Source organism: Lathyrus oleraceus, chromosome 5 (assembly GCF_024323335.1).
Source record: "Lathyrus oleraceus cultivar Zhongwan6 chromosome 5, CAAS_Psat_ZW6_1.0, whole genome shotgun sequence".
NCBI classification, from domain to species: Eukaryota; Viridiplantae; Streptophyta; class Magnoliopsida; order Fabales; family Fabaceae; genus Lathyrus; species Lathyrus oleraceus.
The window spans coordinates 248,720,224-248,792,312 of record NC_066583.1 but is presented as its reverse complement, the minus strand read 5'-3'; the positions used below and the strand labels follow the sequence as shown (position 1 = coordinate 248,792,312).

Genomic DNA, 72,089 nt, shown 5'->3' with positions numbered 1-72,089 from the left:
AACAGACTATGGAGGCTCATAGTCCCTCTAGTCATACAAAGTCATATACTTTTGGTGCTCGTACTTCTCCTCATGCCATTTCATCTTCTTTTTTCCGCAGGAGACAAGATTCACCATCTGACGCATAATTCCCTCCAGCCTCCCGTAGGTGCCAGATTTCCCCTATTCAGGAGCCTAAAGTACCCGATTCACCAGTGCCACCTCTTATTGTATATATGCTTATGAGTCTGTGCCACCTCTTACTGTTGATGTTGTTGATCTAGTGCCACCTCCGTAGGGAGAGGCCGCTGCGGATGCTGAGCCAAAGACATTTGGAAGAGACCCTGTTGATTTGTCAAAAGCGTGATCCATAAAAGTTTATTAACCACATGAGAAAGATTTCTGAATTGTCGTAAAACAACCCCGCGACACACACTTTAACGATGGTTGAGAAATTGCCGCAAAACAGATTTTGCATTTTTTCTTGCAGTGATTATCCCTTCTCTATTACTCATGACCATCTTCCTCTTCCCTCGCCTCACATCATTCATCATGACACCACGGATCTCGACCCCCTTCCTTCCAACCCTCCTATCTCCTCCTCACCTCCTACCCATCCACCTCCCATAACAAACCCTCATACCCTTGACATTCTTCAATCCACCAACCTCAGTTGCTCCACTCGACAAACCAAACCACTCTCCTATCTCCACAACTACCACTGTAATCTTCTTAATAATGAACCTCCCTTTCTCATTGATACGAAAAACACCTCATTTCCCCTCTCCTTTGTTCTTTCCTATGACAAATGTAATTCCTCCTACAAGAATTTTTGTTTATCCATCTCTTCTGTACCTGAACCTGCAACCATCAACCAAGTTATCAAACATGCTTGTTGGCTTCAAGCTATCCATGCCAAACTGCAAACCCTTGAAGATACCCACACCACGGCCCTTTATTCCCTTCCTCCTAACAAAACTCTCATACGTTAAATGAGTTTATAAACAAAAATATCTTGCTGATGGTTCTATTGACAAGTACAAAGCACATTTGGTCGCCAAAGGATATTCTCAACTTGAAGGTATCGACTACTTTGATACTTTCTCATAGGTCGCTAAAATCACTATTGTCTGTACTCTCTTGGTTGTTGCTTCTATAAAAAACCAACATTTATAGCAACTCGACATCAACAATCCTTTCCTTCATGGGGATTTAAATGAGGAAGTCTATATGACCCTTCCACAAGGTTACAATCTTTTTTATTCTTCTTCCCCTTCACAGGTTTGTAGGCTTAATAAGTGTATCTATGGGCTTCAACAAGCCAGTAGACAATGGTATTCAAAGCAGTCTGAAATATCATTCCCATGCTGATCATTCTTTATTTATGAAATATCATGCTAATGATTTTACTACTTTGTTAGTTTATGAAGTAGATTTAATTTTAACAGGAAATGATCTTTCGAAAATCAATAATGTGAAAGCTCCCCTTCATCATTAATTTTGTATAAAAGACTTGGGACCCCTTCAGTATTTTCTTGGTCTTGAAGTAGCCCGATCCAACTCCGGTATTTTCTTTAATAAACGTCATTACACATTAGATTTACTAGATAAAACATGTATGTTAGCTTCCAAACCCTCTCCCACTCCTTATAACTTTTCCCTTCAACCTCATTCTGACACCTCTCAACCCTATCCAGATAAAACTCAATACCGTCGCCTCACCGACCAACTAATTTATTTAACAACCACCAGGTCAGACATTTCTTTTGTTGTCCAACAAGTTAGCCAAATTGTTTCCAATCCTACGGTCACTCACTATCAAGTTGTTTTACGAATTTTACAATATTTAAAAGCTAGTCCAATTATGGGTTTATTTTATGCTTCTAAGACTGATATATCTCTTTCTGGTTTTGCGGATAGTGATTGGACCACTTGCCCCACAACCAGGTGATCGGTAACAGGTTTTGCTGTTTTCTTGGGGAAATCTCTCATTTCCTGGAAGTCAAAGAAACGAATAACCATTTCTCGTTCTAGTTCAGAAGCTGAGTATCAGACTCTTGTGTTTCTCACCTGTGAAGTTCAATGGTTGCAGTGCCTCTTCAAAGATCTTCGCATCATTTTTTCCAGACCAACCTCCCTCTACTATGATAACAGATCTGCGGTATACCTGGCCCACAATCCAGCTTTCCACGAAAGATCGAAATATATAGAGATCGATTGTCATCTCATTCGCGAAAAACTGGAATCTGACAATATCAAATTATTTCCTATTCCATCCGCAACTCAAATTGCTGATGTTCTCACCAAGCCTTTGCCAAGTTCTTTTTTTTCCACTTTTATGTTCAAGCTTGACCTCATCACATTGCATAGTCCAGCTTAAGGGGGGGGGGGGTATTGAATAATAATTAATCCTTTATTTTAGTTTATTAGGTTTGACTAGGTCATTGACTTCTTTCTTATTTTTTAGCCTTTCGACTGTTACTCTCCTTCGTGTATTTAATACACCATTGACTCTTTGCATACTTACTTTTGCTTTACAATGAATAAAGTTGATTCAATTTTTCGTTAAGCTAATAGTAGATATTACAAATAGATGAAAGATGATTCTTATAAGTTCGAAATCTCTGACTCAACATTTAAGTGTCCATTCTGTTTCAAGGATTATTATTCTTTGAGTGAGCCTTTGAGACATGCTTCAAGAATTGTTGTTTCTGGTAACTTGCATGCTGAGACTATGAAAGAAATTACTAAGTCCGGGTCGTAAGAATCTAGAAAATAAGAACATGGAAGTTGATTTTTTTTTAAGTAGTTCTAATTTATATAAAAAATGAAATGTAATGTATGAATTTAATAAAAATTTGTATAAACGTTGAATTTTAGTTATTTAGTTTTGTCATTGAAAATGAATTGTAAAATATTTTTAATGAATAATTTTATTTTAATAATAATATTAAAAAATAAAATTTAAAATTTATTATATTTTAATAATATTTATATTTATAAAATAAAAATTTCAAAAAATAATATTTATATAAGATTTAGTGACACATACAAAATTGTAGGCATGCTTTACCACTTATAAAACTAGAAAAATATATAATGACAGTCATTGTAAAAGAATATGTTTGTAATAAAAAAATATAGTTTACGTAAAACCCAAAGTGAAAAATACTTTAAAGTTAAGTTTCAAACAAGTTTCACATGATGTTAAAATGAATGCATGCACAAGATGAAATGATTATGATAATTCTGAGCAATTAAGATATATATACTTGAATTGTAAAGAATACTCAACCATCTTGATTCTTCTATTGACTTTACAAAGCTTTTGATCATTTGAACTTGATTTCTCTAGTCTTCAAGCTTTAACTTCTTGTTGTAGATGTGTCTGTCTTCATCAAAACTATAACCAAGGACAATAAGAACTCTTCTTCATAGGAGCCATTGTATGAACCACATGTGGTGGTTGCATTTCAGAGGTTGCTGGCAGCTATATTATATGTTGATTAGATTGCTCTACTCCTAATGCTTCAGCAAAAGTTGGCAAGTAATGTGGTGGTAAACCAAACTCTGGCCAAGTAGTGTTGACCCTTGGAGGAGGTTGTGGTTTGAAGGAAACACATGTGACTTCATAGATCACAATACGCATATGAAGCGCTAGGGGTGTTCAAAATAGAACCAACCCAATAGAAAGTCGTAAACCAAACCAAACCAAATCGAAACCGCAAAAAATCACATTTGGTTTGGATGTGTTTGAGCCATTTTCTAACAAAATTGTGCGGTTTAGTTTGGTTTGCGGTTTGTATTTTGAAAACCAAAGTAAACCAAACCAAACCGCATTATGTGGCAAACACACTTCACTTATCCCACATTCAACCCAAAACTCAAACCTATAAGAAATTAACCTTACAATTACAAACGATTTTCAATTACTCACACTTAAGATTTTAGTTTCGACCTTATCAAATATCTCCTAGTAGTATCGCACATCTTTCTCATCTTCTTTGCCATGTACGTCTCACCTTTTTTACTCTAATCTCTCCTCTCTTATGTTCTTTCTTTTTTATCTTCTCATTTTTATGTTAATGTTCTCTTCCAATTATATTTTTATACTTTTCTGATGTTCTCACCAAGCCTTTACCAAATTCTTCTTTTTGCACTTTTATGTTCAAGCTTGGCCTCATCACATTGCATAGTTGTTAGGGACCAATTAGTACTACTTTTTATATAATTTTATTGGTCCCTTTTACCAATTTTTGATGTAAATTACACACTTTTATTCTCACTATTTTGTATAAATGCTATTAGGTTTAATTTATGTTGTTTTGAGTGGTTATTTCACGTATTTGTTAGTTTTGTAGAATTTTTGGGCAAGAGAGCTTCAGAATGCTTAATCATAATTTGGAAGAAGTTTTGAATGCAATTTGGAGGCCTAATTTTGAAGATTAACACTTGGAAGACTATTTGGATGAAGCTTGCAAGGCAAGGAAGCTGAAGTAGCTTAAGTTCGCGCCACGATCACCCTTCGCGCCACGAACCTTGCGAATCCAGCAAGCTGATTTGGCCAAGTGTTCTGTTTCTAATGCCAGCTGTGTTTTGCCAAATCTGTATCTGTTTTAGGGGGGCTTTTCAACTTTAGATGAAAATGAGCATTTTAGGAAAGGTCAACCCTTTTAGAAAATAGAATGGAAATTGTTCATTATTTTCATTGATAGTTTGATAGTTTTGTAAGAGAAAAACAGAGTTTATTCTTCCATTGCCTTTTGCTTTCCAAAATGATGATGAGGAGCTAAACCCCATTTTGTCAAGATTGGAGGTAGTAGCTATTCTTATTTGTTTATGTATTTCATTTGACTCTTATATATGATAAAAGATTGTTGATGTATTGAATAATATTTTTGCCCTAAGTTGAATATTAGATTTGAGTAGTTGTTGAAAGAGATTATTTAAGTCTTGACATAAAATATATTTTTAAGTAGTGAATAAGTTGTAGAAATAGATTTATTCACTACTCTTCTTTTGTATCAACCATTAAAGATTGCTATATTGATAGTTAGGTGGAGAAATCGTCTAAAGATTAATATAGTGATTATCACAATATCATTTAGACATAAATGATATTGAGAGGATACTTGAACATCATTAATAATCTTGAATATATATAGTTGTCATAAGGAATCATAAGAAATTTGAATAGTGAACTCCAATCTTGCCAAGCCTTTTACGTTTGATTAAAACCGTTTTATTGTTTTAGTGATATTTTACTCAAAAGATAACTTTTCAAACAAAATAACTTGGTTACTTTCTAAACTTATAACAATTTGGATTATAGAACGGCGGTAATAACAACCAATCTCTGTGGATACGATATTAAAATATTTACCGAAAATATACTTTTCAACAAATTGGCGCCGTTGCCGGAGATTGGTGTTTTGTTATTACAAGCATTGCAATAATTCATTGTTCTAAGTTTTGTTACTTTTATTACTATCCCTCTTGTGTTTCACTTGGTTTGTTAGTTGTGTAGATTCTAGTGCATGCGAGGAAAAGCTACCGAGGAGCAATTTCAATTCGATCCCGAAATTGAAAGAACACTTCGAAAGCTCAATAGCAAAACACAAAGAAGAAGGAAACTAGCCGAAGAGAGGAACCAGAGAGAAGAAGCATATACTTACGCACTTGTTCAAATCGAAGAAGTGGTTGTAGAGGCTTGTGAAGGAAACATGGAGGATGACACTCCTACCGAAATGTCCGCTAATAGTCCAAGAAGGAATGCTTAATTTGCTCGTGGAGGAAGGAATACGGAGATGAAGACCGGAATCCTCCAACTCCTTTATGCAAATCCATTCATCGGAATGGACCATGAAGATCCGTATATCCATCTCATCAAATTCTATGAGATTGCGGGTTCTACGGGAATTGATGAAACGGGTGAAGAAGCATTATTCAAGAGGATGTTCCCACACTCCTTAGTGGGAAATGCAAAAGGGTGGTACCTTGATCAAGCACCAAGAGTGATGACGGATTGGAATTTGCTAGAAGAAAAGTTCTTAGAAAGATATTTCCCTCAATCCCAATTCATGGAAGCCAAAACGGCTATTGCGGTATTCACTCAAGGAAGCAACGAGTCTCTAAATGAGGCTTGGGAAAGATTCAAGTCAATGTTGAGAAAATGCAAGGGCCATGGTTTTGATGAGCTCACTCAAATCCATATTTTTCTAAATGGGCTCCAATCAACTCACATAACACTTTTGGATGCTACCGCGGGTGGCTCTCTTATGTCAAAGAATGCGGAAGAAGCAAAAGTCATTATTGACCGGATGGCACTCAATGATCGTCAAAGTCAACATGACCGTAGTCCTTCACAACGTAAACCGGGAGTTCTTGAGTTAAACACCAATGATGTCATTCTTGCTCAAAACAAGCTACTTTCTCAACAAGTGGAGTTGCTTACTCAACAAATGGCCAAGCTTCCACAGCAAATGAAGGAAATTCAAGGGTCTCAAGTTCGACATCAAGTAACATGTTACGAATTATGTCAAGGAGATCATCCAACCGGTTTTTGCCCTCTACTAGAAGAAGTGAGCTATGTGAACAATCAAAATCAAGGCTATCAAAGACAACCTCCCAACAACTCATATCCAAGAAACAATCAAGGTTATCAACCATCAAGGTTCAATAACCAAAATTTTCAGCAACAAAGTCCTTATCAACACCCAAATTCTCAAGAACAACAATCGCAAGGAGGAAATTCAAAGCTAGAAGACACTCTCCAACAATTCATGCAAGCCTCCATGGCAAATCAGAAGAGCAACGAGGCAGCAATCAAGAATTTGGAAAACCAAGTAGGTCAACTTGCGAAACAATTGTCGAAACAAACTGTGGGATCCTCTTTTTCCGCTAACACTCAAACTAATCCAAAGGAGCATTGTAAAGCAATTTTTACTAGAAGCGGTAGAGAGTTGACAAGTGGAAAAAGTGAGGAGATTACAGTAGAGAATGAGATGGGTGTTGTATATGAAAATGAGGGTGTGGATTGTGAAAAGGAGAAAGTGGCAGGAACTGTTCAGTTCGCGCTGCGAAAAGAGCAGAACCAGCAATTGATAGCAGAACAGCAGTGTGAAGCGGAAATGAAGAAGGAAATCGAACCGAGAAAGAAGAAAAAAAGAGACAAAGGAGTGAATGTCATTCCAGTTCAACATCTACCCTATTTGCACGCACCATCAAAGAAGGATAATGCTAGACACTATGCACGGTTTATGGACATATTCAAACAACTTCAAATCAATATTCCATTTGCCGATGCATTAGAGCAAATGCCACGGTATGCAAAGTTCATGAAGGATATTCTCACAAAGAAAAGAAGACATGTGGAAGAGGAGACAATCTTGCTTGATGCACGTTGTAGTGTCATCATTCAAAAAACTCTCCCAAGAAAGGAATCTGATCCGGGCCGAGTCGTTTTACCGATAACCATTGGAGACACCTACATTGGTAATGGCTTGATTGACTTGGGATCTAGCATCAATTTAATCCCCCTATCCATTGTTAAAAGATTGGGAAATGTTGAGATCAAATCTACAAGGATGACTTTATAACTAGCTGATAAGTCTACCACTTCACCATATGGAGTTGCTCAAGACATGTTAGTGAAGGTGGACAAATTCTTGTTTTCGGTAGATTTTGTGATAGTAGACATGGATGAGGATCGTGATGTTCCTCTAATTCTTGGAAGACCATTCATGAAAACGGCCCGAATGATGATTGACATTGATGATGGACTAATGAAAGTAAGGGTGCAAGATGAAGAGGTAGCCTTCAATCTTTTTGAAGCCAAAAAGCATCCTAATGATAAGCACGATTCTTTCCGAATTGATGCCACCAAGGAGGAACTAGTGGAGATCGCAAACCAGGTTCATGTTTCTAATCCATCAGAGAGATCTCTTATCGGAGTCTACAAAGTTTCGACCGAAAATGAAGGAAAAGAGATTGAAGCAATGTTGCATGAATTAGAGTCTTGTGGAGAACTTAGTTATCATGAAGAGACAAACGAAGGCTTGGATATGACAAAGAAAGTGGAAGAGCCAAAACTAAAGCCACACTTGAAGTATGTGTTCCTTGGTGATGATTGTACTAAACCGGTGATCATTAGCAATACCTTGTCCACAAAAGAGGAGAATCAATTGATACGAGTGCTGAAAAAGAAGGAAGTTGTCGAACTATTGGAGGCCGGGATGATTTGTCCTATCTCCGATAGTGAATGGGTGAGTCTGGTGCAAGTAGTTCCGAAAAAGGGTGGTATCGGATTTTATCGAAGGTTCATCAAGAACCTCTTGAAGACAACAAAGCCCTTGAGTAAGTTGCTCAACAAAGCCGGATCGTGAAGCTAATCATTGAACCGTCGAGCTCTAAACGACGTTAAACAAAGCGCTTGTTGGGAGGCAACCCAACGTTGTAAGTCTGCATTTTAAATTTTGTCAATTCTGCTATTATGATATTTTGTTGTGTTCTTTTATGTGAAACTTGAGTTCTGTCCACTGCCAATAAGATTTTTCAAGAATTCCTTCAGTTCGCCCCGCGAACTGAATGGAAAGCTTCAGTTCGCTCCACGAACAAAGTTCGCCCAGCGAACTGAGCGTGGCAGAACCACTTAAGTTCTGTTTAGGTTATTTTTAGTTTACTTTTATTTTCACAAACTGAATTTTTTCTTCAACAACCCCACTACCCCAAGTCCAAAACTCAAAATTTTTTCCTCTCCATCTCCCAAATCCCAACTTGTTAGCAAAGAATCAAGTCAATTTCCGTCCTAGGCGGAATATGTTGCTTATGCTAATTGGCCTGAGGGCAGGCCAACTTTTATGTGGGGTGCAGGAGGTGGTGCAACCCATGACGATGAGATGGAGGACGTCCTTGGATCTGTTGGTGGTGGCCAAGAGGAGGAAGATTGAGGAGTTTGTTGAATTTTAGAGTTTATTTTTATTTTGAGTTTTCTTTGTATTATTATTGCTTTTGTTGAATTTTGATTGTACTTTTAGGTGGCTCTAGTTCACCAAAACTTTGGTTTGTTAATTTGTTTTGTTAAATTGCATGAATACTCTGTGAGATTTAAGTGTGTTACAATGAATTTGGTTTACCAACATTTTTTTGTTTAATTGCTCTTACTCTTAAGTCAAGCTTAAAGCAACCAAGAAATGTTCGCAAAGAAAGACGCATAGGACACTTCGAGTGGTGATGATAAGAATTAGTGTCGGTATTTCAAGGTACACTTTATCGCTTTCTAGACTTAACATGAGTAGTTTGATGGTGTGTTGCAAATTCCATATCACAGATTCATTGAAATACATGTCATTTTTGAATCAAAATAGGACTTAACCAATTGTGAGGAGGCTTTCCATTGTACACTAAAATGCGGGAAACCGAACATTATTTCAACTCATTCTTATCATGCTAAATCATGCATCAATCTATTTTTGTGTGAAAATATTGAAAATGATAGAGGCATTGTTTGTTGAGAAAAAACACTTGAACAAAAAGTTTTGAATCAACGAACCTTGTGAGGAGTAATCCTTAGTTAACCCCCTTTGAGCTTACTTTAGGATTCATGTGATTGATAAGTGTAAAATCAATTGAAAATTTTGTGAATAAATGAATCCTAATTTCTTTCGTGTCAATTGAACCCTCAAACCGAGTTGTTTGCAAATTTTGCATTTTGCTTATGTCTAAGTAGGGAGCATTATTGAATAAATTTGGTTTTGGAATCTAAACTTGGGGAGAGTAAAGTAAAAAGAGTTGATTAGAAACTTGGATAAGTGAGTTTTTATGAAAGGGTGAAAATATGAAAAGAAACAAGAAAAAGAAATCACCCTTGAAACCATAGAGCAAAGAAAAAGAAAAGAAAGAAAAAAACAAAGAAAATGCTCATGGTTGTGTGGATGTAAAAAAAAAGATGAGAAAAGGAAAAAGATGGGGATCAAAGAAATGGAAATTGTGTAGAGTTAAATGTTTGGGAATGCTCCCTTAGGATAGGCAACTTTGTTGAATTCTCTTAATCATATCCTTTCTTGTAACCCAAGCCACATTACAACCCTTGAAAGACCTCTTGATTCTCATTTTTCACATGACTTGGTATTTGTTTTGATGACCGCATGATTTGAGTTGTTGTTGATTTAATTGCTTGGATGAGTGAAAGTAAACCTTCATGTTATTCATCATTATTATGATGTGTGTGTAAGTTTGATTCAATTTTGACATATATGACTTTGAATTCCTTGGTATGATTTTTGCACTCAACCATTTCTCTTATTCATGTTTTGTCTAGAATTGAGATAGGTGGATTGAGAAAGTGTCAAACACTTTTGAACCATTTGAATGTCCTTGGTTAATCCTTGTTTCAATCTTTTGTGTCATTGCTTTGGTTGTGATGGTGGAAACTTTTGTTTAGGGACAAACAAAATGCTAAGTTGGGGAGAGTTGTTAGGGACCAATTAGTACTACTTTTTATATAATTTTATTGGTCCCTTTTACCAATTTTTGATGTAAATTACACACTTTTATTCTCACTATTTTGTATAAATGCAATTAGGTTTAATTTATGTTGTTTTGAGTGGTTATTTCACGTATTTGTTAATTTTGTAGAATTTTTGGGCAAAAGAGCTTCGGAATGCTTAATCATAATTTGGAAGAAATGTTGAATGCAATTTGGAGGCCTAATTTTGAAGATTAACACTTGGAAGACTATTTGGATGAAGCTTGCAAGGCAAGGAAGCTGAAGTAGCTTCAGTTCGCGCCGCGAACCTTGCGAATCCAGCAAGCTGATTTGGCCAAGTGTTCTGTTTCCAATGCCAGCTGTGTTTTGCCAAATCTGTATCTGTTTTAGGGGGGCTTTTCAACTTTAGATGAAAATGAGCATTTTAGGAAAGGTCAACCCTTTTAGAAAACAGAATGGAAATTGTTCATTATTTTCATTGATAGTTTGATAGTTTTGTAAGAGAAAAACAGAGTTTATTCTTCCATTGCCTTTTGCTTTCCAAAATGATGATGAGGAGCTAAACCCCATTTTGTCAAGATTGGAGGTAGTAGCTATTCTTATTTGTTTATGTATTTCATTTGACTCTTATATATGATAAAAGATTGTTGATGTATTGAATAATATTTTTGCCCTAAGTTGAATATTAGATTTGAGTAGTTGTTGAAAGAGATTATTTAAGTCTTGACATAAAATATATTTTTAAGTAGTGAATAAGTTGTAGAAATAGATTTATTCACTACTCTTCTTTTGTATCAACCATTAAAGATTGTTATATTGATAGTTAGGTGGAGAAATCGTCTAAAGATTAATATAGTGATTATCACAATATCATTTAGACATAAATGATATTGAGAGGATACTTGAACATCATTAATAATCTTGAATATATGTAGTTGTCATAAGGAATCATAAGAAATTTGAATAGTGAACTCCAATCTTGCCAAGCCTTTTACGTTTGATTAAAACCGTTTTATTATTTTAGTGATATTTTACTCAAAAGATAACTTTTCAAACAAAACAACTTGGTTACTTTCTAAACTTATAACAATTTGGATTATAGAACGGCGGTAATAACAACCAATCTCTATGGATACGATATTAAAATATTTACCGAAAATATACTTTTCAACAATAGTCCAGCTTAAGTGGGAGTATTGAATAATAATTAATCTTTTATTTTACTTTATTAGGTTTGACTAGGTCATTAACTTCTTTCTTATTTTTTATCCTTTCGACTGTTACTCTCCTTGGTGTATTTAATACACCATTGACTCTTTGTATACTTACTTTTGCTTTACAATGAATAAAGTTGATTCAATTTTCCGTAAAGCTAATAGTAGATATTACAATTAGATGAAAAATGATTCTTATAAGTTCGAAATATCTGACTTAACATTTAAGTGTCCATTCTGTTTCAAGGATTATTATTCTATGAGTGAGCCTTTGAGACATGCTTCAAGAATTGTTGGTTCTGGTAACTTGCATGCTGAGACTATGAAAGAAATTGCTAAGTCCGGGTCGTAAGAATCTAGAAAATAAGAACATGAAAGTTGATTTTTTTTTGTAAGTAGTTCTAATTTATATAAGAAATGAAATGTAATTTATGAATTTAATAAAAATTTGTATAAATGTTGAATTTTAGTTATTTAGTTTTGTCATTGAAAATGAATTGTAAATTATTTTTAATGAATAATTTTATTTTAATAATAATATTAAAAAATAATAAATAAATTTTATTATATTTTAATAGTATTTATATTTAGAAAATAAATTTTTCAAAAAATAAGATTTATATAAGATTTAGTGACACATACAAAATTGTAGGTATGCTTTACCACTTCTAAAACTAGAAATGGTTCACATTGGTTTTAGGAATCATATGTGGATCCCCATGATCTTCACATGACATCTTGATCAAGAAATCATCAAGAGTTTGAAGTTTGTTTGCCTTGGAAATCCTAATTCATTTGGGTATCTTGTGTGACTTCTTCAACGAAATTCTTCAACATTTGATCAAGTATTTCAAGGGGTACTTCATATTACATCATCATACACATGTATGATTCTCCATAAGTCCCAAAAGTCAAGAGAATATCAAGCTAGCAAGATGGTCCATGGTGGTTGACCAGAGAAAGTCAACTAGTCAAAACTAGGGTTCCCTAGACCCTATCTCCTACAATTTTTGTCATATGAAAATGATTCCAAGATCCAAGTTACTAAAAATGTCATTCCAAACAATTTTCATGTTGAAGTCAAGAGCTAGTTTTGCTTGGAAAGTCATTTTTTATGGTGAAAGATTATAGGTCATTTTGTCTGAACCCTAGTTAGGAGGTCAACTTCTCAAGACCATAACTTGCTCAATTCTTATGAGATGAAAGTCATTCAAATTCCATGATCAAATTTAAGATGTCTAATTCAACTTTAATGTTTATAGGGAGTTCAAATTCGACTTGAAATTACATGTGCCAAGAGGAAACATTATAGGTCATTTTGGGTCAATACCATTGAACAAGTGATTTTCCTCAACTTCTAAAATGCATAAATCCTTCATGCCAAATCCAAATAAGGTCAAATTTGTGACCAAATTGAAAAGGTTTGAAATAGATACAACTTTTGTGAAATAACTTTTTTCATTTGAAGTCCATAGAAAAAGTTATTCAAGGTGGAAGAAGTGAACATTTGACTTAGGACTTAGAAAATTTTCAAATATGTTTGATTTCCCAAACTTCCACCTCAAAATTCATCATTATCCAAGCTTCAAATGAAAAAGTGTTCAACATTAAAGTTGCTCCCCTTGATCTCACCTTTCTAAAAAGTCTAAGATCACCTTATTTGGCCAAAGAATGAAGGACTTGCGCATGGGTGCAATGTGAGGTACCATTTGGATTATTTTCACTTCCACATTTCGAACACAAATGCATGACCACGTGACATGATTTCAGCATTATTCTCACTCATTTTTGGACCTGAATATATCACTTTATGGGCCTATCACACACCCATGCAAGCATGCAAGGTGAATTACTAAAATTGGCAATTTTTGGAAGTGTGTGAAAATGAATCTCTTTGGATACAAATACAACCCTCATTGCTCAAAATTAAGGACCTCATACCCAAACTTTGAACCTGCAATCCAAACCCTCACCATTAAAGGATAATCTTGAAGGTTTTGATTTGAAAATCGAGCTTCAAATCTCATTCTGTTTTGAGATTGAAACTCCAATAGTCCAGGACATTTCTTAATCCTAATCACTTCCTACAAGCTTCTGAAACAAAGCCAAGCACAATTGGGATCAAGCAAGGTTGAAGCTCCCTCGAAGGTAATTTTTCAGAATTTTCATCTCTTCGATTCTCCCTCAATTATTCATTATTCTTTGTGATTTTTGGTTGGCTGAAGTCCTACCCATGTAGGCAAGAAGAGTGAATTTCTTGAAGTTCAAATCGAAGCAACTCAGTTCATGATCCTCAAAATTCAAATCCCTGTATCTTTTTATATACTTGGAATTGGAGAAACTGAGGCCAGATTCGAGCTCTTGAGCATTTTTTCTTTGAATCCATGTCCTTGTTTTTTATTTTAGTGGTGGTTGATGGTGGACCAGTTCGTTGAGGTGCACCGGAGAAGAAGACCGGAGCCCTAGCTCCGGTGGTGTGTTGTCACGCCTCTCAGCCATCAGATCTTGTTTAAACGTTTTAATCTCATCCTTTAGTTTTGATTACCACTCCTGCAGCGCGTTTGACTTGGTCTTTGGTGGACTGTACACGCGTGGCCATCATATCTGCCACCTCAATTAATGAGGAAGATCTGATGGCCTCTGATTTTCCATATTTTCTTATTTTTCATTTAATTATGTTATTTTGTTTAATTCATATTAATTTTATTTTTAATCCAAAAAATATGGGACTTTCACCAAAAATCTTTAAATATTTTCCTATTTTAGTTTCGGAATTAAAATTATTTTTTGGATTAATTTTGATATTTTTCATGAATTAATTATTTTTGTGCATTTTTTAATTGTTTAAAAATACTTCTGACTTTTAAAAATCATGAATTTTTTTGTCTAAGCTCCTTTGACCTCGTTTGACCTATGATAAATCTCTTGGCCATTTATTTGGTGTTTTGAAGAGGTTTTAGGTTTTGACCAAACTAAATTTAATTTAAATGCATTTTTAATTTGATTTTTTTAATTGATTAATTGTAAAGAAATTATGTTGAGCCAATTTTATTGACTTGTGATGTTTGACTATGTGTTTGGACCTTGATCAAGGTTGATTTGACTTTTGTTAAGTTAAAATCATTGAATTTAGGGGATTGATGAAATATACATTTCATCTCCCAAAATGAATGAATGATTTTAATTTGATAAAATTCCTCCCATGACCAATTTGTGTTTCTCTCATCTCCCCTCCCTCTTCATCTTCAATCCCATTCTTTCCTATCCCTTTCATTGACCAATGAAATCTCAATATCCCAAGGCTAATTGGTGCATCAATAACCTTGTGTTAGATGAACCAATACAAGTATAAATGAGATAGGTTCATCCTTTTGATATTTTCTTTTAGTGTGTGATATGTTTTAGGAGTTTGGTCCATTATACCAAATCTCTAACACGCATTAGCAACTAAATTTTTATTGCCCGGCTTCAGATAGTTGCGACTTCTACATAAGTCCAATTACGATTGCTTAACATAGAACTAAATTTGACCCTAAAAACATAGAATTCTAGTAAGTAAGATTGTAAGTCTCCCATCTTTCACGGTATTGTATGGAAACTTAGCCTTTTTTCCTTCCTTTCGAAGATGTCTTGGTTCAAAGATCCATGCTTGTGAATAAATGGTTGAGTGTTCTCCAAAGAATGACTTAATCAATTGAAAGCAAAACATCACTAATATCTAATCAACTAACATTTGACTAACTTGTATTAATATTACTCTTAAATTCAAGTCATTTACTTTATGCAATTTAAAATTCAAGTCATTTACCATTCATTTGTCATTTACATAGTATTTTAATTTGTTTATGTTTATGTCATTTTTCACTTTGCTCATTTGAGCCATATACTGTGATTGTATATATTTGCTTGTGTATTTTGTTTGTGTTTGTGGTCTTAGGACCTTAAAATACTTAATAAACAACAAAAACCCTAAAAAATGTTTGTGTGGACTCTTGGGTTTGATCTGAGCTTTGGACTTAGAATTAGGCAACATTCCATGAGCAAAAGGACTTGGTCAATGCCAACATTTTTGAGACCCAGTTATTGTGATTTGAGCTTTCATCTGATGCGAGTATTGGGATCCACTTGAATTCATCTACTACACGATCTTGATGCAACTGCTATTTTGGTCTCATGCTACACCTTATTCTGAGCAAAAATCAAGAAGTATTTCATCTGATACATGAGAAAACTGTCAATTATGGATTTGCTTGCTTGGATGTGGTCATCTTTATTTGATGCCCTGCTCTTCATATTACTAATTGCTTGCTGATTATTGCTTGATTCAAAGTCCAAAGGGAAAGTGGGTTTTCTATATGACATTCTTGTCTGTTGGATTGCATCTCATTGGTCAAATCTTTTCAACTCTTAACTTTTAATTTTATGCTTAGGACCAGTCTCTTCATCTCCTCCCACTTCTTAAATTTCAAAATCTCTCCTCCTTTTCGAAAAATTTCTTTGTTTGTGATTTCAAAGCTTAGACCTTATTTCAAATTAGAAACGTTGGCCTTATGCCATTGCATTTTTAAAACTCTTTTCTTAAACCAAACTTGTAAATGAATCTAATCATATTGACTTAAAATTTCAAAAGACAAAAAGAACTAACACTCATTCAAACTTTTAGGCCCTTTGCGCCTCTTTTAAATTTAAACTTTTGTTAAAAACAATCCACTCATTTTGAAATTGATACCACGAACTACGAGGTTTTGATCCCTCATTTTTATGTTGGTACGTAGGCACAAGTCCGAAGGTCTTGTCAAACACAAAAATATAATTAATGAATTCTTTTCTCATCCCCACACTCTATTTGTTTAAAACATCTTTATACCAAAACACATACACACATAAAAAATGGCTCCCTAAGAGTACCTAAGACACTTTGGGTGTTAACACCTTCCCTATGTGTAACCAACCCTCTTACTTGTAATCTCTGGTATTTTATTAGTTTTGATTTGAAAACTTCTTATCTTTGGGTTTTGTTCGTACTTTTCCTTTTTCCTTTGGAAACAATAAAAGTGCGGTGGCGACTCTGGTTTTATTGACGTTAAGTTTATCCATAACTTAATGGTCATGAATTTACCGCTACACATTCCCATGCTGATCATTCTTTATTTATGAAATATCATGCTAGTGATTTTACTGCTTTGTTAGTTTATGAAGTAGATTTGATTTTAACAGGAAATGATCTTCCAAAAATCAATAATGTGAAAGCTCCCCTTCATAATCAATTTTGTATAAAAGACTTGGGACCCCTTCAGTATTTTCTTGGTCTTGAAGTAGCTCGATCCAACTCCGGTATTTTCTTTAATCAACGTCATTACACATTAAATTTACTAAACAAAACATGTATTTAGCTTCCAAACCCTCTCCCACTCCTTACAACTTTTCCCTTCAACCTCATTCTGATACCTCTCAACCCTATCCAGATAAAACGTAATACCGTCGCCTTACCAACCAACTAATTTATTTAACAACCACCAGGCCGGACATTTCTTTTGTTGTCCAACAAGTTAGTCAAATTGTTTCCAATCCTACGGTCACTAATTATCAAGTTGTTTTACGAATTTTACAATATTTAAAAGCTAGTCCAACTATGGGTTTATTTTATGCTTCCAAGACTAATATATCTCTTTCTGGTTTTGCGGATATTGATTGGACCACTTGCCCCACAACCAGGTGATCGATAACAGGTTTTGCTGTTTTCTTGGGGAAATCTCTCATTTCCTGGAAGTTAAAGAAACAAACAACCATTTCTCGTTCTAGTTCGGAAGTTGAGTATCATACTCTTGTGTTTCTCACCTGTGAAGTTCAATGGTTGCAGTACCTCTTTAAATATCTTCGCATCATTTGTTCCAAACCAACCTCCCTCTACTATGATAACAAATTTGCATTGTACCTGGCCCACAATCCAGCTTTCCACGAAAGATCGAAACATATAGAGATCGATTGTCATCTCATTCACGAAAAACTGGAATCCGACAACATCAAATTGTTTCCTATTCCATTCGCAACTCAAATTGCTGATGTTCTCACCAAGCCTTACCAAATTATTCTTTTTCCACTTTTATGTTCAAGCTTGGCCTCATCACATTGCATAGTCCAGCTTAAGGGGGAGTATTGAATACTCCTTCCGTTTCTTTTTAAGTGTCATTTTTTGATTTTTTATACATATTAAGAAAGTTAATCATTATTGTTACTTAGAGATAATTTTGACAAAATACAATTAATATTACCTTGAATTTTGTAAATGACAATTAAAAAGGTACAGAGAGAGTAATAATTAATCATTTATTTTTTTAGCCTTTGACTGTTACTCTCCTTGGTGTATTTAATACACCATTGACTCTTTGTATACTTACTTTTACTATTTTTGATTTTCGATGAATAAAGTTGATTCAATTTTCCGTAAAGCTAATAATAGATATTACAATTAGATAAAAAATGATTCATATAAGTTCAAAATCTTTGACTCAACATTTAAATATCCATTCTGTTTCAAGGATTATTATTCTTTTAGTGAGCTTTTGAGACATGCTTCAAGAATTGTTGGTTATGGTAACTTGCATGTTGACACTACGAAATAAATTATTAAGTCCGAATCGTAAGAATCTAGAAAATAAGAACATAAAAGTTGATTTTTTTAAGTAGTTCTAATTTATATAAGAAATGAAATGTAATGAATGAATTTAATAAAAATTTGTATAAATGTTAAATTTTAGTTATTTAGTTTTGTCATTGAAAATGAATTGTAAAATATTTTTAATGAATAATTTTATTTTAATAATAATATTAAAAAATAAAATCTAAAACTTATTATATTTTAATAATATTTATATTTATAAAATAAATTTTTCAAAAAATAATATTTATATAAGATTTAGTGACACATAAAAAATTGTAGGTATGCTTTACCACTTATAAAACTAGAAAAATATATAATGACAGTCATTGTAAAAAAAATTGTTTGTAATTAAAAATTATAGTCGACGCTAAACTGATAGTAGTTTTTCAGACTTCTGCCTACAAATAGTTAAATTTTAATGACAAACTATAACCGTTACAAAAATTAATTTTCTTGTAGTTGTACTGCATGTATCATTATTGGCCAGTGGAGGACACCATTGAGATTTTTTTACTTATTTGTCCCTTTTTTTTATTTTTTATTTCCTATATATCCTATTCTGAATTTAAATTCTCAAAGTAGTATCCACTCGTCCAATGGATGGACGAGTTGTTGAAAATATTTTTCTGTAGTGTGGACTCGGTCAATGGTTGGCCGAATTATTGAAGGAACGCATTTTTATTATTTTTTAATTTAAATATATTTATTATTAATAAATAATTTTCAAATCTACATTGTTATTGATTCTCCATGTTATTTAAGTCTAGACAGAGGTTATTGATTAATTTTTAAAATTAATAATAAATACTTTTTAAATAAAATTATAATTATAAAAGTGGTATTTGAAAAGTATTTATTATTAATACTAAAACCGCTAATAATTTTTTATAATTATAATTAACGATATAAATAATTATATTAATTAAGCATATAAATAACTGTAATAAATAATGGATACAAATAATGAAAATATATTTTTAAAACATCTCTTTTAAGTACTATTAGAGAATTGCAATCTCATTCATGTGATTTCAAAGGTTAAATATTATTGTCAAATTAAAATATATCTTCCAAGTATATAATTGAATTTAATACTTTATAATATTGTCAAATTAAAATAATAATTATTATAAATCAATTATAATTTATCATATTTTATTGTTTAAACATTATTTTTCTGAAAATGTGTAGCTAAGAGAGATGTTAAAGAATATATATTATTTATGGAAAAATCATTTTTCACTAATGTAATTAGTTAATTTAACTTTTTTTCTATTTTTTAAATAAAAATAATTATAATTATAATATTATAAAAATTATATACAAAAATTATAAAAATTATAAAATAAGTTTTAGCATTATAAAAATTATATACAAAAAATAATTATAATTATAATATTATAAAAATTATCTACCACAAATAAAGTATGATAAATTATAATTGATTTATAATAATAATAAGGGTAATGCTAACTTGTGCCCCAAGGGCACAAGTTAAGAGATGAATATAGAAACAATTTCTTGGAAAATTTGTATTGTATTTATTAGAAACTTATCATTAATAATTTTATTTATTTTTCCAAAATAAATTTTCTATTTTATTTATCAATAATATCGGTATAGATTTGAATATCACGAAGAATCAATAACATTCTGTGTAGACTTGAAAATTATTTATTAGTAATAAATGTATTTAAACTATTAAAAAAAATGGCTCCTTCAATAGTTTGGTCAATCATTACGAGTCCATATTACATGAAAATATTTTCAACAACTCTACTATCTATTAGGCGAGTGGATATTAAAAAAAGGAACATTTTGGAAGTTTAATTTCAAAATAAAGTATAAAGGAAATAAAAAAAAAGGGGGCATATCAGTCAAAAATTCCACTATTGAAGAAAATAGTGAGATTCAATGTTTTTTTTTTTTGTACTTTTAGTTCTAAATGTTTTGAGCTCATGAGACGATGTTTACACGATCCAATGAATCTGGTTGAATGTATACATTGTACAAATCATAGTAGGTATCTCATAAATATTGTTTTCAATAAATGTTTATAGAATTGAGTACACTGATATTTAAATTAGGGTAATGCTAACTTGTATTTCAAGGGTATAAGTTAAGAGATAAATAAAGAAACAAATTTTTGAAAATTGTGTATTAAATTTATTAGAAATTTATACTAATTAATAATTTTATTTATTTTTTCAAAATAAATTTTTTATTTATGGGTTTCTTAACATCTGCCCTTGAGGCACAAGTTAACATTACCCTTTAAATTATTTGATAAAGTAGTTGATACTTTATTGAAAGTTGATAGTTGATATGATCATTGGTAGTTTATAATCGATAATTGATAGTTGATAAAATATATTAATTATTAATAAATTTAAAATTTTAAAAATTGTTTATAATATAAAAGAGAGGGATATATAATTACTCATTTTAATATTATATATTATTTTTATTATTTTTTCTTAATTTTTTTCTTTTTTCTTTTAAAAATTAAAAATACTTTTTAATTATTTTAATTCTGGCTGAACAAAATTTTAATATTTACCTTTTTTATCAAATAACCTGATAATATTTAAAAGTGAATAAAATAAATGTCATTAAATTCAAATTTGCACGATCCCTGCATAATCATGAACAGAATCATTTAACATTTACTTTAAAAGACACATAATAGTAGTGGATTTTAATGACTCCTACAGGGTAGCTTCCACGTATTTATTGTAATTTCAACACTCATTAAAACTTATTTAGAAACTCTATGAGAATATTGAATCTTTACATAAGAATATCAAAGATAAAAATATGAATTTGATTTAGACTTTCCGATGATTATTGGATAGTTTTGGTACTTTTATAATCATATTTTATTTAGATAATATATAATAATATTAAATCAATAAGATAAAATCAAAATGAAAAAAAAAATCTTTTTTAAAATAATAAAAACACTTGATCCAATTCAAGTAATTTTCAAAATCAAATGAAATCAAAAGCAACACGAGTGATTGATCAAACGTCAAATTTCTCGATCTATTTCATTCTCATTCTATCTCTCCATATCATTCTCATACCTTCTATGTCCACCATCGTTCTAATCTTTATCACATTCTATTCTAATCACGTCTTTGACCCATTATGTCATCAAATTATTTTTATAATAAATCTCGGATGAAAAGTGGGGTGTGTGTACTTGTACACTGTTGGTGCAAAGGTAGAATGAATGATGAATGAAAATATTCTATTAAGAGAATGACGGCTACATAACATGATAAAAGTTACAATGATTGTCACCCTATTTATAAGCTAAAACTAGGGTTACTAAAATAGGATAAAATACTAAAATACTCTCTAACAAACTTAAGGGCTAAGAAAATAGTACAACTAAATATGAATTACTTCTAATACCATCCCTTAATTCATATTCCATCAAAATTTGTAACACCAATTCCATCCCTTAATCTGAGAAATTGATCAGTCTTGATAGCTTTCGTCAGAACATCTGCCAACTGTTTCTGAGTGCTGCAGTGTACAACTTCTAACACTCCCCTCTGAACTTGATGTCTCAGAAAATGATACTTGGTCTCAATGTGCTTGCTTCTCCCATGCAACACTGGGTTTCTAGCAAGATTGATTGCAGACTTGTTGTCAATCATCAGCTTCAGAGGTTTGTTTACTTTAATCTTCAGATCCTGCAATAGATTCAGAATCCACACAGCTTGGCATGCAGTAACAGCACCTGCAATATATTCAGCTTCACAAGTTGACAACGCCACAACAGGTTGCTTCTTGGAACACCAAGAAATGGGACCTCCCAGAAATTTGAATAAGTACCCAGACGTACTTCTTCTGTCAACTCTGTCTCCACACCAATCAGAATCTGAATAACTCAGAAGTTCTGACTCATCCTTTCTTCCAGAAGGAAATAATACTCCATACTTCAGAGTTCCCTTGATATACCTCAGAATCCTGACAGCAGCTTGGTAATGGGACCACTTAGGTTTACTTATGAACCTACTAACCATCCCAACTGAATAACAAATATCAGGTCTGGTATTGCATAAATACCTCAGAGAACCAACCAACTGTTTGAAGGTTGTAGCGTCCACATCCTTTCCATCAGAGTCAGAATCCAGTTTCTGATTTGTATCAGAAGGTGTGACAGCAATCTTACAATTCTTCAGTTCAAATCTCTTCAGAAGTTCTAATTCATACTTGAGCTGATGCAAAATAATACCTTTCTCAGAGTATCTGAACTCCATCCCTAGAAAGTATGTCATTTTGCCTAGATCAGTCATTTCGAATTCATTCATCAGAACTTTCTTGAACTTGGCTATCTCCTGTTCAGAACTTCCAGTCAGCAGTATATCATCAACATATAAACATACCAGAGTCATATTTCCTTCAGAAGTATGCTGAACATAGACACCGTACTCCATCTCACATTTCTGAAAGCCTTGCTTCTTGAAAAATGAATCAATCTTCTGATTCCAAGCTCTGGGTGCTTGTTTCAATCCATATAGAGCTTTGTATAATCTGTACACCATCCCTTCCTGATTCTTTTTCACAAATCCAGGAGGTTGTGACACGTAAACTTCTTCTTCTAATGGACCGTTCAGAAATGCAGATTTTACATCTAAATGCATCAGAGGTCAATTCCTGTTAGCAGCTATTGCAATCACCATTCTGATTGTTTCATGTCTTGCTACAGGTGCAAACACTTCAGAGTAATCCAGCCCAGGTTTCTGTAGAAATCCTCTGGCTACCAACCTTGCTTTATGTTTGCCAATTGAACCATCTGGCTTTAACTTCTGCTTGAAAACCCATCTGACGCTGATGGCTTTCTTGTCTTTTGGAAGTTCTGTCAGCTTCCAAGTCTTGTTTCTCTCTATAGCATCAAGTTCTTCTTTCATGGCCTTCAGCCAGAGCTTCTGCTTAAGAGCCTCTTCTGTACTTATGGGTTCAGAGTCTACTAACATGGCACACTGAATAACTTCTCCTTCAGAGTCTACTTCAGTGTCTTGCAGCATGTCAAATTCTGCATATCTTCTGGGGATGTTTCTGATTCTTTGTGGTCTCTGAACTTGTTCAGAGTCTTGAGCTTCAGAGTTTCTAGCTTCAGATGGTTGACTTCCTTCAGAGCTTTGACCATCTTCAGGGTCTGGCATATTTCCAGAGTCTGAATTGCCACCAGAATTTGGATTACCATCAGAGTCTGGGTCATCAGAGTCTGGATCATCAGAGTCACCTTCATCTTCTGAATCTTCTCTAGAGTCAGAATCACTATCAGAATCAGAATCAACGTCAGAGTTTACTCCAACTTCAGAAATTCTTAACTCTGACCTTTCTTCAGAAGTTCTAACATCAGAATCAGATTGAGACTTATCCCAATTCCAAAGTTCTGATTCCTTCACAATCACATCTCTGCTGAATTCAATTTTGTTGGTTTCTGGACAATAGAGCTTGTATGCACCTGTACTGTGGTACCCTATCAGAATCATCACTTTGCTTCTATCATCCAGCTTCTGTCTTCTGGCTTCTGGAACATGTTTATAGCAAACAGAACCAAATACCTTCAGATGACTAACACTTTGCTTATCTCCAGTCCACTTCTGTATTGGAACTATTTCCTTCAACTTCTTCGTAGGACATCGGTTGAGTACATACGTTGCAGTGGCAACAGCTTCTCCCCAGAGCTTCTGAGGAAGTTTCTTCTCCTTTAGCATGCTTCTCACCATATCAAGCAAAGTGCGGTTTCTTCTTTCAGCAAGACCATTGTGTTGAGGGGTATAAGGAGCAGTAACCTCATGCTCAATTCCATTCTCCTCACAGAACTTCTGGAACTCTTTGGAGTTATACTCACCTCCACCGTCAGTTCTAAGAATCTTCAACTTCTGACCACTCTGATTCTCAGCCTTCATTCTGAACTTCTTGAATTCATCAAACACCTCGTGTTTAAACTTAATAAGGGATACCCATGTCATTCTTGTGAATTCATCAACAAATAACATAAAGTATTTATTCCCTCCAATCGATGCTACTGGAAATGGACCACATACATCAGAATGTACAACTCCCAAGGCATGTTTTGCTCTTGGAGCAGTTTCTGACGCAAATGGCAATCGTGGTTGTTTTCCTTCCATGCAAACTTTGCATGACTTTTCAGGCTTCTTAATTGCAGGAATTCCATGTACCAACTTCTTTGAATTCAGATGTTTTAAGCTTCTGAAATTCAAATGACCAAATCTTCTGTGCCACAGCTCACTCTCCTTCTCAGCACTTGTTGCACTAAGACATTCTGAGTCTGCAGTTCTGACATTCACCTTGAATGTTCTATTCCTTCCCTGTTCTGACTCCATAATCAACTTCTGATTGCAGTCATACAGCTTCAGAAGATTGTCCTTCATGGTAACTGAAAAACCTTTCTCAATTAATTGTCCCACACTCATCAGATTGCTTCTGATGCCAGGTACATACCACACGTTCTGAATCAATGTTGTTTTCCCATTGTTCAGAATCACTCTGACATTTCCCATACCTTCTGCATTAAGATATTTGTCATCAGCACATCTGATCTTTGTCCTCTTTTCAGAGTCAAAGTCAACCAGCCATTTCTTGTTTCCAGTAAGATAATTTGAACAGCCAGTGTCCATATACCACCAATCTATCAGATCCATATCATCAGATTCATAAGCCATTAATAGCACAGATTCGTCATCAGAACTTCTGGCTATATTTGCTTCTTCTGATTTTCTCTCCTTGTTTGACCAACAGTCTCTAGCAAAGTGACCAAACTTCTTACAACAGTAACATTGGATCTTCTTCTTGTCATACTTCTCTTTTCCCTTCTAAGCATTCTTTTGTCTATCAGAGGTTGAGATTTCTGACTTCTGACCACCATCAGATCTTCTCCTGGCTTCTGACTGCTTCTGATACCTCCTATCAGAAGTTGCTTTCAGAGTCTGCTGCTCTACTTCCCTTTCAGAAGTTCTCTCAGTCAAACGCAACTCTTGCGCTTCTAGACTGCTCTGCAGCTCTTCAATTCTCATGGTGCTCAGATCTTTGGAATGTTCTATTGCTACCACAATGTAATCAAATTGAGAGGTAAGGGATCTCAATACCTTCTCCATGATTGTTTCTTCAGAAAGAGTTTCTCCGTACGCTTACATCTCATTAGTGATCAGAATCACTCTTGAGATGTATTCAGAAACTTTCTCATTATTCTTCATGTTGAGATTCTCATATTGCTTTCTCAAGGACTGAAGCTTCACCTTCTTCACTGATGCGTCACCACCATAACATCTAACCAGTGTGTCCCACGCAGCCTTTGCTGTCGTTGAATCTGCAATCTTCTCAAACACATTTACATCAACACATTGATGAATGAAGAACAATGCTTTCTGATCCTTCTTCCTTACTTCCTTCTGCGCGTTTTTCTGTTCATCCGTCGCATCTGCTGCTACCGGAACATAACCATCAGTGACAAGATCTAGAACATCTTGAGCACCGAACAGTACACGCATTTGGATCATCCAACGATTCCAGTTTTTACCGTCAAATACTGGAAGTTTGGTGTTCATGTTGCCGTTTCCGTTCATCTTTCTACTTTGCACAGTACACTCAGATTTCTCACACAGTGTTTCCCAACCCACAGAATTAAAATTCTGATCAGATTTTGTTCAAGATTCAACACGAATCTAAGAATCAAAATCAAACACACAAGACCTCACGTTCACTCGTGTTTCCCGTGTTTCCCAATGAATCCGAACCGGAGCTCTAGATACCAATTGTTGGTGCAAAGGTAGAATGAATGATGAATGGAAATATTCTATTAAGAGAATGACGGCTACATAACATGATAAAAGTTACAACGATTGTCACCCTATTTATAAGCTAAAACTAGGGTTACTAAAATAGGATAAAATACTAAAATACCCTCTAACAAACTTAGGGGCTAAGAAAATAGTACAACTAAATATGAATTACTTCTAATGAATTACTTCTAAATATGAATTACTTCTATTAAAATAATAAAAACACTTGATCCAATTCAAGTAATTTTCAAAATCAAATGAAATCAAAAGCAACACGAGTGATTGATCAAACGTCAAATTTCTCAATCTATTTCATTCTCATTCTATCTCTCCATATCATTCTCATACCTTCTATGTCCACCATCGTTCTAATCTTTATCACATTCTATTCTAATCACGTCTTTGACCCATTATGTCATCAAATTATTTTTATAATAAATCTCGGATGAAAAGTGGGGTGTGTGTACTTGTACACAACACTAAAGTACTTGGATTGTCGATCGTACCTAACTTGTGACCCGATGCTTGACTTCTGTTCAAAACACTTAACAAATAAACGTGAGTCTAAATCATTACTCTAAGAGTGAAAGAGTGGTTAGGATGAAGCTTTCCTCTCAAATCACGAGTATTCTGATTGTCGGTCGTACTTAGTCGATGATTAGACACTCGGCTTCCTCTAAGTACCAATGATTAAACTCATAGAACAAATTTCATAATTACAATCAACTCCAAGAGATTTTTCTGTTTTAGGAAACTCTCCTTGTCTCCAATGAGCCTTTGTCCAATACCTGTAATATCACTTTCCGTCCCTCAAAAGTGTTTCATTATCCTTCTTGGAACCAAAATACCATATTTCTTTTGGATTCCATATATACCATTTTAGGAAAATTGTCCACCTTTGTACCAAGAGTTGTTTGTCTTATTGTCAAACATTTAATTCTCTTTGTTTTCGACCCCACCATGTATTGGTTCATGCCTTGGCCCCACCATGCATTGGTTCATGCCACCTTTACTCTTTGGTTCAAAGTTTTTTCCCTTGTGGATCCCTACATTACCATTTTATTTTGGTACCAATTATACTTTTCATCACTTCAATCATACCCTATTCATTCATTATGAGCCTTATCAGTCCTCTTATGCTTAGGGCCACTCTCTTATTCATTACTTGTCTTATAAGTCATCATGTGCTTAGACAAACCCCTTTGAATCCCTTTGCCTTAATAAACCCTCTCGTGTCTTATAAAATTATTGCATATTCATTATTCTCCTTTTAAGACCTCTAATGCTTAGGCAAACCCTTCGAGCCATGTTGTCTTGTAAACCCTCTTGTGTTTAGGCCAATCATCTCTCTTTTATCACTTTGGCTATACACCATCATTGGTTAATGCCACATTATTTCTATTCAAGTAATTTATTTTGCCTCTTGGCATCCCAATAAAATATCTTTCTTTCTTTGTTCCGCATTAGTTCCACGAACTACGAAGCTCTAACTTTCTCATTGCACTATGAGGATACGTAGGCACAAGGCTTCGAACCCTTGGCGAACATCCTAATTATTATTTCTTATACCTTAGGGCATCATCCATATCTTTCATTAATCTATTACCTAATATCTTCAATCATTAAATTATTCATCTCAGTGACATATTGTCTCTCTTTGAAACCAAATACCATATTTCTTTGGGATTCCATGTATAACCTTTTAAGACAAATGAACAGTGTCCACTTTTGAACCGAGAGTTGTTTGTCTTATTGTTAAACATTTAACTCTCTTTGTTTTCGTCCCCACCATGTATTGGTTCATGTCTTGGCCCCATCATGCATTTGTTCATGCCACCTTTACTCTTAGGTTCAAATACCATTTCCTTTATGAATTCCAATAATACCATTATCTTTTGGTTCCAAATTATACCTTCTGTAACTTTTACCAAACCTTTCAGTTCTTTCTACTCTAATTATTTATCTCTTTCCTACCATTCACTTTCCATTATTCATTATTCACTACCTACATTCAAAACTTTCTACCAATCATTCACCCTCATGTGATATACTTTCTCGTTGAGCCAAATGCATTATTTCTTTGAGATCCATCCAGTGCCCATCTCTAAACCAATATCCATTTTGTTTGTATTGTTATTCCTCTCGTTGCTTAGACAAACATCTCCTTACTTACTTTGCAGTCGTATACAGTCAATCCCCTTTGTTTTCGGCCCCATCGTATAGTGGTTCATGCCTTGGCCCCACCACATACTGTTTCATGCCACCTTTACTCTTAGGTTCAGATATACCTACCATATGCATTCAAACCATATTATTCGTTGGTTCAAACCATACATTTACCACTCTTCTTTCATCTCCCGCCTCTAGTTCTATGAACTACAAAGCTCTGAATTCCTTATTATACTATAAGGATACGTAGGCATGAGGGCTCTAATCCTCTCCGAGCACTCTATTTATCCCATTTATTTCCCCTTATTCTTTTCACGAGTAATATTTAGATATCACACCAATCCAAGCATAGAACAAGCAAAACAATTCTCATTGAGTATAATGGATGTTTTCCCTTTCCTTCGGGAATAAATAAAGTTTGATGGTGACTTTGTTGTATCTTCGAGCGTGCGATACGTTCAAGTATATTTCCGCTAGCTTCATCCCTGACAGACGAATATGGACCTCCTCAACAAATGGAAACCCTACTTTAAATAAAGCATACATTTTCAAGTCTACCCCCTCAGTCAATGTAGACTGGGCCAGATGTATCTAGAATGAGGATATCCCTCATGCCAGATCCTTATTGGCTTGGAGATTAATGCACGAGAAGGTCCTTATTGATGATCTTCTACAAATGAGAGGTTATATCTTAGCTTATATGTATATCATTTTCAAGTCTAGCCTAGAAACTATAAACCATGTTTTCTTCTTCTGTCCTTATGCAACTCGACTTTTGAAATGGCTAAGCACGACTCTGAAGGCTTCTGGTCCTATTATGTCCAAGGAAGATATTTGGTCCCTTTGCAAAAAAAGAAAGTACCCTCAAGGTCTTCTTGTCATCAGAGCGACTATTTTGTTCATAATTGTCGCAATCGAGCAGGTTCGTAACTATCTCGGGTTTCAAAACAAGTTTATTCATATCCACACTTCCATTTCCAACATTCTCGCTCACATAAGAATGACTGGAAATCCCTCTTCCCCCTGTTATTCAAATTCCATGACTGATTTTAACATATTGAAGTCCTTCAAAGTAGACATTTATCCCACTATGTCTCTTGTTGTGAAATAGATCACTTGGCTCCCCCATTCTGAATTGGATCAAGTGTAACTATGATGGCTCCTATGATTCTCATGCTAGTGGTAACGGTGGTATCTTTAGAGATAATAGAGGTAACTTCATTTTAGGTTTTGTTGAGTCAAACATAAGTATCAATTCCTTACATGCAAAGTTCTTTGTAGTTTTCAGAGCAATTGAACTTGTTAGGGAAAGAGCATGTCTTAAGCTTTTGATTGAGAATGATTCTCTCATTGTGGTCCATGTTTTTTCAAAGGATGCATTGGTGTCTGGGAGACTAAAAAATAGATGGATACATTATAAAAAGATCATTGAATCTCTGTCATTACTCAAATTTTTAGATAGGGGAACGCTTGTGCGGATTTTTGTGTGTGTTAATTTTGGCCGTAATTTCACTCTCTAATTCTTTTTTACTCAATCTCTTTAGATATTAAAAATGACTTTGTAAAAAATAGATTAGAATTGAGTTTCTTCAAGTTTACTTCCTTTTGGAAGGGTTTTGGTGTAGTCTCACTCTCTTTTTATTTATTACCTTTTCCTTTTATACCATTTTACCTTTATTTTGAAAAATATATACATTTTAATGAATATTATTATATACACTAGTCCAAAAATGGTTTATTCCTATTTATAATGTTGTGAAATACACAAATGATTGATGAGATTAGCGTCCGTTTAAATTCTTGTTATAAATCACATCAAGACTAGATCTCGTGTCCAAATGCAGGTTAATTATAAAAACCGTGAAATAATTGTTTGGAGCTTATTTCCTCTTGTTTTTATAAACAAAAATACTTATTTTATAATGATTAAGAAATGTAATAAAATGTAACAAAAATACTTCATTTATAATGTGAATTTTTTTACCTAAATAACCCAAATTTTCAAAACAATTTTCAAAATAACGCATTTTTCCGATTATTTCTCAAACTACCCCACTTTAAAGAGGTGGTGCCAGATGAATTGACGTATGCTCTCTAAGTTAAAGAGGTGGCGCCAATTGGATTGGCTAGTGCACCTAATGTTACCAATCCAATTGGCGCCTATGTATTAAGCTATAAAGGAGCCACCAATTGGTCTGACACCTATGTGTGTTTCGTAAAAATAAATAAAAACAATGTACATTTTAGATAAAAGTCAAAATCAAACCAATTGATATTAATATTAATATGTGTTTACATACGTTAACCAAAAAGACTAATGTCATTGACCAGAATGACCTAATTGACCTTCGGTCCTACATCCTATAGCTACCCGAACGCGTGGCCCTAACCCACGTTGATGATTCACCCCAGGTGTTTGAATATTTGAGGGCCTAGGAACATTACCACCACCTGCAGGAGATTGCCTAAGATATTCAGACAAATCTGAGTAATCCTATGTATGCAATGAAGCGCTACCGCCATAGTTGAGTTCGTGACCCATGCCAGAGTAGTTAGGCTATGTTTGAGTTATTGGAGGGAGACCAGGATGATTGAAGGGCAACATTGGTGTGAATGATGCGTCGAGGAAAGGTTGAAATGATTGTTGTGGTGTTTGATAGCCATATAGTTGTTGCATATTTTGGTTTTGTGATGTTTGGGTTTCTTGGCTATAGTAGGAGGAATGACGATTGGTGTTAAATGATCGCTGAGTGTTTTGACTAAGGCGGCTATGGTAGGGTGATATCTTTGGTGCATAGCGATCTTGGGTGTCTTGATGATGATCTACTTGTTGGTGGTGGTACGGGATATGCTCTTGGTATTGTGGTTGGGTGTTTGGCATGTTAGGGCCGTAGGTTTGTGGACCAAATTTTTTGATTAATAAGGGGTTGTGAGTAACCGGTCTGACAATGTTGTTGGGGGGTAGATGTTGAACCTTCTTGTGTGTAAGTTACCTGGCGTGGGTCGTATAGGTACATATCCTCGGCGAGGAACTCAAATCCAACTGACTTGTACCAATCCATATAATTACGAGTTGGTTTTCCTTCGGTTTGCATCACAGCGTCAGTTAAGACATGATCTTGTCGGTGTTTCCATTTTTGACACTCAGATCTAGCGAAGCATTGCCAAGGGTTAAAGTTCCATTGGTCATTAACTTTTCGTAGATGCCATTCTCCTAGGTTTGACGGGGGATATGGGATGTGTTGAAGCATACTTAACTGCAATTTAACATGATCACTAAGGTGCATCTCCATAGTGGTGAATCTTATGATCGGTGTGCATGCAATCCAAACGGTTGTGTCTTGTTCGTTGATTTCATGATCATGATCCAAGTTTAGACATGGACGCCAAATGAACTGAAATGCAAACATATATTAGATTATAAATTTGTTAGAAGAAATTAACAAATTATTACGAATTAATTAGGTCAATGGCAATACATCTATTGGTCGAAGGTGATCCATGAGACTACGATAGTGGGTAATACAATGTCTAAGACATCTGTTGTAACTCATACCACGTGCCGACCATCTGCACCATAAAAGTAAATATATTATTTAGAGATAATAATCGATAAAGTAAGTAAATATAGTCCATTGTTAATAACTTTTGTGCGTACGGGAATGTGAACGGGTTGTGGTTGACGGGCGCTAAGGACGGTAGTCTAGACCAACCCCATGCTTGGAGAAAAACAGCACATCCAGAAAATGTAGATGTGTCTTTGTATGCATTTCTACACAAAGAACTATAAAGATAAGTCAAACAAGCGGACCCCCAACTGTAACTTCTTATTCTATCTACATGTCTTAGTAAAGGTAAATACATAACATGCATACTAGAACCACTACCTTCGGGAAATAAAAATAAACCAATTAAAAGTATAATATAACACCTAGTTTTTATTATTCGAGCGTCTTCGATAGAATTTTCATTTAACGGTAAGCTGTTGTAATATGCCTTAAGGCATGAAAGGAGTATACCTTGACCTCTCGAGTTATCATCTAACAAGTCAGCATCCAAGAGGTCCATGCAAATTGAATTCGCATAGTTGGTTTTACCATTTATCTCCTTACCCTCGATAAGCAGTCCCAATAACATATAGACATCTTTTAACGTCACTGTACATTTACCGGTTGAAAACTAGAATGTGTGTGTCTCGGAACTCCATCTCTCACATAATGCAAGAATGAATTTAGTATCAACCGATCAAAACATGATTTTGCTTACATGTCAAAAATCGGCGAGTTCAACATAAGGTTGAATCAACGCGTCCATGACCACAAATTTGTGGACACGAGTTCAAAACTTAGAAACATCCTAAAAAAAATAACAAAATAAGTTACTTTATAAAAAAATGTGTTAGAAAAATAATACAATAAGTAAACGCTTACATAAATTGTTATGTTTACAACTGTGCCTCTATACGATTCATCCATAGTAAGCAGAGACATCTTGTCATAGTATTGTAGATGAAACAGTGGTTGTTGCAGATGAAAGAGTGATTGTTGCAGGTGTAGAAGTGACTGTTGTTGATGAAGAAGTGATGAGTTGCATGACTATTTATAATGAGAAACATGCATAAGTTTGCATGCATGGAAAATTAAGCATGCAAGCTAGTGACAATTGGTTTAGTGTGCACATGTATTTGTACATGCTAGCGCCATATACACTGACGCTTCCTGGTTATAACTCTATTGAGTTATATATTAATCTCTAACAAAGTATATCATCTCAACAATCTCAGATAACTAATCAAGCTGAATCTGGTGGATTTGATTCAGAAGGCTCAGATGAAGCCGACCTAGAAGCAGAAGCAGAAGTCAATGTCGTTAATGAAGAAGAAAAAGAAACCGAGACACATGTCAATCATATGTTGAAGAATAACATTGACGATGACGATCATCCAGTGCCATCACCTTCAAGTCATGTATATAATCTGCCTCAACATATGACAAACATGTACTTGCATGACGAGGAAACATCTGTCAATGTTTTTTATAACCCGTATCCATGATCAGATGGTGAGTTAAAAGTGGGAGACACGTTCCGCACTAAAGAAGAATGTGTGCGAGCTATCAAAAAATTTCACATGGATAACTCTGCTAATCTCACCGTGAAACACACTGATTTGAGAAGGTATGTCATCAAATATCGTAACATCCTTTGCAAGTTTCGGTTGGCTGCGTCGCACAAGAAGAGAAGTGATTCTTGGGCGATAGATTCTATAGACCCACCTCACAGTTGCATTGCCATTAATGTTGTACAAGGTCACCGAAAATTAAGCGTTGAATTGATATGTCAAGACATTTTGCCGCTTGTTAACAAAGACCCGTCAGTGAAGGTAAGTATAATAATATCTCATATCGTCACAAGATATAATTATACTCCCTCTTACAATAAAGCGTGGATTTCAAGGACAAAGGTTGTTGAACAGGTATTCGGCAACTGAGAGGATTCATACAAAGAATTGTCACGGTTTTTATGGGCACCTAAAACATACGCATCAGGAATTGTTGCAATTATGGAGACATTGCCAGCATTTACGCCAGACGGAACTTGTGTTGCTGGAAATAGAAATTTTCACCGCCTCTTTTGGGCGTTTCAACCATGCATCAAAGGTTTTGCATTCTGCAAACCTATTATTCAAATTGATGGAACATGGTTATACGGCAAATACAATGGCACTTTGCTTATGGTTGTTGCACAAGACGTCAACAATAATGTCTTTCTCATTGTCTTTGCTCTGGTTGAAGGTGAAACCGCTGCTGGTTGGGGTTTCTTCCTTAGTCATCTTAGAACACATGTTTCTCCACAAACCAATCTCTGTTTGATTTCAGATAGACATGTTGCCATTGAGAGTGCTAATAATAACCATGATAACGGATGGCATAATCCCCATTCTACCCATGTCTATTGCACTAGACATATTGCACAAAACGTCATGCGTGCAATCAAAGACATGAACCTTCATAAAAAAGTGGTGAATATAGGGTATGCTCTAACTCAGTCGTCATTTCAATATTACCGTGACGAAATTAGATTGTCTAATGCAGATGCATGAAGCTGAGTGGATAATATACCATTAAAGCAGTGGACAAAGACATTTGATAGAGGTTGTAGATGGGGCCACATGACAACAAACCTTGTGGAATGCATGAACGACGTATTTAAAGGAATTAAAAATCTACCAGTAAGCGCATTGGTCAGAACAACCTATTTTAGGTTGGCATCTACCTTCGCAACCAGAGGTGAAAGATGGAGTGTAGTGTTAATGTCGGGTCAATTATCTAGTGAATATTGTATGAAAGTGATGAAAGAGGAAACTATCAAAGCTAGCACATACGCAGTTACAATCTTTGACCATCATAGGCAAAATTTCAGTGTATAGGAAATAATGGACCACAATGAGGGAAGGCCAAATTTATCCTATGTTGTCAGACTAAACAAAAGTTGGTGCGAATGTGGAAAGTTCCAGGCCTTCCGTATTCCTTGCTCCCATGTCATTGCGGCATGCGCACATACTCGTCAGGACGCTTACAACCATTTATCTGATGTTTACAAGGACATTACCGTCATGAATGTCTATAACGAAAGCTTATTAGTGCTAGCAATGGAGGAATACTGACCTCAATATGAAAGGGGACATAATTTGACACAACGATGAGATGCGAAGAAAGAAAAAAGGATGGTCAAACAGCACGCGTATTAGAATAGAAATGGATATGGTTGATAAAATGATAAGATTATGTAGTATATGTCGTCAACCCGGACACAATAAGAAAAAATGTCTCAATCTAGGAGCAACCTCTGCATCATAATTTAGTATCTTCTTTCAATTTTTGTAACCTTTGATTTTGATATATTAATAACTTTTTGTTACAGCAAGGTTAACAATAAACATCACTCCAACTTAAACACACTTAAAACCAAAAAAGTCTAAAAAAACAACACAAACAACAAATATCAAAACAATTGAAAATACTTAACCACAACATTTAAAAACAACATCTCTAACTGATTACAACAATCAATCTGATGTCATCTGGTTCAAACATCACTTTCCTAACATCCTTATCATTTTTTACTCGCACACAACCACGTACGTTATCGAGCCTGTCAATACTTCTAATTTTTTCCCCTTCAGGTATGTTTCCTTCTAACCAACAAACCAACTCCCTCTTTAGTTGCTCAAAATGACAGATGTTCTAAAACATCATCTCCAACGGAGGTTTATCTCTCAATAAATCACTTTTCTATAGCGGCGACGAAGACGAAAAATGTTTGCAATATAATAAAAAGAGATGTGGAAAAATGAACCACCCAACACATCTATTTATAAAAAAAATTACACAATACACGGAGGTGCCTGACTAATTGGCGCATCCTCTCACTATATACACATGAGCGTCAATTGGATTGTCAGCACCATGTGCTGTAGCCAATTCAATTGGTGTCCCCTCTTTAAAATTAAATGTATGCATCAATTGATCTGTAACCTACGCTATAAGTTTTTTTTTTTGAAACTGGGGTAGTTTAGAAAATAATTTGAAAAGTGAGTTATTTTGAATTTTTTTTTTAAATGTGAGATATTTAAGTAAAAAATTCTTATAATATTGTTTGGAGCTTATTTTCTCTTGTTATCTTTATTTATCAAACAAAACCTTGATTAAATATTTTTGAAAAAAATAAAAGGTATAGTAAATATAATAATATTAAATAAATAAAAAATAATTATTTTTATTTATAATAATGATCAAAATTAAAAATATAATTTTGCTTATAATCATGACAAAAGGAATATGTGTTAATATGATAATTTATTATAATATTTGTTTAAAAAAAATCTATTTTCTTTTAATAATTTATTGTATTATTTAATTCTGTATAAACAAAAATTAACTCTAATATTTACTTTAAAACACACCGAATAGTTATGGGATTTGATTGACTCGTACAATGGTAGTTTTCACGTATTTATTGTTAACGTACGAAATGCAGCTATGAGATGAGATTGATTTCAATCCCATTTATAATTTCAACAAACATTTTTAATTTATTTAGAAACTCTTTATATATATCTGTCAGAAATACTGAATTTGCACATGTTAATCCCGTTTAGATTGTACTCTCTCCATAGAGCCAAAAACTCAAGTGATCGAACGGTTGGGCTTCCAGACGATGAAAAAAAAAACTCAAAATCTCATTTATCCACTAAACAATAAAAACAAAAAAACAAAAAAATTATGAGTATCTACCTACTATTGTACTACCATGTAATTAATTCATCTAAAGAAAATGTGCAAATGATGTTATGTTTAGAAAGAAAGATAAACTTCATTACAATTAGATATGAATTGAGGATATATAAACAATGGCTTGGTTGTCTAGTTTGAACAAATGTTGTTTTCTCTAATCAATAACAAAGGAATAATAGCAAACGATGTTGATGGCAATGTGCTCCCAATTAGGAACATCACACTCGTGGACTCCAACACAGTGTCACCTAAATGCCCCCACCAAAACATTCCAAAAAGCCAAAACAACACACTCAATGCCTCCAGAGAAGAAAGAAATTTTCAAGTCATTAGAGAGTTGGGTATCCGAACGTGTATTGCCATTGGCCAAACCTGTGGAGGAATGCTGGCAGCCACATGATTTCTTGCCAAACTCAACATTACCGTCAGACGAGTTCATCGATCAAGTGAATGACTTAAGGGATCGAACTGCTGGGCTTCCGGACGAATATCTGGCAGTTCTTGTGGGTAACATGATCACTGAGGAAGCATTGCCTACCTACCAATCCTATTTGAACAACATGGATGGTGGGGTTGCAGATGAGACCGGTGCAAGCAACAATCCATGGGCTATATGGTCGCGCTCATGGACTGCTGAGGAGAATAGACATGGAGATTTGCTCAAAACTTATCTCTATCTAACTGGTCGAGTTGATATGCAAATGGTCGAAAAGACTATCCAATACTTGATTGGAGCTGGCATGGTGATGTATTTGATTTTTACTTACTCACTAGCAAAATCATTTTAGTTTTTTTTTTTTATATATAACTATTCAATCATATCTTATCATACTAAATTGATCGTTTGTGGTGTAGGATATAGGAACTGAAAACAACCCATATATGGGCTTTGTGTATACATCTTTTCAAGAACGAGCCACTTTTGTGTCGGACGGTTGTTTGGCCCGACTAGCTAGGGAAAGGGGTGATCGAGTTCTTTCATGCATATGTGGTACGATTGCTGCAGATGAGAAGCGTCATGAGATTGCATATGAGAGGATTGTTGAGAAACTTTTAGAAGTGGACCCCACAGAGACGATGATAGCCATATCAAAAATATTGAGTGGACACATAACGATGCCCGGGCACTTGATGCATGATGGACGAGACCCACACCTCTTCAGCCATTTCTCTGCTGTAGCACAACGTATTGGTGTGTACACGGTGAGTGACTACATTAATAATTTGGAATTCTTGATTAGACAATGGAGATTGGAGAAGATAGAAGGTTTAACGAGCGAGGGGAAACATGCACAAGAGGTTGTGTGTGGACATGTAGCTAGGATTAGGAGGCTACAAGAACGTGCTGATGAGCGGGTGCAAAAGATGAGGCCAACCTTTAGTTGGATCTCCAACAAAAAAAAAGTCCTTATGTTTGAAAAAAGCTAGGTGAAAAGGCAATGATTATGTAATTTATAAACTCTTATTATCCTAGTGTTTGGTTATGAAATACTCACTAGGTAATAAATAAATTTATTATAAAAAAATATGAGGACTATTGTTCAACAATATCATCGAGAGATTAAGTACAGTTCATGATAATAAAACAAATAGAATATAGTTTTTAATTATAAAAAATGAGGACAAGTAGTTGATGCTAGTGCAAATAAATATACATAGTAAGAGAGAATACTCATTTTATTCGGTATAACTTGAATTTCAAGTTATTTGTAAATTGAGAAAATTAAAACAAATTTTTGACAAATTGAGAAGAGAGGATGTTATTAAGAGTGAATTGAGATTACATGAGAAGAGAGAGTTATTAATATAGTTGGGAAAATATTATTAGATTAATTTTCCTAAAATAAAAAACCGTTGCTTGTGTTGCTAATCTCACTTGGAGCACTTTGAAACAGTCACTTAAAGCTACTTTACATAAATCATGAATTAATTCTTAATATCCTTCTTAATCCCGACTTTTCAAACTTCTCATTTCCATTAATCTCTTAAGGCTTTCACACCTTCTATGCTTCAAAGGTTTTGTCAAAATGTCGTCAAATACAAATAAGTCTTGTAATACTCAATGTTCAACCTCTCTTTACCAATTTGATCTTTTAGTAAGTGGTGTCTTTTTCAATGTGCTTTCTCCTCGGCTCATGGGATGATTTTCCAAATCAATTATAAATTTATTGCACACAATTTTTCACATTCAACTCTTTAGGTAGCATATCTAACTAAAGTGTTTGACATGCAACATAGGTAGTTTCACTACTATAGATAAGACATTTCACAACAGCTGAAACAGACATATAACCATGATTGATGATTGATGGTGCGTGATAAAGTAGTGTGTGGTAATAAATGGGCTACTTACCGCCACGAGCTATTGATTGTGGTAATAAACTGAAAAATGCACTACATATCACCACTGTTGTAATAAACAATCATGGTGAAAAACTAAAAGGTTATGGATTCAATACCCATCAACCCTATTTTTGGCATTTATTTATCTAGATAGCGGACTACATATAACCACGGTTGTAATAACCAACAATGGTGAAATAATTTGTTTTTTTAATATATTTTTTTTTACAGAATTCATTTTTTTAACATGTATTTTTAAAAATCAAAAATAGACTAGAAACAACAACAGAAACCATTTGTGGACCACACCCATAGCTGAAAACTATTAAGAACAAAAAATTGTATTACATCAAAATGACACAAAACAACTTACAATTTACACATCATTACATCAAATAATATCTACAACATGAGAAATGTATCTTGTTCTTGATGTCTTGACTTTAAACGCCTATAATTTCAAATAATAATATTTGTTAGTATATAACCTTAAAAATTATAACATGCAATAAGTTATGAATAAAGAATAAAAAAAATTTACTCATTAATTTTCTCATATACCTTCTTTCTGATCATTACGAATAACATGTACATCAACTCTATCAACTTCTTCATATGAAATAGACACTCGTGTTGCATTAGAAGGAATCGAAGGAATGTCAAAATTCAAATCATGATTTTCATCACTATGCAGAATATGTTTTCCTTGGAAAATATTTGATCATCTTTTGTCAGAAGGTTCAGTCACATAAAACACTTGTTTTACTTTGGTAGCCTTGATGAATGGTTCGGTCATATAAGTTATCTTGTCAAGGTCAAGCTGTGTGAATCATAACTCATCAGTTTGTACACCAAAGTTAATGTCAACCCACTTGCATTTAAATAAAGCCACTTTGAATAAAACATATGAATCTTACAAATCTCCTTAATGACCCCAAAGTACGTTCTATATGCCAATGTAGAATTCTTATCTTTCGAACTTGAGAAATACATGTATTTGGCATCAAACATAACCCCACTATTTTGATTTATACTACAATCATCTTTTTGATTTTGTATAAAAAGAAGAAAAAAAATAGTAATGTTGTATGCAGTCCAAGTAACTAGATTAAATTTTGGCATGTATGACATCCATTTAATTGTATCGGACGCGCTATCATCATTAGAAATTCTTTCATTAAACCAACTTATCAAATTATTGTTATGCTCTTTCAACAAATACTTGTCACTCATTCGGGGATATTTTTCTTTGATAAGACTCTTGTGAGTAGATAAGTAAGGTTGGACTTTCATCTAATCATCACTATTTATATGTGGTATTCATACCCCCTTCACAATAACATTTTTTCACTTTATTTGTATAACACATTTTCGTGTTATTTAAATAACACATTTTCATATTATTCTAATAACACATTTTTATATTATTTGAATAACATTCATTTATGTCATTTGAAGGATATTTTTTCACATGAGGTATATTGTATATATTTAATTATTAAATATTTTTACATTCTCCCATTTGACTCTTGAAACTTAATAATACATAAATTATAATGCGCATTAATAAACCTTACATGCATTGGTTTCATCATTCAACATAATTAAGAATATAGACCAATAAGAACGTCGCGTTTATATATCATTATTCGACATATTTCCTTTCATGTACTACTATTTTGACCTTTCTCATTAATATGATCAACTAGAACATTTTGTCTCTAGAAACACTTAAAATCTATTTCCAGAACTGTGAAAAATATTGCCTCGGAGAATAAAAGATGTTTTTCAGGCATCTTATATAGATGCCAAGAAATATAGAGGCCAATTTTACACCAAAAACATGTCACTACATGACAAAAAAATAAAATATAGAGGTCAAGAAATGACCTCTAAGACTAAGAGTTAATTAATACAATATTAAATACTCGCACAGAATAAAATTGAAAAACAACAAAGAAGAAACACTCATTAACAAGTCTAAAGGCAACCTAAAAAATCACACACCTCGGAAAAATGGTTGTGACTAGGAAAAATGATTCCTTCTTTTAATATATCTTGGATAATAGTCGTCATAGCTTCCTTTTATGAGTGTGGATAACGGTAAGGTTTGACATTGATAGGAGGTGTATTGGGTAAAAGGGTAATGTGATGGTCGTGAGGCCTGGTTAGGGGAAGTCCAGTTTGAGGGTGAAAGATTGTTGGGTAATTAGTAAACAAAGTATGAATTTCTAGGTGAAGGTTTGGTGGTAGGGGTTCTAATAGGGAATGATTGGATGTAAGGGTGTTTGTTGAATAATCTAATGGATGGAAAATCATGAGATGTAGGGAGGCAACATAATCGGTGTGAAAGAGGTGGTGGAATTGGTGAAAGGTTGTATCAATTGGGTGAGTTGTAAGGTCTCCCTTTAAGGTAATTGAGTTTACTAGGTGGGTAAAAGTGATGGATAAGATGGAGAAATCTGCTTGGATTGGACCCAGAGTTCATAACCAAGTCATGTCGAGGACAACATCGGCGCCTTCTATTGGGAGTAAGTAAAAGGGAAGGTTAAACGGTTTGTTTTGGAGAACAATTTGAATATTATTGCATATTCCTTCACACTATAAATGGGAACCATTTCCCACCATGACCAAAAATTGAGGAATTGGGGATAGTTTGGAGGTTTAGATGATGGGCAATGTGGGGTTGTAGAATATTATGTGTGATGTCTGTATCAACAAGGACCATTACTGATAAGTCGTCAATAAATCCTTTGAACTTGAGTGTTTTTGGAGAAAATTGACAAGTCAATGCTTGGGTTGACAACTGAAAATAAGTATCACTTAAGTCATTCTCATCACTTTCTGGTTTAAAGTTGTCTTTGATATAATAATGTTCTTCCAATACTTCACCATCATCCAAAAGCAAAAGAAATTTATTTGTGGAACATTCGTTTCCAGTAATAAATTTCTCATCACAATTGAAACATAATCCTTGAGCGCGTTGCTCTTGTAGTTGGGCTTGGGATAGCCGTCAGATGGATAATCTTGTTGGAAAGTTGGTGTTTGGCTTTTGGGAAGGTAGTATCCCTTGTGGAGTTGTTGAAAGTTGGGGTTTTAAGGTTTGAGGGGTGGTAGTGAAAGTGGTGTTGGGTTTAGGATAAGGGGTAGGAAAGGGATTTGAGAATTTTGGTTTTGCATCTTTGAGTTTTGACTCAATGAGTTTGGCTAGGCCAATAGCTTGGGAATTTGAAGTTTGTTAAACAAGGTAAGAATACAAGTAATTGAAATTGTAAACTTTGCTTGATATTAAAAACAGAAAAGCGGGCTGCATAAATAGCCTTACATAAACTGAACTTCCTATTTTTCAGCACACTATGCTAAAGAATAGGTCTTAACCTAGATACTCCTTTTGAATAGGAGTTTTATTGACTGACTAAAAACAAATACTAATTCAAAACAAATATTAATATTCCAACAATTCCTCCCCTAAGCTAAACATACATACAACATTTTAGTTTAATCTTCTGCTGCCTGTACTCCCAGGTGCTTTCGAAATTTCTCAAATTGGTCCAACTTCAATGGCTTGGTCATGATATCTGCAAGTTAATCATTTGTTCCACAAAACTTTATATCCACAGCTCCATCCTTAGTTAGATTTCTCAGAAAATGAAACCTCACATCGATGTGTTTACTTCTTCCATGAAAGACGGGATTCTTGGCAAGCTTAATGGTAGAAGAATTATCGCAAAACATTGTAACACAGTCAGATTGAGTGTCTTTAACTTGTTTTAGGATGTGTTGCATCCAAATACATTGGCAAGCACAGGACGCAGCAGCTACGTATTCGGCCTCAGTCGTAGAAAGAGTAACTACTGGTTGCTTCTTGGATGCCCATGCAACAGCTCCACCGCTTAACATGAATACATAGCCTGATGTACTCTTCCTGTCATCTATATCACCGGCATAATCGTTGTCTGTGTAAGCTACTAACTCGTCTTTGCATCCTTTTCCATAGAAGATGCCGAGATCAATTGTTGACTTGATGTACCTTAAAATTCTTTTAGCTGCAAGCATGTGTACTTCCTTTGGATTGGACATGAATCGACTAATAAGACACACAGAATACATTAAGTCGGGCCTAGTTGTTGTCATATACATCAAACACCCCACCATCTGCTTGAAAAGAGTTCCATCAACTTGCTTCCCTTCCTCCCTTTTTGACAACTTAATACTTCCAGGGACTATTGGATTCTTTACTCCATTACAACTTCCCATGCCGAATCTCTCGAGAACTTCTCCCGCATACTTCTTTTGGCTTATGTGTATTCCTCTCGCATTTTGACGCACTTCAACTCCCAGAAAATACTTCATTTCGCCTAAATCAGTCATCTCAAATTCTCTTTTCATAGAAGTTTTGAAACTTTGCATCATGATCAGATCATTACTAGTAAAAATAAGATCATCAACATAAAGACTTACAATCAATATTTTATCTTCCTCTTTTTTTATGAAAAGAGTGTGTTCATAGCAGCTCCCTTCGAAACATTCATTGACAAAGTAACTTTCGATCCTGTTGAACCATGCTCTTGGAGCCTGCTTCAACCCATAAAATGCCCTTTTCAGCTTGTAGACTTTGCTCTCCTCTCCTTTTACTTCGTATCCCTGCGGTTGTGGAACATATACATTCTCGTGCAGCTCTCCGTGCAAAAATGCACTTTTGACATCCAATTGATAGAGTTTCCAGCCATTTCTTGCTGCTAGAGCTATCACCATTCGGATGGTATCCCATCTTGCAACTGGGGCAAAAACCTCGTCGTAGTCTACACCTTTCTTCTGTGTGTAACCCTTGGCCACCAAGCGAGCTTTGCACTTGCTAACTTCACCGTTTTCATCAAGTTTTATTTTGTAGACCCACTTTACACCTATTATTTTTGCTTCTGAAGGAGCTTAAACTAACTCCCAGGTTTGGTTCTTTCTTATTGCTGCTATTTCCTTGTCCATGGCATCTCTCCAATTTTTCTTCTTCACTGCTTCTTCATAATAAATTGGATCATCAGTAGACATAAACATAAGAAAATTTTGTACCTCATCTTCGGACAATTCTCCTCCGCTTGTATAGTCCTCAAGATAGGTTGGAACTCTTCTTACTCTTTTCTCTAAATTTGGTGGAGTTACCGATTCATTTGAAGAAGAATCAGTCGCTTCTAAGTTGTCTTCTTTTGCTTCACTTGTGGTATTTTCATTTTCATGCTCATCTAATTCCTCAAGTGTTTCCTCATCAGCTTCACCCCAATCAAGTACTTCACTTTTCGATTTGGCATCTGTCCTCCCCCAATTCCAGCAGCCATCTTCTTCAAAGATTACATCCCGACTGATTGTTACCTTCATTGTTAAAGGGTTTATCATTTTATACCCTTTTGACTTCTCGCTATATCCAATGAAAACCTGCTTTTGGCTTCTAGCATCAAGTTTGAGTCTTCTAGCATCTGGTACGTGAACATTTCCTACGCATCCGAACACTTTAAAGTGTTCGACACTAGGCTTGAAACCACTCCAACACTCTTCTGGCGTTTTGTTTTTTACAACATATGTGGGACTTCTGTTGAGCATATGACAGGCCCATTTTGCGGCTTCCGGCCAAAACGTTCTGGGCAGCTTCTTCTCTGGTAATATGCAGCGTACCATATTCATAATTGTGCGATTCTTGCGCTCTGCGACTCTGTTTTGTTGCGGCGTATAAGCTGTTGTCAGTTGTCGCTTGATTCCTTGAGCTTTACAGAAGTTTGAAAATTCATTTGAGTTGAATTCTCCTCCTCTATCTGTTCTTAAACAACACAGTGCCAAACTAGTCTCCTTCTCTGCCATAGTTTTAAATTCTTTGAAAGTAGTAAAGGCTTCACTTTTCTCATTTAAAAAGTAAACCCAAAGTTTACGACTGAAATCATCAATGAATGTCAGTATGTACCTTTTGTTTCCATGTGATTCAGGAGAAATTGGACCACATATATCTGAGTGAATAAGCTGCAGTTGTTGTTTGGCCCTCCAGATGCTTTTCTTAGGGATAGCTTTTCGATGTTGTTTTCCCACCATGCAACTTGTACAAATTTTTTATGAAGCATTTAATTTTGGAATTCCTCGAACCAAGTTCTTGTTATGCAGCAGCGCAAGATTCTTATAGCTCAAGTGACCAAACCTTTTATGCCATATTTCACCGAGATCATCAATGTTTGCATTGAAACATGTAGGCACTGATATAAGAATGTTTGTTGTCACAAGAAACATTCTGTTGGTGGTCATCAAGCTTTCCATTATGCATCCCCTGCTCGGATGATACAACTTGCAAACTCCATGCTTAATTACAATTGTGATGTCTCGATCTTGGAGCTGCCCAATACTCAGTAAGTTATTGCGTAGTTCAGGAATAAAAAATACATCACTTACAATGTGATTACTTCCGCCGATCTCCAATCTGATGTTTCCCTTTCCCATTACTTCTAGCTTTGAGTTATTTCCAAGCTTGACTGAGTGCCTGAAGCTTTCATCTAGCTGGATGAACCATTCCTTGTTTCCGGACATATGATTTGAGCATCCGGAATCAAGAAACCATACTCCTTCTTTCTTGTTTTGATGAGAATCTACTTGTGCCATCAGCAACATCTCTTCCTCTTCATTAAACTCGGCATAGTTCACTTTTTTCTCCCAGGTTGGGCATTCATACTGATAGTGTCCCAAATTATGACACCTGTAGCATTCCACCGCAGCCCTATTCGTAAACTGTCGGCCTCTACCTCTTCCTCGGCCTCTCATCATGCCTCTGCCTCTGCCTCTTTCATAACGCTCCTCGTGTGTCACCTTCAGTGCCTGCTCCTCCTCATTTGATCCCTTCATTCTTTGCTCATGGATAAGAAGACTGCTTTGGAGTTCATCAACGGTTAGAGTTTCCACATTGTTAGACTCCTCAATGGAGCACACAACATAGTTGAATTTTGGCACAAGAGACCTCAGAATTTTTGCAGTAATGTCGGCTTCTTTCACAATCTCTCCGCAGGCTTTCATCCGTTTTGCTATGGAGAGAGCTCGTCCAAAGTATGCATTGACAGATTCTCCCTCTTTCATTTTCAGTATTTCGAACTCAGTCCTCAAAGTTTGAAGTTGAGCTCTCTTCACTCTAGTTGACCCTTTGAACTTTTGCTTCATTGAGTCCCATATCTGCTTTGAGGTGTCATCATTTAGTATTGTCTCCATGATTTCTCTATCAATGGCTTGATAAAGATAATTCTTCACCTTTCTGTCCTTCAACTGCTGCTCTGCAATTGTTTTTGTCTCCTCATCAGTTGGCTCCCGGTTTTGTGGACCACCAACCACTCCATCCTCGACCAAGTTCCATATTTCTTTCGATCGGAGGAAGTTCTCCATCAGCTTCGCCCAATGCTCATAGAAACCATCAAATTTGGGAATTGCTGGTTGCACAAATCTGCTGCTACTGGTATTTTCTGTCATTCTCACGGATTTTCCTCAACCTCTCTTTCTCTGGTCAGGCCTCTTGACGAGGCTCTGATACCAAATGTTAAACAAGGTAAGAATACAAGTAATTGAAATTGTAAACTTTGCTTGATATTAAAAACAGAAAAGCGGACTGCATAAATAGCCTTACATAAAATGAACTTCCTATTTTTCAGCACATTATGCTAAAGAATAGGTCTTAACCTAGATACTCCTTTTGAATAGGAGTTTTATTGACTGACTAAAAACAAATACTAATTCAAAACAAATATTAATATTCCAACAAAGTTGGTCTATGAATTGCCATTTCATTGTGAATGTCACATGATAAACCAGAAATGAAACAATCTAAAATATCAACAACCTGATTACCCAATTTCTCAAATTGAGTTTGGTATTCCACAACAGAACCTTCTTGTTTTAATTTGAATAACTCTGCTTGATAATTATCATAAGTCGAAGGACCAAAACGTAATTATAAAGCTTTAGTGAAAGAAATCCAATATGTCAATAAAAGATTCGGGTGCATCCATTTAAACCAACCTAATGCATCATCTTTCATGTAAAAAAGAGATCAAGGATAATCTATTTTCGAGTGGTAATTGATAAAAATTAAAAAATTGATCAACTTGAAATAATCATTCTAAAGGGTTTGAACCATCAAACATTGGAAGTTCCAACTTGGGTGTTAGAAACGGGGGTAGTTAAGGGATTTGCTGCATTTGTGGAAGGGGAAATTGTTGGAACATATGGATATTATGGTTCTATGTGGTTGTGAAGGCAGTAGGGTTATGGAGGTAGGGTGGGTCGTTAACAGTTTGTTGAGAGAAAAATCTGGATATGTGTGTTGTTGTATTCCTAATGGGAGCAGTAGCGATAGGTGGTGGAGGATTGTGAGAAAGGATAGCTGAGTGTGTATAGGGGTATTGGCATGGGTAAAAATAGAGGAACCATGATAGGAGTTGGAATGAGTTAAAATGGAATTAACACGGGTTGCTGCCATAGGGATTGAGGGAGAAACATGAGTAATACCTGATGAACTTGCAGTTGTATGAGCAATAGTGTGTTTTTTATGCTCCTTTTAAGCTACGAGTTTGGTGAGCATAGCCATGATAGATTCATATCTAGATTTATAAATTTGATTTTCATTTTCGATTCTTGTTTGAATCTGCCCTAGATCTGCATTTGTTTTATCAAATCTCTCGTCCATTTGTTATTGAGTTAGGTTGATAGCATTATCAGGATGGATATTGACAATTTGCACAACTTCTTCTACAATTTCTCTAGAAGAAGGATTGTTGGGTTTGGAGGGGGCCATGAATTCAAGTAATGAAAACATCAATTGTTAGGCCACACAAAGGCTACAATTTAGATCTAAGTTGCATAAGAAGAAATAATTTTTCAGATTTTTCCTAGATCTATCAACAAGGGTTTTACTATATATATTGCTAGGGTTTTCTACTAATGACAATGGGCCATGGGCCACTTTTGGAAACAACACAAACAAGGTCAAAATATAATACTAATTGCACCCCTAGATAATAATAAAATCATTTAATAAAACTGATATATTTTTTCTCTAATGGACCTTTTAAATTCTTATCACATTGCATATAGATTTGTATCCTCTGTAGTGGTTGGACCGTTAAGCTCGCATCTTGGCCGTTTAAAATACTCTTCATCGCATGTGGTAACATAATCAAGTGGTTGATATTAGTGTAGATTAGACAGCATGACACAAACGGGAGCAGAGGATCCATGCATACTGATCATGATCATGTCCAGCACCTAAGCCAACATGTTGGACAAAATCACAAAGTTGACAATGCTTCTTATTTGATACACAAAATAATAGGTTTACCTAATAGAGGATCTTGAAGAATAATGCCTTAGAATAATTAAACTAAATGATAAACAAACATGTTATTAACTTATTGCCTGTGTCCCTTAGTTTGTACCAATTGTCACCTTTCCTGCAATGCAACAATTTTTTACATATATAGATGCATCCACCTTCCGATATGTGATTCATTCAACTTATGATAATTCTTAACTGAATTCAACATTTAAAATTCTGCAGGTTATAATTAGCTAGAAACATCACTCCTGTATGGAATCAGATGGAAGATATGTAGCACAAAGGTGAGCAACCATATAGTCTTGAAGATTTTCCTGAAGGCACTTAAAATACAAACTTTAACATTTCATGAGTAAACAAAATGGTAGAAATGAATGCATGACTGTACAAGGTTGTGGCTGACACATGATATGTATAGATATGCAGTAGTTACAGGTGCAAACAAAGGCATTGGATTGGAGATAGTGAAGCAACTGGCGTCTTTAGGCGTCGCAGTTGTCTTAACAGCAAGAAATGAGATAAGGGGAAGGGATGCGATATCAAAGCTCCATCAGATAGGTTTGTCAAATGTGGTATTTCATCAGCTGGATGTTTTGGATGCTCTCAGTATTGAGTCATTGACCAAGTTCATCCAGCAACAATTTGGCCGACTTGACATCTTGGTTAGTGTCTGTCTATCTACACGTTAGATCTTTAAAGTCAAAATAAGATCGAACAAATAATATGCTATAAACAGAAGTAAACTGATAGTTGGTTTTATGAAGATTAATAATGCAGGAGCATCATGTGTTCAAGTAGATAAGGAGTGTCTAAAGGCCTTGAATGTGGATCCTGCAACTTGGGTAAGCTCAAATTACTGTTAAATTACCAGAGTTTATGAAATGGCACCTTTTATGACCTATGGATGCAGTTGTCAGGCGAAGTTGACAATACCTTGTTTCAAGGTGTTATTGCACAAACTTACGAGAAGGCGGAAGAATGTTTAAATACCAATTATTATGGTGTCAAAAGAGTAACTAAGGCTCTCCTTCCCCTGCTACAACTATCATCTGCAAAGGCAAGGATAGTGAATCTCTCTTCTCTCAGGGGTGAGTTAAAGGTATAAAACTGAGATCCAGCTGCAAAAGAAACATCACCCTCAATCTAAATGTTGATTGTAGATATCTTTTACAAATAATATGCTCAGTATGTTGTGTATTAGTGTGAACAGAAATAACCCCTGGTTTGCTTAAACTTACATGCATACACTCGATCAATCTTGTTGTCTTGTTTCTTTCTCATATTCATTTTTAAGATCATACCATAAGGTTGTTTTCCTGTCAAGGTTGGATTCGAGCCTAGAACATATGGTTAAGTTAGAAGACCTGGACATCTCATTCAAGTACTTTTGGATATACTATTATGCATTTTATTATAGAATATACCGTTAGTTGTATAAAGTACGTGTCTTATCATTATATACCTCCACCGAAGAAAAGACTCATGATTGTGTGCAGAGGATCCCAAATGGGAGGCTAAGAAATGAACTTGGGGCTGTAGAGGAACTATCTGAAGAGAAAATAGACACCATAGTGAAGAAATTTCTGTATGATTTTAAAGGAAATGCTCTTGAAGCTAATGGGTGGGGTATGATGCTTCCAGCATACAGCATCTCCAAGGCCAGTCTCAATGCCTATACAAGAGTTCTTGCAAGGAACAATCCTCACATGCTCATTAACTGTGTTCATCCTGGCTTTGTAAGCACTGATCTCAACTGGCACAAAGGCACAATGACAGTAGATGATGGTGCTAGAGGACCAATCATGCTCGCCCTTTTATCAGATGAAGGTCCTACAGGTTGCTATTTTGATTGCACTGAATTAGCAGAATTTTAAAGGTTGATGTTGCATTATAATTAATGAGACAAGTCATAATAAACCATATCCTTATGTTATTCAAACATATTTATCGTCATTGATATATGTTCTCAGAATTCATAGAACAGTAACTTTTTCCTCAAGGAAATAAATCCTGAATATCCACGATATCAGCAAGGACACCAGCTGCAGTCGTGTCGTTTCCAGCTCCAGCACCTTGAATAACCAGAGGTTGGTCACTATAGCATCGAGTGTATACTTCCAACTGTCATTTACATTAACATACAAAATGGTCAAGCATTTGAAGTTAGTGCTTCGGAAAGCTGAATTTGTACTACGCGGCAAAGCAAAGAAATGAAAGCATATTGTGCCAGATCAAGCCTCTAAAGTGGAAAAAATCTTTATTAAAAATACTGAACACCAAAAAGCAAGAAAATAAAATAAGCTTACCACATTATCACTTCCTCTTAATCTTCCTAAAGCAGAATTCTTTGGAAGCTCTTGAACACCAACTTTACACCTACAAAGAGAAGAAAAGTTATAATCAATATAATCGGTGTCAATGTACTTACAATTTAAAGATTTAAACATTGATCATCACCAATGCAAAGATTGAATTGACCATGAAATATGAAGGAAGGAAAAAGATACCTTGGGCCCTCAATGACACATACATATCGCAAAACATTTCCATTTGAAGCTGCCTTTTCAACCCTCTCTTGAATATCGTTGTCCAGCAACAAGAGTCCACGACCCAAAAAGTCATCAACAGTCATTACATCAGGCCCCATTTCTTTGGGATACAAGCTCTCAACCTGTGAAATATATATATAATCATTAAAATAAGGGGAGAAAACTAATTAAATATAAGAAAGGGGAGAAAACTAATTAAATATAAGAAAGGTGAGACAGGGAAGTAAAATGTGAAAAATGCCATACAAACCTGAATGCTATCCATATTAATCCGACGTCCAAGTATTCTAGCAAGAATCAAAGCCTGTTTCAAATATCAGCCCAAAAAGCAGAATGCTTGTATTAGGATTTAAAACCATTTTAAATTACTATTCATAATAATACATTCGTCTTCATCCAAAAGTAGTGCAGAAAGTCCCATGATAAGAAATGTTCAACTAAAAAGTTGATAAACTCCAATATCACAGCTTGGAAAATGAAACTGAAGCCCCATTAGCCAAACACAGCACAAGAATTTTGCTAAAATATGATACAGATTTGTGAGTTTTGGATAAAGCAGGAACAACTGCAAAAGTAAATTTCCCAGAAGAAAAACAAACCTTTCTAGCAACATCCATTCCACCAAGGTCATCACGTGGATCTGCAACATGACAGTACACATAAATAATCCACACGTTTAAAGGTAATTTATCAAAAACTAATTGTGTAGCAATAACCAAATGTAGCCCACTGAATAATACACTTTCAAAAGTAGCTGTCAATAACCTGGTTCAGTGTACCCCAGACTTTTAGCAGCTCTAACAACTTGGCTTAGCGGTTTTCCATCTTCAACCTCACTCATTACATATCCCAATGTTCCTAGTAAGAGTATGCAGCATAAATTCCAATATCAACAAAACAGTACCTTACATTTATGTGGAAGACTGCCAAATATGAATATGTGATCAAGCACAAAAAATAATGTCTAAGGGATGTAATCATACAATGATGAAAGATATCATACCACTCAAACTTCCAACAATCCGATGAACTGGATCGCCAGATGAGATAATGCGATTCAGGGATGCTATCACAGGAAGACCAGCACCAACCTTTAAAAACATCACAATCAAATTCAGACCAGTCATAGTTCCTCAATCCATGATTTTTCAATATTCCCATGAAGTCATAAATTTCCGCTAGTATAGTTTCCCATTAAAATTACAATTCCATTAATTGACAACCTAAAAAATATACATGGCCCGTTTAAAGGACATTTCTCATTTTGCTATCAAGACAAGTTCAAGAAATTGATCAAAACAATGGATGGGAGAAACAGGTGGCAGAATCAAAACAAGTATAATGACTTTGTACATGTATAATATAACATAAATTTACATTTAAAGAAGCATACATTTTTGTTCCATAAGAACATGCTAAAAGTAAAATGATTTGTAAAAATTTTAAAAGAAATAAATAAGATAATATCATTGTTACATTTCTAATTAAATTAAAGTTTATATTTCAGGTCCTTTTTCTTCTGATTTGGATTTTGGATTTCCCATATTTCTATATAAGAAAATGATTGAGTAAAACACAGTCCTTCATGATCTTTCCCTCCTTATTTCAAGAAGATGAGATTATACCAAGATCTTCAATAGGAGAGTTCAGATGAGTTCATTTAACTATTATTCTTAAATAATTTGATTATTGTTCATAAATCATAACATTCAGAATTTTAGCAAAGCAACTGCTTGCAAATTATAGATCCACCATACAACATATCCAGAAATTGTGCAGGCCTCTAATTTGGTTACTTGAAATTAGAGTGAAGACATAAATATAACCAATGGAATAAATTCTAGAAACAAATTTGCAGTTTATATTCCTCTTTATTGAAAATCTATACTTTCACAACTATTTTTTTATATAGTCCCATCTCGTTGCAATAAATGTACATAAATCAGTAATCCAGTAGAAGTATGAATTAACATCACTTACAGTTGACTCATGTCGGATTCGACGTGGATATTTCATAAGGTTTTCATAATCCTCCTGTTCCATGTAAGGGTTATTATTTAGCTGAGGCAACCACATCAATAGAACAAAGAAACAAAGTAAAGCAGGAGAAATCAACCTTATCTTTTACTTGAAAGAATAATTATAATGAAACTTTCTTCTAGGGAAAACTCTAATATACCCGGTGTTGTCGATGGCGGTCCATGGCGGAGAGCCAAAATCCCACCATACCGGCCGCTTTCCAGCGCCGTTATAGCGGAAAAACCCGCAATATCGGACGATATTTACTATTGCAGCGAGCCCAAAAATCGCCATGTATATCCGTCATTGCAGCCATGGTGCCGCTAGATAACACTATAAATTAAAACTCCATACAATATAAAGTTTAACGTCATTGCTGAAGCTTCAAAAACACAATATCATAATGACAAATTCTGTTAATAGTTTAACGGAAAATCAAAATTCCATACAATATAAATTTTCGGGATCATGTTGCATGATTTTTATTTTTTAAGACCAAAACGATCAATACCATAAATTAGAGGGGGTAAATTAGGTTTTCATTTCCTCCTAGAATGTGTCAACAAGTGCCACTGGTTACAACTTACAAGAGGGTAAAGTAAAATAAGACTTTACTACTTAACAATAATTATGTATTTCCATTACCATCCCCCATTTCAACAATTATTATCAAACATTTGTGATGATCTTACCATTGTAGAAGTAAGAGGCTTTTTATTTGCCATAACAACACAACAACCCATATCAACCACTTGTTTTAGCACTGAAACAGTGCCGGAGCTAGCAGTGCAATCTACAAAGGCCAAACCTACAACGAAAAATTCAGATATAAAGCTGTTTAAGTGATTGCATAGACAAAACTTTACTCTCATTCAGGATTTACTTTCAAATCAGTCACATCAGGCAGGTAAAGAGTCACACAACGAAATTGAACACACCTGATTTTTTACCAAGTTGAGATGCAATCTCTACAATCTTTCCCTGCGATTCCGGATGTGCAAATACATGACAGTGTCCTTTCAATTAGTTACAGTCAAAGAGTAAGCATAAGAAATCACAAACATCCATATCACTACCAAGACAAGCTAGACACACTAGCATAGATATCTACCACTGTCAGCAAGTTTTGATATAGATTCTCCAGCATGCTTGAGCCTGCAAAGTTCTAACAAAAAGTTATCATCCAACCCCTTGTTCAACAAATCATCAACAACCATCAGAGATTTACTATCACCAACACCCACAACTCTCAACAAGAGTCCCTGCCAATCAGAATTCAAAACATCAATCAACAAAACCACATTTTTCATCATGTCAGAAAAGGATCATACTTTACTGTGATCAATAGCTACCTGAGAATCGAATCGAATCGATAAATAGGATGGTAAAGGGGTGTTAGAAATACCTGTAAAGAGTGAAGAGAACGGCAAGAGACAATGTGTTGGAGAAGGTGAGAACCAACTCCACCACAACCCATTAGAATCAAAGGAATAGTCTTCATTTTCTGAGTGAGATTTCACTTAGAAATTGAAATTTAGGGTTTTTCTAATGGAGGAAGTTGTTGATGGCAATGTAAGCAGAAATGAGAAATTTGATCCAATTTCCTATAGCCGAAGGTTTTTTTATTGACAGTGGCAAAACCAGAATAGTGGATAGTGAATAATAATATGTTAAACTTTTTGCACAAAATCATACTACAAATTAAGAAAATGGATAATAAAATTAAATTTGTTGATAAGTATTATTTTTATTTATTAAAAATAAATAAGAGATATTTAGTTTAGTTTATCTTTTTTATGATAGAGATTAATTATTATACACTGTCAGTATAAAATATTTTACACAATCGATTCATCACTATCACCCGTTTGCATTACTTTATAGATTTTTAAAATAAAAAACAAATTTGTTTCAACATCCAACGGCTATGATTAACTGACAGTGTAAGTGTATTTCAATTAAATCCTTTATGATAAGAGATAGTTATGTTTTTTTTATTTAATCTGATAATAGTTATTTTTATTAATAAAAGTAATATAAACTAAAATAAAGAGGATTTAATCAATCATTCATTTTCTTACCGATCACTCCACGTTATTTCATAATTTCAAAAGTGTGTTTCTGATTAAAATTGAAATCAAATTTGTATATAAAATTTTTGAAAAGCAATTGAAAATTTTTGATACAATCAAAAATTTTGATAATATATTCAGAATTTTTGGTATTACCTAATGCTGGAATTTTCTAAATTTTTTGGCACGCTTGTAAATTTATAGATATTTTGAAAAATGCTATGTGATACTGAAATTTTTAACTAATGTGAAATTTTCGGTAGTTCAATTTTATTAGATTTTCAATGGTTTGAATTTTGCGAACAGTTTTGGACGGTTGTGATTGCACCGACCGTTTTGTGTGGTTTAGAATAAATTCAAAGTTGTATAAATACTGGCCACCTGTTGTTCAAAAAACATCTCAAAATACTTCATCCTCAATTTTTGATTAAGGCATAAATGGACTTCAATGAAGTTGCATGTCCTGTAGAGTTTCGGCTTCAGAGTTGCACCACATTTCTCGCCGCCTTGACATCAAAGTTGAATGAGTTGTTGTCTGATACTGATAACAGAAAGGTGAAAAATATCAATTTTCGTGAAGATTGGATTGATATTTGATGGAAGGGTGAAATACAATCTTATTAAGTTGAAGATCGATGAATATTTGAAGGTTATGCGGAGATCATTTCGACGTAGGCTAACTAACGGGTCGATCGAGCTAGATACGAAGGTTTCAAGATTTATCGACGACATAATTAAGATGTTGAAAGGTTCATAATCATCTTGTAGTGTTTAGGTTTTCTTATTTATTATTGTTTTCTTAATTTATGTAATTGTTTGTCTAAGTTATGTAATTGTTTGTCAAATGTTAAGTTATGTTCATCATGCATCAATGGAAGTTCCAAAACATTATCTAATAAAAAGTATTGTGCAGATGTCTGAGTAATATTACACATAATATACAAATAATACATAAAAATAATAATAATAATATTAAAATAGGTCATTTACTAGCTATGTGTGTTGCCCACGATGATCCAATAAAAACCTCATCGTCTGGGTTTACCAAACCCATGAGGTTATCCATAATAATTGCAATCATCTATATGCGGTGTTGGTTATTGGCATCAGTTGAAGGTGACGGCGGCGGCACATCATCGGCAGGTACCCCAACATCAGAAGGCTCAGCATCATCTGTATGCTCAACGGGTGGGATGATGCGAGGGTGTGATACGGTGAGGTACCACCCAAGGTAACCATCCGCACACTATGAGTCGTGTTGAACCCTCGTTGTGCTATATATAATGGCACGAGCAAAGTTGATGATGTTACTCTAAAACCACCTATCAATGCTCGCAGCTGGAACATCCGGAACTGGTCGTGAGATGCCCTGGACATAACCATATTATCGCAGATACCTCTCAGGCAAGTTTCTAGCGACTAAGGTCTCCTACCGAATATAACCAGAAAATAAAGAAGACTCGTCAAACTCATGGTGGAATATGTGAGATGTGTATGGTGTCCAAATGACATCATTTACAGTCAGGCATCAAGCCTCCTCATGTACTCCGCAACACCATCGGGATGTGCTTGCATGGCCTTCCATCTCCTCGCACATGGGGCGCCCACAGGGGATGCTACATCCTTTTGTCATAGATGGTGGGGAAATGCTTGTATATCCAGCATTAAGAAATTGTATTCATAACAATTAAATAATAACTAAACTACAACGAATAATTTCACATACACCTGAGAAAGACTCAAATAACCAGCAAGTTGTCTGGTCTCAAGGCAGTCGCAATTGAAAGTGTTGTATATAGGATGGTCAATGCAGCGCGTGTAACACCCCAAATTTGGTTAATTAATTTAATTTAATTATTTAGAATTTTATTTGATTAATTGATGTTTTAAATTATTTGTTGTATGGTGGTGGGGGTAAGTGTCCTTGAAGTAGAGGTATATATAGAGAGTAAGAGTTTAGTATAGTTGTTTAGAATTAATTAGAATTTTATTAATTATTATAATAAATAGTATTTTATTTGAATTAATTAAATAAAATAGTAAAATGATATAATTGTGCCAATGTGGAGAATTTGGAGAAATGGAGGGGAGCAATGAGTTAGGGAGTTGGGGCAATAGTGTGAATTAAGAAAATTGAGGGTTAATAAGGTAATTGGAAAGAAGTGTGTAAAAAACCCTAAGTTATATTTGAAGGAAGAGAGTTTGGAGAGTTTTATATAAAAATAAATTTTATGGTGAAAAGAGGTAAATGCTAGGGCTAAAGGAAGACTCCATTGAAGAACTTTTGCTGAAAAATCAAGATAAGGGGGAGAAAGGGCTATCAATCTAGGTGTATTGCATGAAGGATAAAGATGAGAGGTCCTTACTCTCTTTAGGGCAATTGGAATGTGATTGGTTCTGACTTTTTATGAAGTTTTGATGTTGTTAGTGTTGGTGTAAGCCCTAGAGGCCAATACTTTTGGTACTTGTATCGAATTATTTAAAGGCATTTTCTTTATTATGGTTGATTAATAAAGTCCCTGGAATAGATAGTCCGTTTAATGTATTAAGTGTGACTTAATCATGAGAACACATTAAACATAAGGACACTATTCTTAAAGTATCCGTAGTCGAGCTTTAGTGTGAAGTGGGATAACATTAAAGCATTAAGACTATTATATTTGTAGACTGATGATCACATCTCATGGATCATGGATAAAGAGTTATCAAGTCTTAAACATAGGTATGAATATTAGGAGTACTATTTATACTAGATTGACCCGCTATGAGAATACTATATAGAAAGTTATGCAAAGTGTCATAAGTTATTCCCATGGTGATAATAGTGTATACCACTCTTCGACCTGAAACCACTATGGATCCTAGATGTAGAGTCGAGTGCTTTGTTGCTGATCTAACGTTATCCGTAACTGGATAACCATAAAGACAGTTGATGGGTACTCCACGAAGCATGCTGAGGGACATGAGTGTCCTAGATGGAATTTGCCAATCCTGCGTAACAGGATAAGTGTCTATGGGCCCAATATTGAACTGGACAAGGATGACACGGTCTATACCTTGTGTTCAATATAGACATAAGGGCAAAGGGGTAATTATACACATAATTATTATCACAGGAGGTTTTGTCAGATCACATGACATTTTCGTGACTTGGGTAGCAGTGATGTGTTGCTAGATACCACTCACTGTTTATTATGTTAAATGCGTGATTTAATATAATTGCCAACGTCGCGAAAACCTATAGGGTCACACACAAAGGACGGATTGATGAGAGATAGAACAATTAAGGAATATCGTAAGGTACGGTGTACTTAAGCAGAATACGAAATATGGTAAGGTACCAAATACTTAAGTGATTTTGGAATATTATGAGATATGGGCCAAAATGCACTTAAGTGGGCTTTTTGGCTTGAAGCCCACACAAGTGGTTCTACAAATAGAACCCCTTGGGTAGAAGCATTGTAACTCAACTGAGACAGAAAACACAACTGAAGAGTTGGAATTTCGTATCTCTCTCTCACTCAAAGCCTTCATTCATAACAGCTAGCACTGCGATTGAAGGAATCCGTTCGTGTGGACTGAGTAGAGACGTTGTCATCGTTCAACGTTCGTGATCGCCCCGTGGATCTGTATCAAAGGTTTTGATCATTATCAGAAATCTGCATCAAAGGTTTGAATCGCCACAAGAGGTAACGATTCTATCACTAATCATGCCCATTCGTAAGGATCACTAAATGGAGAAATTTTAAATTCCGTTGCGCCTTGGATGGCAATTCTCCTACAGTTAGTTGTTATAATGATGTATTTTGTGTGCCTATATGTGTACTATTTTCTGTTTTGAGATATGGATGTTTTCCACCATGTTTGAGGGTTTGGAAGGTTTGGGGGTAAACATGAATTGAGTGAATTGCATGTTAGTCATAGATAAATGATGTATTGTTGACTTAGATGTTAACAGATGATAAAAATACATATATTTTCATGTACAATGATGTATGGTATGTTTTAGGACTGTTATGGGTAAAACCTTGGGGTTTGGGGTCTGATGAACGGCTGAAAAACAAGAGCGATCGCACAAAATTGTGAGCAATTTGGGGTTTTATGGGCATTGTTACGGGTCGTAACAGCTGCTAGGGCGGCCGTAGCAGGCCTCTGGTTTTTGTACCAGAGGCGCGCCCAAATGGGGGTTTTGGCCTGGGGAGTGCTACGGGTCGTAGCCGCTGTTACGGGCGGCCATAACAGCTTCCTGGATTTTGTACCAAGAGAGACATTTTCGAGCGTAACTTGAGTTTCGTGACTCCAAATGAGACGTTGTTTGAAGCATTAGAAAGCTAACGCACAAAGCTATCTTATGGTATTTTTTTAGTGAAAATTTTGAGTTGTAGTCATTTACCTACTGTAGGGATTTTTTTGATGACTTGTATGATCGATTAGCGGATCGTTATATTTACACGATGATATGTTGTTATTTTGGTAAAGTAACATGAAATAATGCTTATGAAGTTAACATTGTTGAATTCTTGTTGTTTGTTATTGTTTATTGATGTTGTAACATTGATTAATTATTGCACATGATGAGTGATGTTGGATATAAATGATGAGATGTGCTTGGTGATCCTTTTGGTGAACCTTTTGGTGAAAATGCATGTTGTTGAGAGTCATGCATCATGGTTTGCATACATTGGTCTAGCTTTAGTGTGCTCTGGTACGATGGTATGGATTGTGAGCGAGTAGCTAGTTCTAGTGAGGAATTAGTGAAGTGTTACCTATGGTGATGGTAACAAACTTTGATGTGCTATACTCCTATGGTGGGGATCGAAAGCGAGTAACTGGTTTCAAGTGGGAATCAATGAAGCATTATCTACGGTGATGGTGTCAATTTGGTGTACTTTGTGTACTATGGTGGGGATCGAGATCGAGATAAACCTGAGTGTTCATGAATGGTACCGCGTGCATAATGAGTCAGTTGTGGAGTACATTACATACATGTTTGCACATGTAGTTGATCTTTAATGATGTTGTGGATGGTAGAGAATATCTACATGTTATTATGATTGGGTGTAAAAATATGTTAGAAAATATCATACTTTACTGTGATCAATATCTACATGAGAAACGAATATACAAATAGGAAGGTAAATAAGTGTTAGAAATACCTGTAAAGAGTGAAGAGAACAACACAAGACAATGTGTTGAATATGGTGAGAACCAACTCCACCACAACCCATTAGAATCAAAGAAATATTCTTCAAGACATATGAGACTGCCCATGTGAGAAGGGAGCAGAACATTAGAACATAAGTCATATCAAAACTGGCAAGCACAAAAATGGGAGGTATCAACGATCTTTTCATTCAAGAAACACTTGAGAGACTCAATCTCTTCACAACAATCATTATGGGCTCCTTGACACCAGGAAAAACAAGACCATAATGGATCGCCGTGATCATTACATACATTGAGAATATAACTTTACATATGTGATTGTATGTCACTCATCTTTGGGTATGACTCATGCGCGTTCAAACAATATTTGCATTTATTAGAGAAATTATAATATAAGTATAATATATAGCTTTCTTCAAATATGGATGTTGCACAAGGTGTCCTTTAAAACGTAATAAGAGAGTGGTATATCATTTGAAGGTAGCATATTTTATGTCATAATCACCTATCTTAGTTAACTTCTCAATTTTTTTAAGCTGGCCTTATTAATATTTACATTCACTTTATATATGGGGATGTAGCTCAGATGGTAGAGCGCTCGCTTAGCATGCGAGAGGTACGGGGATCGATACCCCGCATCTCCAATTTATGTGTGTTTTTTATTTTATTTTTGAAGCATTGATGTATTTTTCCATAAACAATAATCAATCAATTTTTTTTATTACATCTTTCCATAAAACATATTTAAAAAATGAACAAAATTTTAAAATTTTAAAATTTCTTAATAACCGTAAAATATTATATTAACATTTAATTTAGTTTCTCTCTTATTTTTTCCAAAAACAACAACCAATCAATTTTTTTTACATCTTTCCATAAAACATATTTAAAAAAAGACACAAAATTATAAATTTTCTTAATAAATGTGAAATATAAGATTTTTACTAATAACTTGTTACGGAGTAGTATTCATGTATGAAGATTGACTTATATTTATGACAAGGGTCCTCATAAAAGCAATTCAATTTTCTGCATAGATATAACTGCCATAGAAATTTTTCTTTAACAACATTAAGTTAAAGATTGTTAATCAATGTAACAACTACATTGCTATCATCCATTGTTATCACAAATAAAATTTAAACTTTGACGTTTTTAAAAGACTAGACTTAAGTCTTACAAAGCATATCTCGACTATGTGCATTCTTACACCTATTTTGTATACTCTATATTTATTTATTAGGATTAAATCTTTTAGTCTTAATTCTAATTTTAGCTAAAAAGAAATTATATATTTCTAGTGTTAATTTTTTCTCAACTTGAAATCAAATCCAAAATGACACACAATATATTAACATTGACATATCATCTACGATCTCCCAATTTAATAGTACTACAAATTGCACAATTTAGGAATTTGATCCAATACCTGAAACTCTCATATTTCACCATTATATATGCTATTAGTTCATTCTTTGCATAAAGACACCTACTACAAAAGAGAAGAAACTTAACTTTTGATAAGAAGATAACAATCTTGGTAAGAGAAAAAAAAGATTTCCATAAAAATCAAATAAGAAAAGGGACTTTTTATTTATACTGATATATTGCTGACCACATACACTATACATAATTAAATGCATCAAGAGTTAGATTATTGATTGAATCAAACAACTTCTACAAAACATTCTATGATGCATTCATGGAGAATGCATTTAAAAAAGAGTTATTTTTGAATCCAAAAGGGCCATTTATTCTATAACTTACCTTAGGTGCATACAAAAGGTTGAAACAGACTCACATTGATTTTTTACATTCCTTAGGTCTCAAAACCTTCTTGGCCCAGATTAAGTTTCCATAATGTTTTTGATAAGATGCTAAATCCCTTAAAGATAGGCTTGAAATCATTTTTGCATATGTTGAATTTTCTAAGCACAAATAATAGAGCATTTGCGGTTGGAGTATACGAAGGAACAATAAAAATATGATATAGCAAGGAAAACATGAGAATATCGAAATGAAAGTTGGTTGGCTCAAACTTATTAATTTGATATCGTATATTAAAAAAGTATTAAGTCAAGTCATAATTGGGGATGTAGATCAGATGGTAGACCACTTGCTTAGCATGCGAGATATATGGGGATCGATACCGTGAATATTGATTTTTTATTTTATTATACATTTAATTATTAGCTTCATTTTTAGTTTTCGAGCTAAAGTAAACATAGCTTTTGTCTAATGTGGCACTAATCATGAAGGCATCTAGAAATGGTACATGTTTCTTGGTTACACTGACCTTAATAAAGTCTCAAATAAGTCTTACTCTCTCCCTAACATTGACAAATTAGTGGACAACTCCAGATAAAATCAAATTTCAATGCATCTGAAGGATCATACCAAGATAACTTTCACGATAGAGCACATCATCTACATGTATAATGCAATTTCTTTTGGTTTGAAAAATGAATGTACGACATACTTGAGGATGATAAATAAAATCTTCGAGCAAGAGATTTGCTACATGTTGAGGTGTACATGGATGACATTATAGTTGAGTCCGAAGATGATTTGCTTCATGAAATCTACCACTTTGTTATATTCAACTCCATTCGCCAATACAATATGAGGGTAAAATCAGAGAAGAGCACCTTTAGGGTCAACGCCTGAATTTTTTCGAGATTCTACCTTTCAAATAGGGGATAAAGGTATGCAATAACTAGAATTTAGTACTTTTTATGTCCAAGGAACTAACAAGTCCCGAAACCCATTATCTAAATATCGATTTTTTTTTATCTTTCTCTATTAATAACTTTAAGAAAACTGCAACATTATTTTCTAGCACATTCAATATTGGTTCACACTAGTCATCTTAAGATCAAATTTGGAAGGAGGATGGCAAAGTGGTATATAGATATTTAAGAGTTTGACATCTTTTTGGAGCTCTAAAACACCATCAAAGCCCATGACCTTGCGGATTCATTATTGAGTAGATATTAACCACCTCCGAGCACACACTAACGTCAAAGATGAATTCAAAAGAAGTCACGCTACACATGAAATCCCCGCTAGTGGTCTCCCAGGTCAAGGGGGATGCACTTGTCAAATATTCACTATAATAGATATATGTAGTCATGGTCAAAGACAAATTGAACTCATTCAATATATATGAGACTGCCCATGTGAGAAGGGAGCAGAACATTAAAACATAAGTCCTATCAAAACTGGAAAGCACAAAAATGGAAGGTATCAACGATTTTTTCATTCAAGAAACACTTTAGATACTCAATCTCTTCACAAAAATAGTCGTGGGCTCTGTGATACCAGGAACAACAAGGCCATCATGGATCACCTTGACCATTACATACATTGAGAACATAACTTTGCATATGTGATTGTATGTCACTCATCTTTGGATATGACTCATGCTAGTTCAAACAATATTTGGATTTACTGGAGAACTTATAATATAAGTATAAATATGTTAGCTTTCTTCAAATGTGGATGTTGCACAAGGTGTCCTATAAAACATAATAGGAGATTGGCATAGCATTTGAAGGTATCATTTTTCATGTCATAATCACCTATCTTAGTTAACTTCTCAAATTTTTTAAGTTGGTGTTATTAATATTTACATTCACTCTATATATGAAGATGTAGCTCAGATGGTAAAGCACTCCCTTAGCATGCAAGAGGTATGGGGATCGATACCCTTAGCATACTGTGAAATGCATAATTTAGGAATTTGATACAACACCTGAAACTTTCATATATCACCATTATAGATGATACTAATTCATTCTTTGCATAAAGACACATACGACAAGAGAGAAGAAACTTAACTTTTGATAAGAACATACCAATCTTGGTAAGAGAAAAAGAAGAAGTTTCTATAAAAATAAAATAAGAAGAGGGACTTTTTGTGTATAACGATATGTATTCATGTATGAAGATTGCATTATATTTATAACAAGGATCCTCGTAAAAGCAATTCAATTTTCTGCATAGATATAACCACCATTGCCATTTTTCCTGAACAACTTTAAGTGAAAGATTGTTAATCAATTTAACAACTACACTGCTATCACCCATTGTTATCACAAGACAATTTTAAACTTTGACGTTTTTAAAAGACTAGACTTAAGTCTTGCAAAGCATAGCTCGACTATGTTTATTCTTACGCCTACTCTGCATACTCTATATTTATTTATTAGGATTGAATCTTTTAGTCTTAATTCTAATTTTAGCTAGTAATAAATTCTATATTTCTAGAGTTAATTTTTTTCTCAACTTGAAATCAAATCCAAAATGACACACAATATATTAACATTTACATATCCTCTACAATCTCCAAATTTAATAGTACTGCAAAATGCATAATTTAGGAATTTGATCCAGCACCTGAAACTCTCATATATCACCATTATAGATGATGTTAATCCATTCTTTGCATAAAGACACCTACAACAAAAGAGAAGAAACTTAACTTTTGATAAGAACATAACAATCTTGGTAAGAGAAAAAGAAGAAGATTTCTATAAAAATAAAATAAGAAGATGGACTTTTTGTTTATAACGATATATTGTAGACCACATACATTATACATACTTAAATGCATCAAGAGTTAGATTATAACAACTACTCCAAAAACATTTTATGATGCATTCATGGAGAATGTGTTTTAAAAAGAGTTCTTCTTGAATCCAAAAGGGCCCTTTGTTTTATAACTTACCTTAGGTGCACACAAAAGGGCGAAACAGACTCACATTACTTTTTTGCATTCCTTAGGTCTCATTAGTCTTGTTGGCCAAGATTGAGTTTCCATAATGTTCTTGATAAGATGCTAAATCTCTTAAAGATGGGCTTGAAATCATTTTGCATATGTTGAATTTTTTTTTAGCACAAATTATAGAGCATTTGCGGTTGGAGTATACAAAGGAACAAAAAAAGTATGATATAGCAAGGAAAACATGAGAATATCGAAATGATAGTTGTTCGACTCAAACTTATTAATCTGATATAGTATATTAAAAAAGTATTAAGTCAAGTCATACTTGGGGCTATAAGTCAGATGGTAGAGCACTCGCTTAACATGTGAGATGTATATGGATCGATACCCTGAATCTCGATTTTTAATTTCATAATACATTTAATTATCAACTTCATTTTTAATTTTCAAGCTAAAGTAAACATAGTTGTTGTCTAATGTGTGAAGCGCTGCGAAAAATACAGACTCGCCACAGGATTTTATTTATTCCAAAGGAAAGGGAAAATAGCGATAAAACCCCAAATGAGAGAAACGGTCTCGCAACCAAGAGTGGATTCGGAAGTCAGTTATGCAAGGGGAAGGTATTAACACCCCTCACATCCATGGTACTCCATGGAAACCACTTGCTCGTATCAAATGCGTATGGATGTTTATTTATCTGTAAGTTGCTTGCTATTGGGATGAGATGAGAGAATAAGATTGGGGAGAAAATAAGTTTTAATTTAGTGTTCTCGCCAAGGATTTGGGCCCTCGTACCTACGTATCCCCATACGTGTAATAGGGAAGTCAGAGCTTCATAGTTCGGCTCAAAAATGCCGTATTTATTTGGTTGTTTTTACTGAACAGTATTGACATTCACGCGTTACTGTTCACTTGCTTGTATACTCTGTCATGGGAGCAGAAAGTACTTGCTTGTTTGTGATAAAGTGGATACGCTTGGTTCGCACTCTAGCAGTTAAACATTACTTGCTCGCACATGGAGGCTTAAGCTTTGTTCACGGTAGAACAGAAGTAACACGTTCTTATTGAAAGGTTTTGAAGAGTGCACTAAGGAAAAAGATGATTTGATTTGTTGGGGCGATTTTATGCATGGAGACAAACAATAGACCCTTGGCTAGATACAGCCAACGGTTAAATGACTCGGGAGTTGAGAGGACAAGTTATCCTAACCGCTCTTTTTCGTCCAAAAAGATATTTGAGTTGTGAAAAGAATTTGGCAAGTCTAATCGTTGGAACTTAGAGGGAGACAAGTCTCTAACCCTTGACTAAGTACAGTCAACAATTAGAGTATTTGGGAATCGAAAGGATAATGAAGTCCTAACTATTCTTTTTCTTCCTCATAGAAACTAGATCTAACTTGTTTGACTTATTAGATGTGTTAAGGGGAAAAGTCAAGTGTTGGGTCCTCAGGCTAGGTACGGTCGACAACCCAATTACTTGAATGTTGTCTAGAAATAGGTACACCCCATTTGGCATTCCAATTTGTTATGAAAATGTTTTGAAAAAGGTACTTGATGTTAGATCAAGCATTTGAAATTATTGTGAAAAAATAGTGAGTGAAGAAGGGAGGTGGGATAGAATAAGGTTGAGAAGATAATGGAGAAGAGATGATAGAATCGGTCATGGAGTGGATGGAGAATGCTTGACGTTGAATCAAGCATTCACGTTGCAATAGTGTGAGTTTTATTAGGAAAACAACTTAACATTGAATCAAGTACCTTTTGTTTCTTTTGAAGTGCTTTGTTTATCGTTTTGTATTTTATCTTGGTTATTAACATGCATGGTGAACTAACTAGAAAGCAATAAATCTAAGTTATTACATGACTAAGGGGTGGGGGACATTTGACCCACAATGGGGGGATCCACACAATACAACATAAAGACATGAAAGGAAAATAAATTTTACAAACTATTGAATAAAAATACAAAAAATAACTTGGAGGATGTTTGGATCTCTCATTCACATGTCACAACAAAAACAACAAGTGGTTAGTATGCATTAATAAAATGGAATTAAAATGCTAATTCGAATGAGTGAGATGGTATGATGATTAGAATGATGTGATATGGTGACCATGGTGGAAACAATAGACATACTAACCCATTATATTAAATTGAAATGTCATTTTCAATATGGATCTAATAACCACAATCAAAGAAATTGAACAATTAAAATGAAATTAAAGGTCACACTATACATGAACATGGCATATGGAATTAAAATGATTAATCCTAATTAATTCTAAGCATGAATTAAAAGTCAAGAATTATGGAGAAACTCTAATCAAGAATTAATATGACTAATCAAGTATATTTTTTTAGTGAGTTTTTCATGGTCAACACACAAATTAAAATTTAAACATATTTAATCTAAACCTAATTAAATTCCTAAAGTGAATAAATGGGCAATTAAATGGATCTTATTATCAATTCTAAACAATCAACAATTAAATCTACAACTAAAGTGGCATGAAATATTACAAGAAAATTGTAAGAAATAGTTAAATAAATAAACATTGGGCCAGGGGGTGTAAATTCTGGAAATGATGCAGAAAGCAGTTTCAGGCGTATGGGCCTAAGGGCCAAAGGCCCATGGGAATCCAGTCACGGTAAGGGGGTGCATAGAGAATCCAAGGAGGATATCATGAGCAGTGTTAAACCCACATTCATGAGCCCAAACAAAGCAGACATGGGAAAAGGCTTGAACATGAGCTGAAGTACAAGCTGAGATAATAGTCAACCACCACACGTGGAAACTTCTGATTGGCGCGGGAATGCAAACAAATATTCAAAATACGCGCCTAGTCTAAGCGTCTATTTTGCCTTTATCTCAGACGAACCACCATAAGCCCCCGCGTCGGAAATCTCCTTCGGCGGTGGCGACTCCCCAAAATCCAAATTAAACACATCAATAGCCTCATCGTCAACTCCTGATTCTGAATCTGTCATCTGTTTCTCTTAATTTTGCGCCTAGGTTGATAATCGATCTTAGTGTTCCACGAACCCTAAATCTACCAAATCAAACTAAATGGCATTCACGACCTTGTTCTCCTCATAACCTTAGGGCTAAGAGTCCTCATACCTCAATTAAACTACTGGAATTAAGAAATGGAAGATGAGATGAAAAATTCAGGGAGCTTACCAGAGTGGATCGGAGATGAAAACGACATCGGAATTCCAGGTGACTTGAACTTCTTTCCCTCGCTCTTCTTTATTTCTCCTTCTTCTTCTCATTTCTACTATTCTTGAGAGGTTGTTGTGAGGTAGAAGAGGATCAAAATGAAGGATGCAAATTGATCAAAGATGAGGATGAACGTCGAGTTGAGCGAATGTGAAAGTGAAAGATTGATCGGAGATGACAGAGCAGGCTTCAGTCAATGGAGTGCGATTGAGATTGAGTTCAGAGAGAGTGAAGGTTCTGAAGTGTTCAGGGTGATGAATGTGAGAATCCAAATCCCCAAAAAATGATTGGAGAATGGTTGGAGGTTTATAGAAGTTAGAGTTGGTTGCAACTGAATGGGGCAAGTTAGGTAAGCTTAGGGCAGCTTAGGGATTAATGAGTTTTGTAACTGATTTTTGATGTAGTTATTTGGAAATTAGTTATAAGTTCTATTAGGTTAGTTTTAGTTATAGTAGTTAGGTTTGAAATGTTTATATATTCGATGTTTCTAACCTGCTACTGACTATTCATTGTGCATTGGTTGAAGGATGCACGACTGTTATAAATATGTTTTGCGTTACCATTCAAATGTGGACGTGTGATATACTGGTTGTTGCTGATGATTTGTGACAGGGATGTTATGCTAGGTGATGAAGAGTAAACATAGTTAACTCTGTTAACTTGGGATCAAAGCCAAGTTAGTTAGATATGGAGTTTTCTATTAGACTTGGGGAAGTGTGATCTGTTAGAACCAGTTTTCTATTAGTGATTGAAGTTGGTTGTGAGTAGTAGAGAATGTTAGGGTCTGTTAAGTTAGTTAGAGGAATTGAAAATTAGTTGGAGTTAGAGATTTGTGCATTCTGCAGGTTGCAGGTTGTAAGCTGAACTAGAGTTTGCTATTGGTCAAATGATGACCTGCTATTGTAGGTTTTGGTTAGTTATCTTGGAAATTGCAGGTTGTATAAGTCTTATTAAGAGGATGGCGTGTTGTTAGTGACTCAATGAAATGTTGCATTGCAAGACCTCTTAGACTATGCAAGAAACTATTAAGTGAATGCATAGCTAGTGTTAGGATCAAAACAACTTAGTTGGTTTTCAAATTTTGTTGCAAGCCTGGATGGTATTTTTCTAATTTATGCTGCAAATTGTTTACTGCAAAATCTTGTGATTGGCTTGCTTATAGTATATGTTCTTTTCATGTCCAACTGAAGTTTCGATGCCTTAGCTACACTTGATACATGGAAGATTCATTTGTGATGCACTATGAATTGGTCGGTATATCATTTTCTCTGGTTGCAGTCTGTTTGCATGACGACTGTTGGTACGCATTGTTGTATGTGTTCTCCTGCCTGGCGAGTGACTTGTTTGTGTGGCCTGAATTAACTGCGGGATTTTGCTCATTGCAGGTCTGGTTTGGGCATTGTGATGGATGCTGCAGAATGGTTCATTAGCTCGTAGTTCATGTTTTTGCGTTGCAGCAAGGTTTTGTATTGTGGTTCACCTTCTGAATTGGTTCTGCTTCAGGATTTATTTGGCTCATGACATGATGTTAATAGCATTGCTAATGGTCACATAGATTCCTTTATTATCGTGGTGCTAATGAACATAGTCAATGCACTGATTTAAGTTGAGGTGATGCATTGTTCTTGACTTTGGTTTTGTAGGTTCGCACATGAATGGAAACTTGCCTTTGAACCAATCAATGAGAGCACACATGGACTTTGGTGATGAATCAAGACAAGATAGAATGGGGTTAGGTCTAAGTTTGGGAAATTAGGGTTTTAGGATTTTGGGTTGACTTTGGTCAAAGTTGACAAAAAAAAGTCAACCGTTGACCAAAGTCAATGTTTGGTCCAAGCTGTTATTTTATATAATTTTTCATGTTTTGGACACTTTGCTTGACTATGTAATGAAGGAAATTGATATGTCATGAAATTAATTGGTTTTGAAACGACTTGAACGCCTTGAAATAAACATGCCTTTAGTAAGCAAGCTATGGTATTGAAAATGGAATGAATTGGATGGAAAATAGACTTGAGTGAACCCTCCACATAGTCAAACCTAAACCTCTTAAAATCAACACACTTGAATGGATGATGTAATGAGTGATGTCTAACAAGACTTTGATAGATCATGATGGGCCTTAGCATGGACCAATGGGTAGTGAGACTACATGGACCAAAGAACACTTCATGAACAAACCATGAGAAAACTATGCACTACGAATAAACATAAACAAACCATGAACAAGCTATGGATGAAGGAATGATTATGTGATATGCCCTGGACTTAAACTTAGACCAAAGATCCTGAACAAACAAGGGGATAACATGTGGGGCCATGAGAGGAATTCTAATCAAACCAAGGAAAACACAATGACCAAGTGGGCCTTGGCTAGATCTTGGGCAAGCTAGTGAAACATGCACACCATAGACTGATGATGGACCCACGAAGTGGGGTTAGAGGCACCCCTAAGGAGTAGTGGCCCAGAATTAGGGCTTGGGGATAATTAGGGTTTATAGAAACCACAAAGAGTCACTGTTGAGCCTCCTATGTTGAGCATGTACATAGGCTTAGGGTTTGACTGATTGAGCCATCTTTAGTTGCATAAAAACCTTAGTTTCCATTAGGTGTAAGCACAATGTTTGGAATCCAAGATACTTGTCCTCTTGTATTTGACCATGATTATGCAGATGAAATGAACGAACACAAGAATATACATATGATTAAGGTTAGGGACCTAGATGAACTATGTGAAAGGTAGGGTGAATTTTGGGGTATGACAATGTGGCATTAATCATGAAGGCATCTAGAAATGGCACACGTGTCTTGGTTACACTAACCTTAATAAAGTATCCAATAAGTCTTTCCCTCTCCCTAACATTGAAAAATTAGTAGACAACTCCGGATAAAATCAAATTTCAATGTATCTGAAGGATCATACCAAGATAACTTTCACGATAGAGCACACCATCTACATGTATAATGTAATTTCTTTTGGTTTTAAAAATGAATGTCCAACATACTTGAGGATGATGAATAAAATCTTCGAGCAAGATATTTGTGACATGTTGGAGGTGTACATGGATGACATGATAGTTGAGTCTGAAGATGATTTGCTTCATGAAATCCACCATTCTGTCACATTCAACCGCATTCACCAATACAACATGAGGGTAAAATCATAGAAAAGCACCTTTAGGCTCAACGCCTGAAATGTTTTGAGATTCTACCTTTCAAATATATGGAAATGAATTCAATCAAGATATATGGCTTGCAATTAATCCCGTTCACGAAGGAGAGGACAATTAAGTTGAGTGAGATGTTCACCGTCCTTAACTGGTTCATTTCACGATCTGCATAACATGCACTCCCGTTCTACAACCTCATGAGGATTGAAGTACAATTTAAATTAACATAGAAGTGGGAGGGGGCTTTCACACATCTGAAACCGACCCTCTCTTAACCCACAACCTTATCCATACCCATGGAAGGGGATATGTTATTATCTAACAGTGTCAGTAGAAACAACCAGTATCATCTCCTCGTGATAGAGGTACACAATAACCAGAATCTTGTATTTTTTATGTCCAAGGAACTAAGAAGTCTTGAAACCCGTTATCTAAAGATCGAAAATATTGCTCTTTCTTTATTTATAGCTTCAAGAAAAATGCAACATTATTTTCTAGCACATTCAATATTGGTTCACATTGATAAAACTTTGAAGCAAGTCATCTTTAGACCAAATTTTGAAGAAGGGTGACAAAGTGGTATATTGAGATTTAAGAGTTTGACATCTTTTTCGAGCTCGAAAACACTGTTAAAGCCCATGTCCTTGCAGATTAATTGTTGAGTAGACACTAACCACCTCAGAGCTCACACCGACGTCAAATATGAGGACAAAAGAAGTTAGGATACACACAAACTCCCCTGCTAGTGGTCTCCTAGGTAAAAGGGGATGCGTTTATCAAAGATCCACTACAATAGAAATATGTAGTTATGGTTAAAGACAAATCAAACTCATTCAAGACACATGAGACTAC

General features: G+C 34.8%; 3 protein-coding genes and 1 non-coding gene across 6 annotated transcripts; 3 read left to right on the top strand and 1 right to left on the bottom strand.

The window, feature by feature from the left end:
* The first annotated feature begins 36,718 nt into the window (after window positions 1-36,718).
* LOC127083533 (stearoyl-[acyl-carrier-protein] 9-desaturase 6, chloroplastic) lies at window positions 36,719-38,241 on the top strand. The gene is made up of 2 exons (XM_051023843.1): window positions 36,719-37,372; window positions 37,485-38,241. Exons 1-2 carry the CDS (start codon window positions 36,815-36,817, stop codon window positions 38,055-38,057), a joined length of 1,131 nt encoding a protein of 376 aa, XP_050879800.1. The 5' UTR covers window positions 36,719-36,814; the 3' UTR covers window positions 38,058-38,241.
* Window positions 38,242-48,725: 10,484 nt separating this feature from the next.
* On the top strand, window positions 48,726-50,189 carry LOC127080018 (salutaridine reductase). The gene is made up of 4 exons (XM_051020355.1): window positions 48,726-48,977; window positions 49,080-49,157; window positions 49,226-49,414; window positions 49,812-50,189. Exons 1-4 carry the CDS (start codon window positions 48,726-48,728, stop codon window positions 50,187-50,189), a joined length of 897 nt encoding a protein of 298 aa, XP_050876312.1.
* Window positions 50,190-50,225: 36 nt separating this feature from the next.
* Window positions 50,226-60,186, bottom strand: LOC127083532 (uncharacterized). Of its 3 annotated transcripts, none has more exons than XM_051023841.1 (12): window positions 60,112-60,186; window positions 53,995-54,145; window positions 53,822-53,899; window positions 53,576-53,691; window positions 52,845-52,925; window positions 51,868-51,955; window positions 51,630-51,722; window positions 51,464-51,504; window positions 51,115-51,168; window positions 50,823-50,986; window positions 50,622-50,691; window positions 50,226-50,436 (listed from the first exon to the last, which is right to left on the bottom strand). In XM_051023841.1, exons 1-12 carry the CDS (start codon window positions 60,181-60,183, stop codon window positions 50,311-50,313), a joined length of 1,134 nt encoding a protein of 377 aa, XP_050879798.1. In that variant the 5' UTR covers window positions 60,184-60,186; the 3' UTR covers window positions 50,226-50,310. The 3 variants fall into 3 exon arrangements, with proteins under 3 accessions (XP_050879798.1, XP_050879797.1, XP_050879799.1); XM_051023840.1 differs by lacking the exon at window positions 60,112-60,186 and adding an exon at window positions 54,289-54,539; XM_051023842.1 differs by lacking the exon at window positions 60,112-60,186 and adding an exon at window positions 54,289-54,539 and having other exon boundaries at window positions 52,845-52,898.
* A 506-nt stretch (window positions 60,187-60,692) lies between these two features.
* Window positions 60,693-60,765, top strand: TRNAA-AGC (transfer RNA alanine (anticodon AGC)). The gene has a single exon. It is a non-coding gene; the product is annotated as a tRNA-Ala (tRNA).
* Window positions 60,766-72,089: the final 11,324 nt, after the last annotated feature.

Bases quoted from the DNA above. Each gene is read 5' to 3' on its own strand.
- LOC127083533 (XM_051023843.1), top strand. From the start codon at position 36,815: ATGTTGATGGCAATGTGCTCCCAATTAGGAACATCACACTCGTGGACT. The intron at 37,373-37,484 runs GTGATGTATTTG...TTTGTGGTGTAG, and splicing joins ACTTGATTGGAGCTGGCATG to GATATAGGAACTGAAAACAA.
- LOC127080018 (XM_051020355.1), top strand. From the start codon at position 48,726: ATGTATAGATATGCAGTAGTTACAGGTGCAAACAAAGGCATTGGATTG. The intron at 49,158-49,225 runs GTAAGCTCAAAT...CTATGGATGCAG, and splicing joins ATGTGGATCCTGCAACTTGG to TTGTCAGGCGAAGTTGACAA. The intron at 49,415-49,811 runs GTATAAAACTGA...GATTGTGTGCAG, and splicing joins CTCTCAGGGGTGAGTTAAAG to AGGATCCCAAATGGGAGGCT.
- LOC127083532 (XM_051023840.1), bottom strand. From the start codon at position 54,384: ATGAAGACTATTCCTTTGATTCTAATGGGTTGTGGTGGAGTTGGTTCT. The intron at 53,900-53,994 runs GTAGATATCTAT...ACTAATTGAAAG, and splicing joins ATCAAAACTTGCTGACAGTG to GACACTGTCATGTATTTGCA. The intron at 51,505-51,629 runs GTTATTGACAGC...GTCATGTTGCAG, and splicing joins TCTGGGGTACACTGAACCAG to ATCCACGTGATGACCTTGGT.